Source organism: Papilio machaon, chromosome W (assembly GCF_912999745.1).
Source record: "Papilio machaon chromosome W, ilPapMach1.1, whole genome shotgun sequence".
Lineage (NCBI taxonomy): Eukaryota > Metazoa > Arthropoda > Insecta > Lepidoptera > Papilionidae > Papilio > Papilio machaon.
The window spans coordinates 4752020-4824108 of NC_060015.1; the positions used below are offsets into that span (position 1 = coordinate 4752020).

The 72089-nt window shown below is 40.9% G+C and overlaps 5 protein-coding genes, 1 long non-coding RNA gene, 1 other non-coding gene and 1 pseudogene across 9 annotated transcripts; 6 read left to right on the forward strand and 2 right to left on the reverse strand.

The window, feature by feature from the left end:
- Window positions 1-10161: 10161 nt before the first annotated feature.
- On the reverse strand, window positions 10162-12798 carry LOC123722958 (uncharacterized protein K02A2.6-like). Its single transcript, XM_045685509.1, has 2 exons — window positions 12623-12798; window positions 10162-12436 (listed from the first exon to the last, which is right to left on the reverse strand). Exons 1-2 carry the CDS (start codon window positions 12796-12798, stop codon window positions 10162-10164), a joined length of 2451 nt encoding a protein of 816 aa, XP_045541465.1.
- A 9994-nt stretch (window positions 12799-22792) lies between these two features.
- On the forward strand, window positions 22793-32167 carry LOC123722959 (annotated as a pseudogene).
- On the forward strand, window positions 25239-26341 carry LOC123723248. The gene is made up of 3 exons (XR_006756696.1): window positions 25239-25550; window positions 25762-25848; window positions 26095-26341. It is a non-coding gene; the product is annotated as an uncharacterized LOC123723248 (long non-coding RNA).
- LOC123723245 (putative nuclease HARBI1) lies at window positions 26345-28061 on the reverse strand. 3 transcript variants are annotated; one of them, XM_045685821.1, is made up of 6 exons: window positions 27916-28061; window positions 27593-27834; window positions 27279-27463; window positions 27063-27195; window positions 26850-26991; window positions 26345-26759 (listed from the first exon to the last, which is right to left on the reverse strand). In XM_045685821.1, the coding sequence occupies exons 2-6, from the start codon at window positions 27830-27832 to the stop codon at window positions 26629-26631; spliced, it is 831 nt and encodes a 276-aa protein (XP_045541777.1). In that variant the 5' UTR covers window positions 27833-27834; window positions 27916-28061; the 3' UTR covers window positions 26345-26628. The 3 variants fall into 3 exon arrangements, with proteins under 3 accessions (XP_045541777.1, XP_045541778.1, XP_045541776.1); XM_045685822.1 differs by having other exon boundaries at window positions 26871-26991; window positions 27593-28061; XM_045685820.1 differs by having other exon boundaries at window positions 27593-28061.
- Window positions 32168-44997: 12830 nt separating the features above from the next.
- LOC123723421 lies at window positions 44998-45098 on the forward strand. Its single transcript, XR_006756745.1, has one exon. It is a non-coding gene; the product is annotated as a U6 spliceosomal RNA (small nuclear RNA).
- Window positions 45099-46043: 945 nt separating this feature from the next.
- On the forward strand, window positions 46044-48368 carry LOC123722960 (actin cytoskeleton-regulatory complex protein PAN1-like). Its single transcript, XM_045685510.1, has one exon. The coding sequence runs from the start codon at window positions 46044-46046 to the stop codon at window positions 48366-48368; it is 2325 nt and encodes a 774-aa protein (XP_045541466.1).
- Window positions 48369-53792: 5424 nt separating this feature from the next.
- Window positions 53793-63025, forward strand: LOC123723243. Its single transcript, XM_045685816.1, has 2 exons — window positions 53793-53957; window positions 61573-63025. The coding sequence occupies exons 1-2, from the start codon at window positions 53837-53839 to the stop codon at window positions 62622-62624; spliced, it is 1173 nt and encodes a 390-aa protein (XP_045541772.1). The 5' UTR covers window positions 53793-53836; the 3' UTR covers window positions 62625-63025.
- A 4208-nt stretch (window positions 63026-67233) lies between these two features.
- LOC123723246 lies at window positions 67234-68186 on the forward strand (the record flags this gene model as incomplete). Its single annotated transcript, XM_045685823.1, has 1 exon — window positions 67234-68186. A coding segment is annotated over one exon (912 nt), but the record flags the coding sequence as incomplete, so codon positions are not given.
- Window positions 68187-72089: the final 3903 nt, after the last annotated feature.

Genomic DNA, 72089 nt, shown 5'->3' on the forward strand with positions numbered 1-72089 from the left:
GGGAGTGCCCTCAAAACAAAGATTTACGACAAAGGGTTGTTTTTTAGCGGTAATGGCGCACACTTGTGTCTTTTTGGGATTGAATTCAACGAGATTTCGTCGACCCCAATCCGAAACTTCACCCAGTAGGGTCTCCAGTTCAGACACAAGTTTGGTCCGGTTCTCATCGGCAGTAGCCCGAGAAACACACGAGAAAACACACGAGAAACGTGCTATCGTCTGCATAACAATGAATGTTGCTGAATTGCAGCATGTCATTGATATGCAGAAGAAACAAGGTGGGCGACAGTACACAGCCCTGTGGGACACCAGCGTTGATTGGTTTCGGGTCAGAGCACGCACCGTCGACAACGACCTTAGGCAGCCCGTAGGAAGGCAACTTCGCAAGAAGTGCTTTGTGCCACACCCGATCAAAAGCTTTGGCCACGTCCAAACTAACCGCCAGGGCCTCCCCCTTGCCCTCGATTGCCTCCGACCATCGGTGCGTGAGGTACGCAAGAAGATCACCAGCTGAGCGACGTTGTCGGAAACCGTACTGACGATCGCTAATCAGCTGATGCTCCTCTAGGTACCTCATAAGTTGGCAATTGATGGTCGTTTCCATGACTTTCGAGAACAAGGTGGTAATGGTGATCGGCCTGTAGTTGGACGGATCTGAGCCATCGCCTTTTTTTGGGATCGGGTGGATTATGGCAGTCTTCCATGATTTCGGGACAACGCCTAAGGAGTAGGAGAACCGGAACAGGCGCGTTAAAACCGGTGCCAACTCAGGAGCGCAAGTCTTAAGCACGATGGGGGGTATCCCGTCAGGCCCACTCGACTTATGAATATCCAGAGATTGCAGCGATTTCCGCACTGATCTCTGGATAAACTGGATTTCGGACATAGAGGTCTCGCCGCATGGGATTTTCGGCGGCGAGTTACCTTTGTCATCCAGAGTCGAGTTGGCCGCAAAAAGAGAGCCCAGAAGATCGGCCTTCTCTTTTGCGGTGTGGGCCAGCGAGTCATCCCCCCTGCGCAGGGATGGTAAGGACGGCATACAGAAATTCCCCTGCACAGCCTTGGCAAGAGACCAGAACGCACGAGTTCCCGAAGGAAGGTGCACTAGCCTCCTACCAATGCTGCCCACGTGTTCGGACTTTGCCTTGGCAATCACTCTTTTGAAGGACCTGGAGGCAGAGTTATACTTCTTTTTTAACTGGCTGGTATTTACATCCCTAGCTGCTGACGCCTCAGCCCAGGCTCGATAACAATCCTGCTTGTAGCGCGCGGCTAATTTGCAGGATTTACCAAACCAGGGCCGTGAACTGCCCCCGATGGGCACAACTGAAGACGGAATAAAAAGATCCATCCCCTGAAGCACCACATCAGCGACAGAATCAGCAACAGCGTCGGGATCATCCAGCCTGAAGCAAACTCTCTCCCATGGGTAGGATGCAAAAAAGGACCGCATCTCATCCCAGTCTGCTGACCTATAGTGCCATACTCGGCGAAAGCCTTTCGGTTTAAACCGTGGGCGACGCGAGATGGGCACTCTGGTCCGGATCAGGCAGTGGTCCGACGAGCCTAAAGGGGCTTCGACGGAAACCTTATAGCTGTCCGGATGTGAGGTCAGCAGAAGATCCAACAGGGAAGGTGTATGATCTTCGACATCTGGGATTCGCGTGGGCGATTTGACCAGCTGCGTCAGATCATAAGACAAGGCAAAGCCGTGGACAGATCTCCCCGCATGATCGGTGGTACGAGAGCCAAGCCAATCGGCATGGTGGGCGTTGAAGTCGCCTAGTACCACGATTTCAGCGGAGGGGATCTGTGCCAGAACGGAATCTGTAGCCGTTTGGACTTGCTCCATGAGTCGGTCTGTTTCGGCATTACCGCTATGGGACCTATAAAGGCACGCATAGACCCGCGGATGGTCATCGCCATCTACGCGCAGCCACAAAAGTGATAGGTCCCTACCTTCAAGAAGGCTGAGGCGACGAGAACAGATATCCTCTCTGATGTACACGCATACCCCAGCCCGGGGCAAAAAGGACTGTTCTAATTTGTATCCGGGGCAGGACAGATACGAGGTGTCCGCCGGAGAGGATATCTGCGTCTCGGTTAGAAAAAGCAAGGCCGGCTTGGCCGTCCGGAGATGGTAGTGGACGGCCTCCAAGTTGGAATGGAGCCCCCTGATATTGCAGAGGTCCACGGCGTAGGTGTCAGGGGGAGCTGAAATTGCCTTGCTTCGTTTGCCCCGACCTTTACAAGCGAGCGGAATGGTGGCCCCCCCAGAATACGCGGGGCGGCCCGCGCGCTTACCCCCAGACTCCGAGCGGGAGTTCAAGCGTAAGCGCGCGGAGGGGGATTCTCCAATACCAGGGGTATTGGTACCCCCCTGGGGTATTCTCTCTTCCGATCCCACTGCCATGCTGTATTAAGGGGGGGGGTGTTAGGCCTCCGGCACCACACTCATCAGACGAAACGCAGAATTGCTTCCACTTCACGCCTGTCTTCTGTGTGGTCGTGGTATTTCACCGGGCGAGCCGGCCAATTCGTGCAACTGATGTTGTTGTTGCTGGCGTCTACCACTGTTAAAACTGCTGTTGCTGCTGTTAAATTTGCGAACTGCGTATTCAATAAACAGTTAGATTTATGTAAATTTGTTCTCTTATGATGTGAAAATAGCCTTTTCTGGAGAAACATATTGCAATTATTACAATGTATAGATCTTGTTAAGTCATCGGGAAACACAACTGTAAAAAAAAGAAACACTTTTGAAATATTTTGATTATGCAAAATACAAAAAGGACACAAAGTTTAAAAGCTACTTTGTTTACAAATATAGATAGTCAAATAAAATACTGATTAAATACAAAGATATAATAATCATACCGGCCTATAAGTGTTATGGGGCTGTTTATGAAATCTTTTTAACATATTAGAAAATAAGGGTACTTACATTGTTTGAAGTGAGGTGTTCCTTTCCAAGTTGTGACTCTCCTCAGGAAAAAAGCGTAATGTGGATCTGTCTCCCAATGCACGAGTTAAATAGTATGATCACACATTGAATCTCCTTTTAAAGTGTGTGTAAAGGTTTCTATTCATGTAGATTCTTTTCTAAATATGTTCAAAAAGCTAAGCTTGCATATTGTATTACTCACACGTTGAATCCTTATGTGTGTGTAAACAATAATCTTTATCTAAGAAGACATAACGTAGATAAAGGTCTAGAGTACACGTGCCCATGTGTTAGATAATTGTTTAATTTAGATACATACAGTGCATGAGTTATGAATGTCAACATAGACAGATCATCTAAAAACAGGCGCCACATCCATTTTTGGTTAAGAAGCAGTGTCGGAATATATATTTAAATTAAGATATATTTTGAACCTTATTGTTTATGATCAAATTATTATAAAAGACGGTTGGATGTAAATCGTTGTCTTAGTCTTCTTCAAAGCAGTCACCATGGCGGTAAGTTTTTGAAAAATAAAATTTGTAACTCTAATAATATTTTATATTTATAATAATAACATCTGAGAAAATTATTCTTAGTCTACTTACACTTGCTTGCTTGATTAATGAAAAACCCTTAAAAAGATATACTAGCTTCATATATTAAAATGAACACTATGTTGTTTGTTACAGTATCCAAATAACTGGTCTTATACACCATCATATTCACCACTCTCACCACCGGCGTCTGGATCTGGTGGGTTAGCGGATCCAACGACTGTACAGCGAATAACTCACGACATAGAAGATGATAATAGTCGTGGGCAAGATGTTACCACTGATTTCGTGAATAGATAGAAAAATTTGGCATCCAGCATTAGAACGACATCATCCGGATCCATTTCAATATTAAAACAATAATGGGTTGATTCAGCTGACATTGATCTGCATAGTTTATAACGATGGATGATGTCGGATCATATCTCATTATAAACGTCACCGCTTCGCGCGTCGGTAAAGTTAAACATTAAACACGACACAATTATGCATCTGATTGATGAATGAACAGCTGAATAATGAAAAGAATTAGGGCAATCCAGATACGCTGAATGATGGCGTATCTGGTTGCCCTAATTCTTACCTACTACTGCCGACCTGATTTCGCGGGGAGTAAGTCTCGAGGATTTAGTTTTATCTAAGTTGTGGTGGGAAGGTCCTACATTTTTACACGTATTAAAATTTTAATTAATTTATTTATTTATTTTATTTATTTATTTGTGTGTAAACCTTAACCTTAACCTTTTGTAACAACAAAAGTACATGTGTTCATACATCACTTTTAGACACTATTACAACAGGTTTCAGGTAACATGTAATTTCACTTACAGATAAACACAACTTATATAATGTATCGGTGCATAAACAATCAAATAATGAAACAAAAGACTATCTATGTAAGTAAAGCAATTAAACAAACAACATTAGAGAAATGATCAAAGTTAATTTAAATTAAGTAGTTATTTTTAAATGAAACCACAATTAAAAACGCGTATAACATAATTTAGAAAAAGAAAACAAAACAAAATAAAATGAAATGTTAGGTGTCTGCAACTTTATGAGAATTCAATACTCCGACGATTTTTGATTTAAACTTTGGTAGACTATCGTGGAATATATCGATGGAGCTATCTTTGCTAATAAAATATTTCAATAATCTGCTCAACCTCGGGATTAGAGAATAGTGGCCCAAATTTGATTTATATGTTCTGTGAATGAGGATGGACTTTGCGTGACGTGGTAAGCGAGTTGGGACATCAAAGGAAAAACGACTAAGCAGATCTGAATTATCTAGTAGATTGTTTAATAGCTTGTATAAAAATAGCATGTCCTGTAACGTGCGCCTGTCGGATAACTTCATAAGGTTAAAAACTTCAATTCGGTTGGTATAAGGCATTCGTTTATTTAGTCCATTAAAATAGAAAAAAGTAAATCGTCTTTGTATAGACTCGATACGGTCTTTATGATATATGCCTTATATATATGATATATGCCTGATAATTAGGGTTCCATACTACTGAGCAATATTCAAGCCTGCTTCTTACGAGTGCCGTGAACAAAAGTTTTTTAGTGCCTAGGTTTTTGAACTCCTTGCAGTTTCTAAATACAAAACCCAACATGCACCTTGCAGATTTACATATGTTTTCAATATGCTGATTAAAACTTAATTTGGCATCGAATGTGACACCTAAATCACGGACTACTTCCTGTTTAGTTAGAGGTACACCATGGATTTCGTAAACTGTTTGGAACGATTTGCGATTTCGTGTAAATCTTATATAAGAGCATTTCTGAGGATTCAGAGCCATATCATTTTTACGGGACCATTGAGCTAGTCTATCCAAGTCTTCTTGGAGAGCCCTACTATCACTAGGCGATCTTATTTCTTTCGCAATCTTTAGGTCATCAGCAAAGATATAACATTTCGACTCGTGGATGCATTCTAGGACATCATTTATATAAATATTAAATAAAATTGATCCCAGTATAGATCCCTGAGGGACACCTGATGTAGATCTATAAGGCTGTGATGCATGGCCTTACACAACAACGAAAGATAACCTGTCTACAACATACGATGAAAGCCACGACAGTACTGACCCTCCAAAACCAAAGTTAGCCAGTTTTTCCAAAAGTAGCGAGTGATTAACTTATCGAAGGCTTTGGAGAAGTCTGTATATACTGTGTCTACTTAGACACGAGAGTCAATTGATTCTGAAAGAAAGGTTACAAAGTTGGATAAATTGGTAGCAGTAGATCTACATTTAGTGAAACCATGTTGTGCATCAGAAATTAATCGCTTAACATGACAAACAAAAATTGGACGCAACATGGCTTCCAACATTTTCGGCAAAACTGAAATCAGTGAAATTGGTCGATAATTCGTTATATCGCTACGGTCGCCTTTTTTGTAAATTGGCACAATTCTGGCTTGTTTCCAGATGTTCGGATAGGTTCCCGATTTTAAAGACTCATTATATATGATACTAACAGGTAGCGAAAGGGGTTCTGCAAACCTTACCAAAAATATAGGAGGCAAATTATCAGGGCCAGTACCTTTGGTTAAGTCAAGTCTTTTTAGTTTCTTAAACACCTCGAATTGAGTAAATTGGACAGAACAAAGAGAAATGCTAGAAATCTTGCTATTTGCGCCACCACTTGTTGAATAATTAACATCATATACTGAAGAAAAATGTTTCGCAAATAAATTACATATGCCAACTCCATTTGATGCTATTTGGTCACCTAGAACCATTCTAGAAGGGTAGGTGTTCGGAGATTTTTTTAAGTCTTTTAGATGGGTCCAAAAATATTTCGGATTTTTTGAAATATTTGACTCAATCCTTTCAATGTAGCGCTTGTATTCTTTCTTAAGTAGTTTATTACAATGCTCACGTAGGTTGTTAAATTCTATATTATCAAGAGTTTTTGTTCTTTTTATATTTCATTCTAGTTTTATGCTTAAGTCTTAATAAGTTTATAAGGTTTTTAGTAAACCAAGGTGGATATCTACTATTTCTAGGTTTAGATTTGGGTACGTATTTTTTTATTACATTGTCTAATTCAGAATAAAATGTCAATAGCATTGTATTTACGTCGTTGCACTTTGAAAGGACATCTATCCATGCGATTCTGTTTAGGTCGAAAATTATGTTGTCATAGTCAGCTTTATAAAAATTATACCTCTCATTATAGATCTCCTTAACTACTTGCTTTTTGTTGGAAATTACTGTAATATTTAACGGTGGGTGGTGACAATCAACGATACTAATGGGGTTACTGGTTTCTTTAATTAAAAGTTCAGTTGTGTTGCATAAAACGAGATCTAAGATTCGCTGGTTAGAGTTAACAATGCAATTGAACTGGTTGAGGTCATTTTCCGCAATAAAATCAACAAACATTGCATCTAGGCTACTGCTAGGGTTACCAGTGGGTTGCAAATACGATACTCCCGGTTGTTGGGACCACGTAAGGTTAGTAAGATTGAAGTCACCTGCCAGTAGAACATGATCATTTTCTCTCATGACAAAGTTCGCATGGGAGATAAAATCTTCTAATTTATCTTTAGTGACGGGAGGTGGAAGATATACTGCACAGATTGCGATACGAGTAGGTTTACCCGAAATTTTAACATCAATAGTCACCCATAAATCCTCACAACTACTATCCCACACCATCATACGATGCGATGATATGTCATTACTAATTGCTATTAAAACTCCACCCCCGTTCTTCCCTTCCCTATCTCTCCTATAAACGGTGTATCTACTATCAAAAATTTCTCCATCGAAAACACTATTATTCAGCCAACTTTCAGTCAGAATATAAATATCATAATTGTTGTTCAATATATTAAGTTTGACTTCCCAACATTTGCTGCGCAGACCTATAACATTCTGATAATAAATTTTTAAATAGTTCATAATTAACACCTTACAAACAAAAACAATATGTGGTTCCAAATTAACGTAGGAAGCAAATAAAAATAATAAAATGGAACTAAATTAATACAGATAGTTCTTATTAAATACTGTACGCTAAGTCAGTGACTTTAACTGGTTAGCTTCACGGATAGTTCTGTGCTCTGACGTCTCCGTTTTCTTCATGAATATGCGACTATTTTTTACCCAAACGAATTTGTAATTTAGTTTTTTTGCTGCTTCTCTGGTCAGGGCATGTAATTTTTTAAGTTCTGGAGCGAGGTGCTCAAGCACATAAATTGAATTTTTCTCACCTCCGTAACCAATATGGCTGGTGTTCAATTTGTCATTGCGGTTCTTCCTATTGTACTGCATTACACTTGCGAGGAAAGCATCTCGACTCCGAGGACTCGCAAAAGTAACCACTACAGAGCGCGGTCGTTTGCTTTCTGGATTCATTTTGGCAATCCTTGTACACTTGTTTATATCACTTTCGGCGAGCTTATTACCAACCACTTTGGCGATTTGAGTAACGACGTTTATCAAGTTTTCTGCTTTATGTTCCGGTAAGCATTGAATTTCTAAATTGCTTCTTCGGGAGTACTGCTCGAAAATACTTAGTCGATTGCCTAAATCTTTTACTGTACTTCTCAGCTTTTCGTTTTCCTTTTTCAAATCATCATATTCAGTTTTTATATGGGTAATTGATTCCTTCATATCATTGAATTCTTTAAATATTTCTTTGTATTTTTCTTCAATTATTTTGGTCATCCTCATCTCCATATTGCCCAGGAGGTCATCCATCGTTTCTTGCATTATAGCCTTAACATTCTCTAACGTTAGGCTATCAATTGATTTTGCGGCCATATCGTTTTTATTACGTCGCATGGTAACATTAGATGTGGTGCTATCTTGATCAATATCGAAGCCGACAGTCCGTGTGAGGGAGATAGGACCATTTCGGCGGCTTAGAACGACATGCTGGGCAAACCCAGGAGTTTTTGTAGTCTAAGGAAACACTTTTGTATTTTTTAGCTGTGGTACTTACACACTCAAAATGATACTTTAAGGAACAGGTATTACATTTGAGTTGCTCCGGAGTGGAAATATCGCGCGCACATCCAGCGCATTTCTTAATGTTTTGTACCTTGGTACTCATATTAGGTTAAAGAAATGTTTTTAGTAAAAAAGATCGTAAGAGACTGATCTTCAACCATAAGCTCTTACAATACCTTATCAATTGTTATTGCTTAGACGAGACGCTGGCACACAACTATCACTTAGTATGCGTCAAGAGAGACTGCACATATTGTAATCGCAGGCACCTCCTTTTAATAACTCCACGCCATCAATAAGCAAATATTGGATAATTCGTATAATTCTTAATGATCACTGTTACATTATGTTTACGTAAAAAACATATGCTTATTATGTTTTAAATCTTAATAGTTCAAAAAATTCTTGTATTTTTCGGGTATATCAATAATTGTTCAGCCTAGTTTAATAACATTTAAAACTACACAAAACATTTGTTTATAGTAAACACTTTAAAGTCACACCTTCCTTATAACGCACAGAAAAACTATAACTATTACTTTAACTATAACTATTTTTTAAGATAAAATTACGAGCACGGATTTATAGAAGTTGTTTACGCACGGCGGTACGGTTCCGAACGGTTTCATTTTAACTACACATATAAATTCAAATGCTGAGTTATTACCTATTGATTTGCCTGAACTAAAATCTAACGCTACAAATTATACATTTTTAAATCAAAATATTAATACAGACGAAACATTCTTTCCATTCAACAGATTCTCTAACTTCAATCGTATGATTAACGCGACTGCTTATGTACTGCGCTTCACGCACAACAGCCGGCCGCGCCACAGAACCGATCAGCTGACGGGTGCGATCAATGTCGATGAGTTGAGTCGTGCAGTGATTATGCTAGCTAAGTTATCACAAAGGGAGTCATTTTCTTTGGAGTACAATTTGCTAAACAGTGGAAGGAATGTTAAGTCTAGCAACAGACTTTCAAGTCTAAATTTATTTTTAGATGAAAAGGACCTAATTCGCGTAGGTGGCAGAATAAAAAATTCTTTAGATTTTAATTATAATAAGAAACACCCTATACTTCTTTGTTCTAAGCACTATTTTACTCGCTTGTTATTTATTCATGAACACAATAAAGCTTTACATTGCGGGCCGCAGGCGCTGCTGTACCGCTTACGCGAGCAGTGGTGGCCGCTGTCCGGTAGGAATCTCGCGCGGAAGGTGACTCATCAGTGCGTCGCTTGCACACGGGCTAGGGGAAAAACGCTAAGCCCACTTATGGGCAACCTGCCTAAGGAGCGCTTGACGGCAGATTTTCCTTTTATTCGCACAGGTGTAGACTACGCTGGACCAGTGTACGTTTTAAATCGTAAAGGTAGGGGTGCTAAGTTAGTAAAATCCTATATCTGTCTGTAATATTTACAATGAAACACGAGTGCGCAGTCCAAGATGTTTATTGCCAACTGGCGTACAAAATTATCGCATCCAATAAGGTACTTTACATACAGTTGTTCTCAAGCTACCTACATTACACTCCTCTACACTAATTAAGAACTATCTTAAAACTATCTTACAACAATATGACAACATACTTAAACCCTAAGAAACTATTAACTAAGAATTACAAAACATAACATAATAAGAGTCTTAACTTAAATAGAATAAAATACAACAGTCTTAATTACTTAGGCTTAACTAATCGGCACTGCCTAATAGGGCGAACTCTAAGTGCGGCAGCCGCGGACACATGTCCTGACCCGCCCGGTGAAGCCGGAGCGGGCTGCGGCTGCGACGCCGGCGGCTCGGCCACGCGCGGCGCCCTCTCTCCCGTCGGCCCCTCCGACTCGTCCTCCTCCGACCCCGCGCCCTCGGGGTCTGATCCTTGAGCGTTCGCACTGTCTAGCTGTTCACCCAACACAGACGGGGCAGACGCGAGCGATTGCCTGCTCTCGCTCGGTCTCCTACGCAACTGATCGATATGTCTGTGCACCACCCCACCGTCGGATCCTCTTACCCTAAAGTTACTGCTTCCAAGAACCTCTACTACCTGCCCCGGAATCCATTTCTCCCCTTTCAGGTACTGCCTGTACCAAACCGTATCAGACTTGTCGAATGTCCGGTTGGCCCCGCCGGCCGCCTCCTGCTGACGTTGTTGTGCGCAACGCACTTTGCCCTCCCGATCCGGTCTAATTACATCGAGGCGGGTACGTATCGGTCTGCCGAGTAAAAGCATCGCCGGGCTCTCGCCAGTCGTACAATGTTCCACGTTACGGTAGTAAAGTAAAAATGACCACAGAGCCCTGTTTATGTCCCGCTTCTCTTGCAGCGCCTTTTTAATTATCCTCTTAAGCGTTTTAACCGCGTTTTCGGCTAACCCGTTCGACGATGGGTGATAAGGTGGAGTGAAAATGTGTTGTATGCCGTAATACTGGTTAAAATATTCGAACTCCTTCGAAGCGAACTGCGTACCGTTATCAGTGACGATCTGCTTCGGTATACCGAACCGGCTGAATAATTCATTTAAACGATCAATTAAATAGCTCGCCGAAACCCCCGTCATGTGGAAAACTTCGATCCACTTCGACATCGCGTCCACTACCACCAAAAATGTTTTCCCCCCGATTGGGCCCAAGAAATCTAAATGGAGGCGGGTCCAGGGGCGCGATGGCCAGGGCCACATGCGCGGTGTCTGCCGTGGCGGCGCGTCCGCCTGCGCCGCGCACGCCTCGCACTCCCGGCACGCGCGCTCCACCGCTTCGTCGATGCCCGCCCACCATACATAGCTGCGGGCGAGCGCCTTGGATTTTACTATGCCCATGTGGGGTTCGTGAATAATTTTTAAAATTTTACTTTTACATTTTTCGGGCACCACTAACCGGTGTCCCCACATAACACATCCTAACTCCTCGTACAACTCATTTCGCCTATTCCAGTACGGTTTCATATTTGTTAACTCGCAATGTGCAGGCCAACCGTCCCGTATGTATAGCAATACTTTAGCCAGTATTGGATCCCGTATCGTCTCGTTTTTTATTTCATTATAGTCTAAACATAAAGAATCTTGAATACAATGTAAGTACGTTTGCTCAGGCGGTGTCGGCTCGCTTTGTTTACAGTCGATCGGCAACCGCGACAGACCGTCCGCGCTATTTTCATTAGTTCGCACATATTCAATGTCGAACGAGTAAGCCGACAGAATAATCGCCCAGCGCTGCATACGACTAGCTACCATAGCAGGGATACCCGTGTTCGGACCGAAAATAGATACCAAGGGCTTGTGGTCTGTCCGCAACGTGAAATGTCGGCCGTATAAATATTGATGAAATTTATTTACGCAAAAAATTATAGCCAACGCTTCGCGATGTATCTGTGAATAGTTCTTTTCGGCATCGGTCAGCGTCCGCGACGCATACGCTACCGGGCGCTCGCCGCCGCTGCCGGCGTCGATCTGCGTCAGCACGCCGCCGATGCCCCGCCCACTCGCGTCGCACGTTACTACTAATGGCTTCTTAGAATCATAATGGGCTAGGGTGTCCACGCTACTAAGTATTTTTTTAATTTTAATAAACGCATTTTCACATTCCGCAGACCAATACCACTCTTTATCTTTCTTTAACAACTCATATAACGGAACCAACCTGCTACTCATATTCTTTATAAATTTCCCATAAAAGTTCAAAATTCCTAAAAATGACCTAAGTTCCGAAACATTACTTGGCCTAGGTAGTTTTGCAATAGCTTCGATTTTAGATGGGTCCGTTTTGATCCCGTCTTTACTGATTACGTAACCCAAGTATCGAATTTCGTTAACTAGGAAAACACATTTGCTAGATTTTAACTTGAGACCCGAATTATGTAGTCTGCTAAAGACTTCTTGTAATGCCTCCAAATGCTCGCTAATTGTTTTACCGCCTATGATCACGTCGTCTAAAAATATCTCCACATTTGGAATTCCCCTTAACAGATTGCACATTATACGCTGAAAAATTCCCGGACTGGACGCCAAGCCGTAAACGAGCCTATTATACCTATATAGCCCCCTGTGCGTATTGATAACGGTGTATTTTTTTGTGTCGTCTAGTTCAATCTGATTGTAAGCCTGTGACAAATCGATCTTGGAAAAGAAGCAAGCCCCGCTTAACCTAACCATTAAATCCTCGATCCGCGGCAAGGGGTAGCGATCGATCTGCAAAACCGGATTTAACGTTGCCTTGTAGTCAGCGCAAACCCTCAAGGATCCGTCCGCTTTATTTACCGGTACTAGAGGAGAGGCCCAGTCGGAGCAGTCGACGGGCTCGATGACGCCGTCGCGCAGCATGCGATCCAGCTCGGCGTCGACGCGCTCGCGCAGCGCGTACGGCAGTGGCCGCGCACGGTGGAACACCGGCGTTGCCCCCTCCCGCACGCGCAGCGTCGCCTGGCCACCCGTAAAGCGACCGAGTCCGCCACTGAATAATTCCTTATACCTAGAACATAATTTATTTAACTCAGTAGACCATGTTATTTTCCCATTATTAACGTCTATCTTATGACAAACACTCAACATTGGAACTCTTATATTTAACTCGGTGAGCCACTGTCGACCGAGTAATGATGTATTACCACCAGTGATAATAAATAATTCCAACCTTTTTTTGTGGTCACCATCTCGGACCATTGGTTTGATTAAACCTAACGGCTTTATTTTTGAGCCGTCATAAAAATTTAAAATTAATGCACTGCTTTGTATACGATGATGCTTGAAGTATAGGTTGTATGTGTCAGCACTTATACACGATACGGCCGAGCCAGTATCCACTTCCATATTAATAGTGACCGCGTCAACTACGACGGGAAGACTCACCGGTCTGTAATCGTTGAGGCAGAGGTGGTGGAAGTTCTCCTCCAGGCTCTCCTCGCCGAGATCTTCTGCTCCCGCGTAATTCAGCTCGGCACGGTCGCCGGCCCGCCGTCCGCCGGAGCCACGTCCGCCGCGCTCGGGACACGCGCGCCGTAAATGACCCTTCCGCCTGCACCAGCTGCACATATAATTACGGAACCGACATACTGCATACCGGTGATCCGACGACCCGCAGCCTGTACAAACTGCATACCGGCCTACGTCCCTCTCGCCTGCGGCCGCACCGCCACGCCACCTCTCCGCACCTACTGACCCGCTCTGTCCGCTCTGTCCGCCACGCAAACCAGGTGCGCCGTCCCGCGCTCCCTTGCCTCTTAATACCCTAGGAAGAACACCACGCTCACCGCCATGACTTATCGCATTCACTGCTTGTATTGCTTGACTGCCACCGTCCAGAGGCTTCTCAACTGCCGCCGAATCCCGCTCTGCCGCTTCCAACGTGCTTGCTATTTTAACTGCTTTCGTATAGGTCAAAGAGTCGTCTTCGGCGAATAGGCGCTGCCGTATGACATCACTGCGGAGGCCACACACAAATTGATCGCGCAGATTCTCGTTGAGGTTGCTTCCAAACACACAGTACCGCGATAATTTCTTGAGTTCCGCCACGTATTCCGATACATTTTCCTCGGTGGTCTGTCTGCGCTGCCTGAACTTATATCGTTCGGCCAGCACGGAAGGCGTCGGTTCCAAGTGTTGTTGCATTAAATCCACCGCCTCCTTGAACTTGAGCTCAGAAGGTTTCCTGGGGCTGGCCAAATTTACTAAGAGTTCATAGGCTTCCTCTCCCATAACTGCGATCAATGTCGGCAGCTGAACCTCCGGCTTGATTCCGTTGGCAACGAAGTACATCTCGAGCCGGTCCACGTAAGACGCCCACGCAGCACTCCGCATTTCAAAAGCGCCGATTAGTCCCACCGACATCTCGAACGTAAACAAGTGTAAACACCGTGCAACACCCTAAACGACTGCACAACGCACAAATATCACACCCGCACGTCTTTCGTTTTATCCTCGTCGCCACTGTAATATTTACAATGAAACACGAGTGCGCAGTCCAAGATGTTTATTGCCAACTGGCGTACAAAATTATCGCATCCAATAAGGTACTTTACATACAGTTGTTCTCAAGCTACCTACATTACACTGTCTTTTTATTTGTTTTACTACTCGCGCTATTCACTTAGAGCTTGTCAGCGACCTTTCCACAGATGCATACCTCCTCGCTCTCAAACGATTTACTTCTCGACGTGGAAAACCATGTCAAATTTTCTCAGACAATGGACGAAATTTTGTAGGTTTAAACAATGAGTTTGCTCAGTTTTTATCATCTTGTAGTAAAGACGTTGTAGATTACGCAAATAGTCAAAATATTAAATTCTCGTTTATCCCTCCTTATTCCCCGTATTTTGGTGGCTTGTGGGAAGCGGGGATCAAATCATGTAAGTACCACCTGCGGCGAGTGCTCGGCAATGCTCATCTGACGTTCGAAGAATTCGCTACCGTACTCACACAGATAGAAGCAGTGCTAAACTCACGTCCGCTGGTACCTCTGTCTTCGGATCCCTCTGATGGCTATCCCCTCAGCCCTGGCCATTTCTTTATTGGCCGACCTCTCACGGCACCGGTGTGTGAAAATGACCTGCAACACTTACCTGTACACCGGTAGAGCCGCTACCAGAGAGTGGAACAGCTGCGGCAGCAGTTTTGGATGCGCTGGGCTAGAGAGTATATCTCGGAGCTACAAATCAGAGCTAAGTGGAGGGAAAATACGGCAGAATTGAAGCCTGATACGCTTGTCCTTGTCAAAGACGTGGCTCTTCCGCCGTTGAAATGGCCACTTGGTCGCGTGGTGAAGACAATTCCTGGTGAAGATGGCATCTCCAGAGTGGCGGACATCAAGACAGCATCAGGCGTCATAAGACGGTCTTACACAAAGATCCAATCAAAGTGCGAAACCAATATACGTACTTGTCGCCTATTGGCTAATTACCCCCACCCCGCTATCCTAGATCATTGTATCAAAAACCAGAATACATTTCAAATACGGAAGACTATACGTTGGTTTGATTTCAAAGTTCCAAATCCTCAAACGCCTCAACACTTTTAGTTTTTTCCAAACCTTATGTAGCTACACACACGCCGCTACATAAACTGGTCCTTCGAGCCGGATTTGGATCGTGGATTTGCAATTTTACGAGGATTTGGATTGATCCAGGAGCACATTCCCGTCACCGCCCGTTGAGTACTTTTGTGGTTGTTCCCATTTTCACAAGTCACCATTATGCCTTTAATGGATAGGGACAAGTCTCCATATAAAAATACTACAGATGAGAAAGCTGAGCAGGTCATTCGCGACCTCATCAGGAAAAGAGGTATTCTCAAGGGCAGGTTAACGAAGTTTGTGAATCATCTACATAGTTTAGTAAAACCGCTGGGTCAGGAGTCCAGGATAGAATTAAAATTGCGCATGGATGGGGCAGGCATTCTATTTTCAGAATTCAATTCAATACAATCAAAGCTCGAGGAGACTGTCTCTGAGTGTGATATCGACGAGCAGTTAAATCAGCGTCAGCAATTCGAGGACTGTTACTACAGCACACTTTCAAAAGCTGAATCCCTTCTTGGTGTCGGTAGGGAGGTCGCTGAATGCCTAAAATGTGTTCTCAAAATCAGTCGTCAATTAAATTACCTGTCATCACTTTACCTACCTTCGACGGTTTATACGAGCACTGGCTAGAATATAGGGACACATATTTATCACTGGTGCATAATTCGACGGATATTACCGACATACAAAAATTTCATTACCTAAAATCGTCACTAAAGGGAAGTGCTGAAATGGTAGTTGTAGTATTGGGAGACTAGTAAAATTAAACAACATCTTATGAATGCATATTAACGACTGACTTTATTAATCTACCGTCTTTACAACTCTCATTATTTATATGCCACATGCCCTTTCTTTATACACAGTGAATTTAGAATGAAAACAAACAAAATTAGTTTACACTGTTTATCACATCAATCCATTAAACACTTACTTAATCAACAGAATATATTATAACAAACCTTATTGACTTCCTTATTACATATATTCATATATTAGGTCCTTACATATGAAATTGGCGTTTTTCGTACTGGCCACTTTAATCACGAATTTCTCCTCTTTGGTAAGGAATTCCAAATTCAAATTTGTACAGCTATAGACTCATGTATTTGTGGTTCTATGACCGTCATTCATTTGTTTTTTTTCTTCTGTTTTTTTCTGTTTGCGTCACTCATTTTACAAAATGGAAAACTTAAAATATCGCATTATTTACGAGTACGAGTTCCGCCGTGGCACTAGTGCTGCGGAAACGACTCGAAGGGTGAATGATGTGTATGGCGGTCGTGTTGCAAAAGAAAACACAGTTCGTTTTTGGTTCCAGCGTTTTCGTTCTGGAAATTTCGATCTGCAGAACAAGCCCCGTGGACGGCCTGAGACTCAAGTTGATAATGAAGAGTTGAAGGCTATTGTGGAAGCGGATCCATCGCAAACCACGTCCGAGTTAGCTGCAGGCTGCGATGTTAGTGATAAAACTGTTTTAATTCACTTGAAGCAAATTGGGAAGATTAAAAAGCTTGAAAGGTGTGTACCTCACGAATTGACTGAAGCAAACCGGCAAACGCGCGTCGACTGTTGCGTTACATTACTAAACCGGCACAATAATGAAGGTATTTTAAACCGAATCATTACCTGTGATGAAAAATGGGTTCTTTACGATAATCGGAAGCGCTCAGCGCAATGGTTGGATCCTGGCCAGCCAGCCAAATCCTTTTTTTTTTTTTTTTTTTTTTTTTTTTTTTTTTTTTTTTTTTTTTTTAAGAGGGGAAATGCAGTTACGCACCCCTGCGCCGGGAAGTGCAATGGCGCAGGGAGTGTGGGACTCGCCTAAAGACGTTCGGCCATACCCACTAAAACCCCTCGGGCCCTCCACGTCGCCTTGCGGCTGGGACACGGGAACACTCGCGCAATCTTCCGCGACCCAGCCGGCGACCGTCCGCTACCGCAGACTCACATCCTCACGGGGGCAGGGAGTACCCCCCACAACGCGCGTCGTAAGGCGCACCCATAACGCCGGGAGCGCCTAGCACCTAAAAGGTATGCGGCGGACGATGGGGCAATGGGCCGTCCATCGCCCGGAGCTCTCCGCTAAGGAGGTAGACGGCGGGTGTGCGCCTGCCGCCTGCGTCCATCGCGACGTCGGCGAAGAGGGTCCGCGGCTGCGTCCTCCTCTCGCCGTCGTTCTGCCGCCTCCTTCAGCGCCATCACCTCCTCGCAAAAGGAGGCGACAGCGTTCCAGGAACTCTCACTACCCACCATCGCGTTGACGACAGCGGGCAGCGAGAGGTCCCTCCCTATTTCTGCCGCGAGTGCGGCGCGCTGGTCCGACCAGTGCCCACAGAACTCCAGCGTGTGCTGGGCCGTGTCCTCAGCATGGCCACACTCGTGGCACCTCGCATTGGGCTCTCGCCGCGCAATCCGGCACAGATACGCCCCGAAACAACCGTGCCCCGAGAGTACCTGCACCAGACGGAACGTGAGAGCCCCGTGCTTCCGACCCATCCAGAGCTCGAGGACGGGCCGGATCGCCTCAATCGTGCGTTGGCCTGCAGACGCCGTGAGCAGCCGCTCCCGCCAGACAGCAATGAGCTGCGCCTCCGCCGCCCGCCGCCACGCACCCTCCTCGACCGCGGGAGGAGGCTCTCCCCGGGATCGGGCTTCCGCCCTCCGCCAGTAGGCGCCGGAGAGCACCTCTGCGACGAGGTCCCATGGCGGCGTCCCCGCCAGCACACAGGCCGCGTCGCACGACACTGTGCGATATCCACGGGTCACTCTAACCGCCATGACCCTTTGCGGCTTGCGCAGCAGGGCCCGAGTCCGGGCGGTCAGAGTGTCTGCCCAGATGGGCGCACCATACAGCGCCATGGATCGCACGACGCCTGTGTACAGGCGACGACACCGCGAGCCTGGGCCGCCAAGGTTCGGCAGGAGACGGCTAAGGCCCCCGGCCGCCCCCAGGAGCTTCGGTACCAGTCGCCGGAAGAGCCAGCCAAATCCTGCCCCAAGCGAAAATTAACCCCAAAAAAGTTACTTGTAAGCGTTTGGTGGACTAGTGCCGGTATTGTTCATTACAGTTTTCTCAAATCTCACCAGACTATTACGGCTGATGTCTATTGTCAGCAATTGCAAACCATGATGGAAAAGCTAGCGGCTAAACAACCTAGGCTGGTCAATCGCTCCACGCCACTGCTGCTTCACGACAACGCTAGACCACACACTGCGCAACAGACGGCTACTAAATTAGAAGAGCTTCAATTGGAAAGTCTAAGACATCCTCCGTACTCCCCGGACTTTGCTCCAACAGATTACCATTTTTTTCGAAATTTGGATAACTTCTTGCAAGGGAAAAAATTCAACTCCGATGGGGCAGTCCAAATCGCCTTCAAAGATTTTATTGATTCCCGTCCGACTGGTTTTTTTAGTAAAGGGATCAATGAACTACCTATGAGATGGCAAAAGTGCATAGAAAATAATGGTTCATACTTTGATTAATTAAATATATTATATTAAAAAATATTCGACTTTTTGTTCCTCCCATACAAAACGCCAATTTCATATGTAAGGACCTAATATATAATATATTGTATTTCATTTTTTTTTTACTAATTTTTTTTTTTTTAATTTTTGTATTTTTTTTTGCACAAGACAAAAAAAAACAAATAGAAAGTAATAAAAATGTACAAACAGTTATGATTACTGATAACACAATAAAAATTATGGAAAACGCTTAGGTGGACGAATCTGCCTTCCCGATCGAGTTACATAGTTACTATCTGATGTATTTTGTGATAGATTTTGTTGTGAAACTGAGTCATCATTTTCGTTATCTAACGGGAATGGTTGTATGTTATTATTGTTATTGTTAGATGTTACAGGTAACGAATACGCGTTGTAATCATTAAATGTATGTTTTTGTCCGCTTGTGTATGTCCTTATGTGTTGTCTGTTACGGCGGTAGTGTCCACCATCCGGCGTGCTTACTCAATATGAGCGCGGCTCAGCCGCTTGATTGAGCACGCGAGCGTGCACCCAGCGAACCCTGCCGCCGGTACTAGGCGCTTCGCGAATCCGTACCTGTTCCCCCGGCTGCAATGACCTAAGTCGTTTAGTGTGTTGATCATAATATTCTTTTGCTTTTTGAATTTTTTGTGTTCTCATTTTCACCACTTGTGATTGTTTGGGGATTGATGGATGTAAGAGTTTTTGTACTATCGGTAACCTGGTATTTAACCTACGATCCATTAAAAGTTGCGCAGGTGAAAACTTTTCCCCTGTAATTGGCGTGTTTCTAAAATTAAGTAATGCTAAATATGGGTCTTTTTTATCATTTAAAGCTTTTTGCAATAGATTCTTGACAGTTTGGACATTACGTTCCGCAAGGCCGTTCGAGCGTGCGTAATACGGTGAGCTAGTCACATGTTCAAATTCCCATTCAGTTTGAAAATTTACAAATTCATTAGAGGTAAATTGTTTAGCGTTGTCAGAGATAAACTTCTTTGGTATGCCGTGCCGAGCGAAAATGCTTTTTAATTGACATATCACCGTGTTACTATTTAAATCATGGAGCGTTACGACCTCGACGAATTTTGAATAGTAGTCTACTACTAACAAGTAGTTTTTATTACCCATGTGAAATATATCAGTGGCGACCACCTGCCACGGTGTTTCGGGCACCTTGTGTGGGACGAGGGGCTCGCGGGGCTGTGCGGGTGCGCGCTCCGAACACGTCTCGCAGCCCGCGACCGCACGTTCGATCTGTGTTGACATGCCCGGCCACCACATTACATCTCTAGCTCGCATTTTACACTTTTCTATGCCCAGATGTCCCTCATGTATGCGATCTAACATCTCTTTTCTTAAACTCTCCGGTATTACAATACGATCACCCCTGAACACGATCCCTTTTTAGCCGACTTCAAAAAGAAGGAGGTTATCAATTCGACTGTATTTTTTTTTTTTTTTATGTGTGTTACCGCGAAACTCGGCCCCTGGTGGTCCGATTTTGATAAAAATTATTTTAATCGAAAGGAAGTGCTTGCAGGTGGGTCCCATTTTTTTGTTTTTTTTTTAAAATAACTAGAAGACTAGTAGATTTTGAATATAGCTTCAAAATTTGTTGCGGAAATTAGGGACATTTTTGCTTTCAGCGCTTACGTAGGCTAAACTATAGGACCTACATAAAAATGATGTATGGCGAATTGTAGCTCTTTAAATGTGCTAAATAAAAGTCCGCGATAGCATATATCTATCTTTTATAGTTTTCTCACAATAACCATTTTTTTCTTTAGAAACATTAATTAAATTCATGCCCTATTTCCGACGCTATTATTCAAGTTCAGTATTAACCCTTATGTAAATAAATATGTTCATTATCAAGAGAATTTAATGTAGATTATATTTGCAATTGAAACTATATCATTCTGTCTAATAGTTTAGGAGATATCGTAAGAATAAAATTACGCGGAAACGAAAAATGCTACATCGCGTTACAATGAATAGCACAAATTTGCTTTCTGGGCTTACGTAGGTCAAACTATACGACCTACATTAAAATGATGTATCGAGTAATTATAGATCCTTAAATTTGCTAAATAAAAGTCTTAGGTGGCATATATCTATCATCTATGGATGTCTCACAAAAACCATGTTATTATGAACAAACTTCGATTAAATTGCACACGAAAAACAGCGTCGTAAGCTTACGGCGCTATTATATTATATTCGATATGAATCCTTATCCAAATAAATATGTTTGATGGCTAGAGTATTAAATGCAGATTACATTAGCCTTTAAACTATGTAATTCTGATCAATAGTTTGGAAGATATTAAATTATTAAAAACTACGCGCATTCGAAAAATGCTACTGCGGCGCGCGGCTGGACAAAATTAAAGGCACGCTACGATGTATTAGTTCGTTAATTTTCAATTTGTATACCGATTTTGATAATTATTTCATTGTTTAAAGGATAAGTGGTTATCTGGTGTATTCTAAATTAGTTTTTGAATTGAAGTACACACATATTAAATAGGAAAGTCCTTTTCTTTATTTGTCTTATTTATGTCCTTATACGTATTAAGGAAATTTGTAAAAAAAACTATCTCAAACAAAATGCGCTTAAAAGTAACCTAAAAAAAACAATTTCAAACAAAATGCACTCAAAAGTAACGTAAAAAAACAATTTCAAACAAAATTCACTCAAAAGTAACATAAAAAAACAATTTCAAAAAAAATGCATTCAAAAGTACCATAAAAAACAATCTCAAACAAAATACACTAAAAAGAAACAAAATAATGTCATGAAAACTTCTTTCTTTCTTTCTTCTCTCTTTCAAAAACCCTCTAAACTCTAAAGAAAGTTCTCTTTTTTCTTGTAACATGTCTATATTGTATAATTATTGTTATTTTGGAGTCGGTTTCGGCCTAAGTAGAGACATAAACGTAAGTATGTCTAATACATCTCAAATATAAAATGTCACCTATTTACTTCGGCCGACACCGACTGCGAAATAACAATAATTATACAATATAGACATGTTACAAGAAAGAAGAGAACTTTCTTTAGAGTTTAGAGGGTTTTTGAAAGAGAGAAGAAAGAAAGAAAGAAGTTTTCATGACATTATTTTGTTTCTTTTTAGTGTATTTTGTTTGAGATTGTTTTTTATGGTACTTTTGAATGCATTTTTTTTGAAATTGTTTTTTTATGTTACTTTTGAGTGAATTTTGTTTGAAATTGTTTTTTTACGTTACTTTTGAGTGCATTTTGTTTGAAATTGTTTTTTTTAAGTTACTTTTAAGCGCATTTTGTTTGAGATAGTTTTTTTTTGTTTTGAAGTCGGCTATTTTTTTATAGTATGTAGCTCATCCTTAACTAACCAAAACTGTTTGCATTTACTGTTAACTAAGTTTTTTGTGTGAGGCCAACCAACGTGATTATATTCCCTCACTTGTTTCAAAGCAATATCTTTGTCCGTTTCTAATTTAATCTGTTGCAATTTGTCCCCGCTAACGTTACAGTTTTCGTACAATAAGTTAACATGTATGTCTATCTTGGTGTGCATATCATCATCGCTCGACGCAGACTCGTTCGGTGCACGCGACAGCGTGTCCGCTATGAACATTAAAAGTCCCGGCACGTAACAAATTTTTAATACGTATTTTTGTAATTGTTGTGTATGCGTTTGCACAGCGCATGTTTCTGAACTGGCGGCTACGCCCGCCGTCAATGTGACAACATTTTGAATAAAGAGTCTGCGCTAAGCAAGCAATCGTTTCATTACTCCAAATACGTAACAGTGGCGACGAGTGAGCGAAATACCCACTTTTGAAAAAAAAAAAAAAACCAAAATGTTAGTAACACATTTTGGTGTTTTATCGTGCTTTGATCATAGTGAGCAAATGTGGAAGACGTATAAAAATCGCATAACGCAGTGGTTTATCGCGAACGACGTGAACCATTTAACCGATGCGACGGGAGTTAAACGACGAGCTATACTGCTTAGTGCGCTCTCCGAGGGGACATACAAGTTAGCAGCAGACCTAGCACTACCCAAAGAACTCAACGAGGTGCCCTACGAAGATATTCTAGGACTCCTAGATGCATATTTCACTCCGAAACGCGTCGGCTTCGGCGAGCGGTACAATTTTTACGCTGCAGTTCAGCAACCCGCGGAGTCGTTTATACAATGGGCGGCTCGTCTAAGGGGTCTCACGGCTAATTGTGGCTTCAGCAACTTAGAAGAAGTTCTCCGAGACCGCTTCATCATGGGGATGCTGCCGGGGCTCGAGAAAGAAGAAATCTTTGGCAAGGATCTGAGTGGCCTGACCCTGGCTAGAGTGGTGGAGCTGGCCGAGAACATACGATGCGCGCGAGCGGGAGCCGCCTGCGCAGCCGCTGCGACCAGCGTCGTCGTCGCCGCGCCTACAGAAGTATTGTGTAAAACAGGACAGCCGAACAAAAGTGAACTAAGCGTGAGTGAGAATAGGTCGGAAAAAGTACAATGTTCCGTGTGTGGATATTTTAACCACAGGTTGTCAGAGTGTCGTTTTGTTAATTATACGTGCAAAAAGTGTAAACAAACAGGGCACCTCCGACGTATGTGCAAGAAGGTGAACCTGGTGACGTCAGCCGTGACGAGGGGAACGGACGAGAACGATGACGATGGTGAGTTGTATCATATCCGTTCTTTTAGGGGTGAACCTATGGTGGAGTGCGTTAGGTTAAACGGGGTAACTTTAAAATTTGAAATTGACAGCGGGTCCGCTGTAACGGTCATCTCCGATATTACATGGAGACGGCATTTTCATAACGTGTCTTTATCTCCGTCAAATAAAAAGTTAATGGGGTACACAGGCGAAAGAATACATTGTTTAGGTGTTATGCGCGATTCAAAAATGTTATTCGGTGGGGTTAACCGCGCTATAGACGTATATGTAGTACGTGGTGGTGGCCCGGCACTTCTCGGCAGGGATTTTATCTCAAAATTTAATTTAGAACTAGCGCCGGTGAAATATTGTGATTCATCGCTTTCAATAGAACAGCTTCAGGCTCGTTTTTCCAAAACGTTCGCGGACACTTTAGGTTCTTTCAAGAAATATAAAATAACATTATTTTTGAAAGAAAATTCGAAGCCAATTTTCTTTAAGGCGCGACCTATTGCATTCGCTCTAAGGGAAAAAGTTACCGATGAGCTAAATAGGTTAGTCGATCTAGGTGTCCTAAAACCGGTCGACTATTCCGAGTATGCATCCCCTATAGTGCCAGTTTTAAAAAGGAATGGCTCCGTGAGAATATGCGCCGACTACTCGGTTAGTATCAACAAACAGTTAGTAGTCGAGCAATTTCCCCTACCGACGGTGCATGAGTTGTTTTCGAAGCTACACGGCGGCGAACAGTTTACAAAACTAGACTTGTCAAGCGCATATAATCAGCTGTGTCTCGATGAGGAGTCGCAGAAGTTGACGTGCATAAACACGCACCGGGGGCTGTATCAGTATACGCGACTCGTATTCGGTTTGTCCTCGGCCCCGGCGATATTCCAGCGCGCCATGGAAACCGTGTTGGCGGGTTTAGACGGGGTGTTGTGTCTCCTCGATGATATCTTAATTACAGGTAGTAATAGGGAGGAACACTTGACGCGACTTAGTAGCGTATTGCAGAGGCTCGAGGAAGCGGGGCTAACATTACAAAAAGAAAAGTGCGAATTTTTTAAAGACGAAATTAATTATTTAGGCTACGTGATAAATAAGAACGGTCTTAAAAAATCACCGGAAAAAATTAAAGCAATAATAGATGCACCTAGACCAAGTAATGTTAGTCAGTTACAATCATTTTTAGGGCTGGCTAATTACTATAGGAATTTTGTACCCGGTGCATCAATGATGTTAAGTCCATTGTACGAGCTACTGAAAAAGAATACTAAATGGAAGTGGACGAAGATTCACTCGGATGCCTTCTTAGCTATAAAGAAATGTCTAGCGTCGGATTCGGTTTTGGCTCATTTTAACCAAAAGGCCAAACTTATCTTAACGGTCGACGCGTCCCCCACCGGCCTCGGGGCAATATTGTCGCAAGTGGGGGACGACGGCGTCGAGAGACCTGCGGGGTTAGGCAGTAAAAAACTAAAAACGAAACGATCGATCGTTTCGTCTAAGCGATAGCGTCTCTCGTTTTTCCGTGTAAGGCTAGGCAGTAACAGACGACAGTCGCTTTCGTGCAGACGAAGGTGAATCGTCAAAAAAAATAAATTATTGTCTATACTTGACGATCAACATTGTGTCATTTGAATTTGACGTATAAAGGTCAAATATTCTCGCGGTAAAAATACAAAAGTTTAGTGAAGTGTTTGTGTTTCAATTTACGTTTTGTAAAATGAATTCTTAAAACGCAAGCAATGAGCAAATCGCCATAATGGTGGAATTTATGGAAAGGTACGTCAATAACGTATTTAAAATGGTAAACACCCCGCAGGGAAGAGTGAGGCGCCAGGAACTTTGCCAACTATTAAAGATGTTGCTGGGTAAGGCAGGTAGTGATCCTGACAAGTCTATGGAGCAATGGATCAAGGTTGGTTCTAATGTAATAATGATTGTAAACATAAAACAAGACATTCATTCTGAAGCATGTTTGTTATGCTGGCAGACACATCCTTTTTTATTTTACTTATTCTTTGCAAGTGCCCTTGCTATTGAATCATGTATTTAATAACAATAGTTTTGTAGTTGCCATTTTCCTAGCTACGAATATCACATTTCATCACCCAAACTTTATATTTTAGGACTACCAGTAGAGGAACAGTCAAATGAGGAGCCTCCAGTTGAGGAACCATCTATCCAAATACAAATTTTGGAGCAGATCACTGACAGTAATTTATTACAATCCTGTTATTTCATTTAGAAAACAGATATGCAAATCTATTCTTCAGTTGGTAACTGTATTAATAGAAAAATATTTATTTAGTACCTACCTCAATTTATTTGCCCATGTTTCTGTTTAATCATTTGGGTAAAATAAATTAACTAAAATCAATTGATACAATTTAATGTTTAGTTTTATCTTATTATATACAGTTTAAACATTAATATTTACTAACTTTATCATGATATTTCAGATGATGAACAAAATGATATATATGTTGCCTCCTCTTCAAGAGTATAGCTGCCCCATCATCAGTTCAAAGGAGAGGGAAATGGCATCCAGGACCCTCACTCACTGGCTTATTAATGTAATGCTTATGCTTTGAGATGCAGTCTCAAATGCAAAAACATGTAACATTTACATTGGTTTTGGTTGTAACTTGTGTAATTAATGTTTAAGTGAATATTGAAATAAAAAATAATTGTATATAAATAAAGTTTATTTTTAATTTGTAAAACATTCATCTTCATCATATTTCTTCTTAAAAATACACTTTTAGACATTATTGTGTGGGCTTCTTCAACCAAACTAAAAACTGCCAATAATTAGTCTATTCCTAACAGCCCGCCCCACAATCACATCCGGCCCGTTTTCAACAACAGTTGGTTGTGTAAGAGCAGTGGACAAAAGTACTTCTGCATCATCTGTAGGAGTTCCTCTTGAATCTATGAGCATGTTATGCTGATAATAAAGGATACACTGTCCTAACAAATATCAAAATCTATATTTAACCAAATGCCCTTTCTATGCAGTTTCGGGCCTTGACATGCACTCTAGTGTATTTCTCTCCTCTAGATCCTGGTTCTGCATTCAGAATAGGTGTCATAAGGTAGATCCTTTGAGGGTAACCACTGTCACCTAAAATGTTATAAGTAATATTAAAGTTACAAATAATATTTAACATAGAACATCACCTGTTGAATATTTTTCTACTAAAAATGCAATTACCCAACAACCAAACTGACTTGCCAGATAGTTGCAGAGCCTCCATATGGCTTTGCAGTCTGCTACTTGCCCAGATATGACTGTTGTGACTTGCACCACCAAACTTGGCATTAACATTAGTGATTCTGAGATCACTGTCACATACCTAAAATATTTAATTGAGATTAATCTTTAATTATCTTATAATTATTATAATAAACATAAAAAGGTTCATACCATTTGGACATTAAGAGAATGAAAGCCTTTTCTGTTATAAAAACAAAGTACATCTGCAGCTGGACGAACTATGGCCACATGGGTGCAATCAATGGCACCAATTACACCAGGAAAATTAAACTTAGTATAAAATCTGTAAAATAATATTTGTAAGTAGTTGTATGTGCTCAAGGTAATAAAAATAAAATGACGGAAGTTATATATAGTAACCCCTACCCTTGCTTAATTTTAGTTCTTTGTGTGCTTGTTTGTGGGAATTGTATCCATTTATTTGAAATCTCATTCAGAGCTTTTGTCACCTCTCTGATACACCGACTTACACTTTTTTGATTCATATGTACCTCATTAGCAACACCTTTCTGATATGAACCCATGGCATAAAAGTTCAATGCTGTCAGCACCTAAAATATAATAATTGTGTCAGTATAAGACTCAAAGTGACTAAAGTTAACATTAATCATATTAAATACATAATCACCTTTTAACACACATATATTAAAAAAAACATATATCATAAGAAATCAATTTACCTTAAGTTCCAGTGAAGTTGTTTTCGAACCTTTTAAACTGGTATTGTGCCTGAGCTCGTCACACAACGAGTGGAACTCTTCCTTATTCAGCCTGTAATGAGCTCTAAACTGCCACTCCGGAATTTTTTGGAGTAACCGTTCGCGATTCTTTAATCTTTGTAGAAGCATACGCTGCCGAGACATCTTTTTAGCTTCGGCATCTGCAGCTTCTAACATCAAGGCGTTCCACATGCGAGACATATCTATAATATGCCAAATCATAAATTGTTTACTTTATTCAACTAACAAATCATTTATAACATAATACCAAATTGATTTCTCACCTTAGAAGTTTTATTTAATATTTAATAATAGTTTAAGATATTTAACTAAAGTTGATTCGGTTGACTTCGCGGCAAAACGAGACACCTTTGTCGATCGTCTCAAAAACGAACGATCGTGTCGCTTTTAAAACGATTGGAAATGTCATTTCGTGTAACTGCCTAAGAATTTCAAAGGAATTGGTCGAAAAACGATAGACGATAGACGACGCTTCGTCTTTCGTCTTTCGTGCGTGTTACTGCCTACGGTTTTAACGCGTGACGTCAGACGTCAGTCTCTCAACCAATCACAATCGAACGACAGTCGCTTTCGTTTCGTTTTTGTTTTTTACTGCCTAACCCCGCTGTCTCTTTTGCGTCGCGCACGCTAACGCCCGCTGAACATAGGTATTCACAAATACAAAAAAACTATCTCAAACAAAATGCGCTCAAAAGTAACTTAAAAAAAACAATTTCAAACAAAATGCACTCAAAAGTAACGTAAAAAAACAATTTCAAACAAAATGCACTCAAAAGTAACGTAAAAAAACAATTTCAAACAAAATTCACTCAAAAGTAACATAAAAAAACAATTTCAAACAAAATGCATTCAAAAGTACCATAAAAAACAATCTCAAACAAAATACACTGAAAAGAAACAAAATAATGTCATGAAAACTTCTTTCTTTCTTTCTTCTCTCTTTCAAAAACCCTCTAAACTCTAAAGAAAGTTCTCTTCTTTCTTGTAACATGTCTATATTGTATAATTATTGTTATTTCGCAGTCGGTGTCGGCCGAAGTAAATAGGTGACATTTTATATTTGAGATGTATTAGACATACTTACGTTTATGTCCCTACTTAGGCCGAAACCGACTCCAAAATAACAATAATTATACAATATAGACATGTTACAAGAAAGAAGAGAACTTTCTTTAGAGTTTAGAGGGTTTTTGAAAGAGAGAAGAAAGAAAGAAAGAAGTTTTCATGACATTATTTTGTTTCTTTTCAGTGTATTTTGTTTGAGATTGTTTTTTATGGTACTTTTGAATGCATTTTGTTTGAAATTGTTTTTTTATGTTACTTTTGAGTGAATTTTGTTTGAAATTGTTTTTTTACGTTACTTTTGAGTGCATTTTGTTTGAAATTGTTTTTTTACGTTACTTTTGAGTGCATTTTGTTTGAAATTGTTTTTTTTAAGTTACTTTTGAGCGCATTTTGTTTGAGATAGTTTTTTTTGTTTTGAAGTCGGCTATTTTTTTTTTCTTAAAATGTTTGTTTTATTTCTCAATTTTTAGTGAATTTGAAGTTTAATTACAAATTTCCTTAATACGTATAAGAACATAAATAAGACAAATAAAGAAAAGGACTTTCCTATTTAATATGTGTGTACTTCAATTCAAAAACTAATTTAGAATACACCAGCTAACCACTTATCCTTTAAACAATGAAATAATTATCAAAATCGGTATACAAATTGAAAATTAACGAACTAATACATCGTAGCGTGCCTTTAATTTTGTCCAGCCGCGCGCCGCAGTAGCATTTTTCGAATGCGCGTAGTTTTTAATAATTTAATATCTTCCAAACTATTGATCAGAATTACATAGTTTAAAGGCTAATGTAATCTGCATTTAATACTCTAGCCATCAAACATATTTATTTGGATAAGGATTCATATCGAATATAATATAATAGCGCCGTAAGCTTACGACGCTGTTTTTCGTGTGCAATTTAATCGAAGTTTGTTCATAATAACATGGTTTTTGTGAGACATCCATAGATGATAGATATATGCCACCTGAGACTTTTATTTAGCAAATTTAAGGATCTATAATTACTCGATACATCATTTTAATGTAGGTCATATAGTTTGACCTACGTAAGCCCAGAAAGCAAATTTGTGCTATTCATTGTAACGCGATGTAGCATTTTTCGTTTCCGCGTAATTTTATTCTTACGATATCTCCTAAACTATTAGACAGAATGATATAGTTTCAATTGCAAATATAATCTACATTAAATTCTCTTGATAATGAACATATTTATTTACATAAGGGTTAATACTGAACTTGAATAATAGCGTCGGAAATAGGGCATGAATTTAATTAATGTTTCTAAAGAAAAAAATGGTTATTGTGAGAAAACTATAAAAGATAGATATATGCTATCGCGGACTTTTATTTAGCACATTTAAAGAGCTACAATTCGCCATATATCATTTTTATGTAGGTCCTATAGTTTAGCCTACGTAAGCGCTGAAAGCAAAAATGTCCCTAATTTCCGCAACAAATTTTGAAGCTATATTCAAAATCTACTAGTCTTCTAGTTATTTAAAAAAAAAAAACAAAAAAATGGGACCCACCTGCAAGCACTTCCTTTCGATTAAAATAATTTTTATCAAAATCGGACCACCAGGGGCCGAGTTTCGCGGTAACACACATAAAAAAAAAAAAAAAATACAGTCGAATTGATAACCTCCTTCTTTTTGAAGTCGGCTAAAAAAGAGGCGACGGTGATCATATTCGGAGTGCGTCGGTTTCACCAATACTTGTATGGTCGAGCGGATCCTTTTGTCTTACGAACCGACCACAAACCGCTAATTACTATCTTTGGTCCGCATAAGGGTATCCCGGAAGTGTCGGCAAATAGGCTGCAACGTTATGCAATGTTTTTAAGCGCATATAACTATGTAATAGAATATGTTCGCAGCGCCGATAATACCGCAAATTATCTGTCGCGCGCGAGTCTGCCGGGGGCGGGGGAGCGCGGCGCGAGAACCACAGAGGCGGGGCGCGCGTCGTGCGCAGACGCCGCCGCGGCGCTGTGCGATAGGGCCGCATACGTCTGTTTCGTCGTGGACGGAACGTTGCCTATGACCGTCAGCGAATTACGTCACGAAACAGCTAAAGATGTTATTTTGTCCCGTGTCATGAATCATGTTTTAAACGGCTGGCCGAACAAAGTAGTCGATTTAAAGTTGAAGCCGTATTTTTTGTGTCGAAATCAGTTATCGGTAGAAAACGGCTGCTTAATGAGAGGGCACAAGGTTATTATTCCAAGCTCACTACGTAAAAGAGTAATGGACGAATTACATACGTCCCATTTAGGTGTAGTAAAAACCAAGGCCGATGCGAGGTCGAGATTTTGGTTCCCGGGCGTCGATGAAGCGATTGAAAACTTTATCGGGTCGTGCGAGGTGTGCACCCGGCTGAGGCCGTCACCGCCGCGGGCGAAGCTGGTGCCGTGGAGGTTCCCTCCTCAGCCATTTTACAGAGTGCACATCGACTTTTTAGGACCCTTGAACGGTCTTACGTATTTGGTCGTCGTAGACTCGTACACCAAATGGGTCGAGGTATACGACATGAATGCGAACACAACGTCGTGTGCAGTAGTTGAGCGGTTGTACGAGTACATTGCGCGTTATGGGTTACCGAAAACGATAGTGAGCGACAACGGGCCCTCCTTTGCCTCGCAAGAATTTTCAAGGTTTTGCGCAGGCAATGGGATCAGTCATCTTACTACACCGGCGTACCATCCGGCTAGCAACGGCCAGGCAGAAAGTTCGGTAAAGGTTGTAAAAAAGGGTATTAGAAGCAGCATCATGTCTAGTCGTACAGCGAAGGAATGTAAGTTACGTCTCCTAAAGTTCTTGTTCGATTATCGGAACTCGATTCATTCCACCACAGGTTTCTCCCCGGCTGAACTTGTATACGGATGTAAACTCAGGTCGCGGTTGGATTTAATTAATTCCAAAGAGCCGTCGTCCTCGTTCGGCGCCCTTGCCGATGTTGTGCATGATAGGCAGCAGGCACAGATCGTAGCCCATGGTGGGAAAAATAAAATTTCCTTTTCCCCAGGTGAACAGGTATTTTATAAAAAGTTTAGTGGTAATAATAAATTCACCTAGCATAAAGGTACGGTGTTACGGCGACTGGGAAAAGTGTTATATGTTATACAGGATAATGCTACTTTAGTTACCACTAAAAACACAAAAATCAATTGTGGTTATGCAAAGCCGACGTTACTGCTACTAATGTAAACTCGCGGGATGTTGACGATGACGATGATGAAATAGTAGTGAGTATCCCAACATCGCCAACATCCTCCGGACAGCCAGGAGTCGCACAGGGCATTAGTGATGGAGAACAGCCTGAGGGGGAAGGTGAGGAGGCGTGCTCGCCGCCGCACACACCGCTTATCAACCATCCTAATGTCACAGTAGCTAGGGGTGTTAGGCGCCCTGCGCAGTCCGAAGAGGATGATTGTTTAGGCTAGCTTAGAAATTAAATTTGTTATATGTGTCATAAGCTCTGCATGTCAGTATTGTGTAATTGTATTGTTATTTTCTTGTTAATTTGTTGTTGTTTATTTGTTTATTGTTTATTCTTTATTTTGATTTTTAATTATTTATAAGGTCACATCTAAAGGGGGAGGGATGTTGTGTATGCGTTTGCACAGCGCATGTTTCTGAACTGGCGGCTACGCCCGCCGTCAATGTGACAACATTTTGAATAAAGAGTCTGCGCTAAGCAAGCAATCGTTTCATTACTCCAAATACGTAACAGTAATCTCAATAGCATCCTTTGCAACCTAACGGGAGTTTCGTTGAGCGGCTTTTTAAAGATAGATTCAAGCGGTTTATGATCACTCTCAACTGTGACTAGTCTGTGACCATAAATGTATTGGTGAAATTTTGTACAGCCATAAACGATAGCTAACATTTCTTTCTCGATTTGCGCCCAGCGCGACTCGGGCGCAGTGAGCTATATGTTCTAAAAGTTGACGTTCATTTTTCTGTAGTACATAACATATGTTGCAATGCAACTTAATATGCCTATCGAAGAATGTTTGTGTTTTGTACTTTTTAGAACAATGAGCACATTCTTAATTTCCGCTTACATGTTTAAATCTATAATGAATATTGAAAGCATTAAGATTTTTGAATATCTTCTTGCATTCCCTGCATTTGTGTTGTTTTCTCCTATTTTTTCTTGTCTTAACATTTCTTTTTTTTGGAGTAGAAGACTTTTCAGGGTTCTTGTATATTCTTGGTTTAATCCGCTTTTTCTTCACAGGATCAATTACCAATAAATTATTGGCATCATTTTGGGTTCGACCTTCTTTTATCACACTTTCAACATTCATTGCATCAATTTTCAGCTCACCAACCAGGGGGTGAAACTTCAATACAAAAGTATGAACAAAAATTAATGTATGGAAAGCAGGGCAAATTAGTAATTGTTACTTAGTTTGAGATAGATGGAGACAGTTAGGCCAGTGACAACGAAAGTATTGCCATAATTTAAAAAAAATCAAAGAAATGGTAGATTAAATCACCGTTGTTACTGATAAATAAATACGATTATTATGAAAAATAATTTCTTGAAAATGCTGTAATTAAACAGGTATAAAACAGGTATGAATATATAAAAAAAAAACAAGTTATAGTATAAGTAATTTAGTTAGTAAGTTTAGTATAATAATAATAATAATAATTCATTTATTGCAAACTGTATTACATTGTTATAAAGTTACAAACATTTATAAACAGCTACAACACAGTTAGATACCCCTTCGGGCGTGCAATATGATGATAATGATGAGGTATATTTTCGTGTAATAGAATGAAGTAAAGAAACAAAAACAGAACAAATACAACAAGAGCAAGAACTTGGGAACGTCTATCAACAATAATAATAATATAGTTAATAAGTGTAAAACACAGTCGCCTTTTTTTTTGATAAGTGAATTGCAATGTTAACAAGAATTTGCTTGCGGGTCGGTCAAGTCCGTATCTATTGCCACTATTTAGTTTTTTTATAGTTAAAAAAATCGTGCATCGAGTAGAAGGCTTGATCTAACAACCAGTTTTTAGATTTATTTTAAAAACTTTACCGTTCATAGATTTTATCTTAATTGGCAAATGGTTAAAAACTCTTATAGCAGTGACATATGCACTTTTGTAATATATTTGACTTTTTATGTTAGGTAATTTAAGTTCATGTTGGTGAAAAGGACGTAAGTTACGGCTCTCAGCAGATTTAGGTTGAAAATAATGATGATTACTTTTTGTGAACAGACATAACTCCAAAATATAAATGCAAGTCAGCGTTAAAATTCTTTTTTCTTTAAATATACTTCTTAGGCTTTCTCGATTTTCCATACTATATATTATGCGAATACATTGCTTTTGAAGTACAAATGTTTCTTGAATATTAGTTGCATTGCCCCAAAAAACTATGCCGTATAAAAGCAAAGGATACACGTAACCAAAATACGCATTCTTTGTTACACATACTTGTGTTGATCTCGATAGTAACGAGAGTACATAACAGTAGCTAGATATTTTCTTATTAATTTTGTCTACATGTAGTTTCCAACTTAAATGTGGGTCAATTTTTATGCCAAGAAAATTTACGTTGTCTACTTCTTCTACTTTAATATTATCACATGTTATGTTTAAGTTAAGTGGAGAAGTTTTATAATTTCTTAAATGTAGTATTTTAGTTTTAGATAAATTTACCGAAAGATTAATAGACTTGAGAGACGTTATCATTAATTTTAAGGATTTATTAATTTCATTTTCAAAATCTACTTTATTTAAATTTTTACCTGAGAAAAAGACAGTAGCATCATCTGCGAACATTACACACAGATGTTTGGTGACGTTAAACAGATCATTGACATAGATCAAAAAGAGAGCAGGACCTAATATGCTACCTTGTGGTACACCGAGATTTACTTTTTTAAGCTTAGATTGAACAGTTTCAATGCTTTTTGTAGTTTTATTGTAAGTTGTTAAAATAGTTGCTTGATAGCGATCCTCTAAATAAGTCTGAAACAGTTTAAGGGCGATTCCGCGAATTCCCAAATTTTCTAGTTTCATCAGTAATATTTTATGAATTACGCAATCAAATGCCTTAGACATATCCAAGAATAATGCTACGCTTGAGTTTTTATCGTTCATGTTTTTCCAAATGTCATTCATAATTTTAAATATAGCTCCTGATGTATTTTTACCCTTTTGAAATCCGTATTGATTAGTATTTAAAATGTTATTTATTGCGAGAAAGTTCATTAGCTGATTACATATCACCTTCTCAAATATTTTTGAGAAGCCTGGTAAAAGTGCTATAGGTCTATAGTTGTTCAAGTCTTGTTTCGATCCCTTTTTGTATATGGGTTTGATGAGCGCAGTTTTGAGACAACTGGGAAATGTTCCTGTTTCTAGCATCAAGTTGACTATAAAAGTAATAGGTTCAGAAATAAAAGATATACTTTGTTTAATTAGATACATGGGAATATGATCGTATCCATAACTGTTTTTAGGCTTTAAGGTTTAGGCTTAAGGCTTTAATTTAAGAATACTACTTATATCATGAGTGGTTACTGGTGACAAGAACATACTTTTATAGTTAGATACTTTGTCATTAATTTGAAATGAATTTGGATTTACGCTTTTTTGATTTTGCGTAATAAACGTATTGTTAAAAATTTCAGCTACATCCGTTGCATCTCTGTAGATTTGATTTTTATAATGAATGCTTGGTACGGAGGTGTCAATAAGGTTATTTTTATTCTTTATCAAGTCCTAAGTTGCTTTTATTTTATTAACACTTGATTCTATATAATTTATACTGCTTAATTTCTTTGATTGTATAATAACTTTTTTTAATGTTTTTTTTTGTAAGTTTTGTACCTATTTGATTTAGTAAATAATTTATTTTTAAGTGTATATCGATATAACCTTCTCTTATTCCTAATGGAAATTTTAATTCCTTTCGTTAAGCAGCTCATTTTCTTTTTTTGGGAAATTTTAATTTTTTCTATGGGGAAACATAACATAAAGATTAAATTATAAATATCAAAGAATGTTTTGTAAGCTGAATTTACATCAGTCTTTTCATATACGTCACTAAAATTTATTTGAGCTAGATAGTTGAGAAAAATTGGTAAATTTGTTTTGATGTTTCTTTTATAGATATAACACGTTTTATTTCTAAAATTAATGTTGCACGGTATTTTAATGATTTGAGCAGTGTGATCAGATAAACCCAGATTTAGAACTTGGGATTTGTATTTGTTCAAATTTGTAATGATATTGTCTATACATGTTGCAGAATAAACTGTAATCCTAGTTGCTTCTTGTATAGTAAAATGTAGGTTATATTTTAGTAATGTATTAGTGAAAATATTTGTTCTAGCGTTTTTTTCCAAGATATTGATATTAAAATCACCCGCTATAACTATTTTATTTTTAACACTGCGTAATCGTATTGTTAGCTTTGAGAGTAAAGTATCCATTTTTTCAATAAACATGTTAAAATCACTATCTGGAGTTCTGTATACGCATATTATAACAAGGTTGATTTCAGTTAGTATTATACCACATATTTCAAAATGGACATCGACTGACAAGTCACAAAGATAATCTAACTTCTTTTTTTTTTTTTTTTATAAGAGAAGGGGGCAAACGATCAGCGGGAACACCAAGGTGTTCATCGACGCCCATGGACATCTGCAATACCAGAGGAATCGCAGATGCGTTGCCGGCCTTTGAGAAGATGATACGCTCGCTTCTTGAAGGACCCTAAGTCGTAGCGGTTTGGAAATACCGCCGAGGACAGACCATTCCACAACACGGCGGTACGCGGTAGAAAGCTACGCGAAAACCGCACGGTTGTGGATTGCCAGCCATCGAGGTGGTGTGGATGGAACTTGGCGGTCTGTCGGGTCGTCCGATGACGGAACTCGGCGGCAGGAATTGTTCCAAACAACTCTTCTGAACACTCCCCGTGGTAAATACGGTAGAAAATGCAGAGGGAACTAACGTCCCTCCGCAACGCCAGAGTGTCGAGCCGATCAGTAAGAACTCGGTCGTTGACGATTCGAACCGCTCTCCGTTGTATGCGGTCAAATGGAAGAAGCTGGTACTGGGGTGCTCCCGCCCAGAGATGCGATCAGTATTCCATGTGGGGCCGAACTTGCGCCTTATAGAGCTGAAGGCGATGGCCCGGTAGGAAATACTGCTTCGCTCTACCGAGCACACCCAGTTTTTTGGAGGCCAGCTTGGCCTTGTCTTCCAAATGACCGCGAAACTGAACGTCGTTCGATATGTCAACGCCGAGAATACTGATACTGGCTGAGGCAACCAGGGGAGTGCCCTCGAAACGAAGATCCACGACAAAGGGTTGTTTTTTAGCGGTAATGGCGCATACTTGTGTCTTTTTGGGATTGAAATCAACGAGATTTCGTCGACCCCAATCCGAAACTTCACCCAGTAGGGTCTCCAGTTCAGACACAAGTTTGGTCCGGTTCTCATCGGCAGTAGCCCGAGAAACGTTAGCGCGGGCCGTGTACAATGCATCACCCGTGCTATCGTCTGCATAACAATGGATGTTGCTAATTTGCAGCATGTCATTGATATGCAGAAGAAACAGGGTGGGCGACAGTACACAGCCCTGTGGGACACCAGCATTAATTGGTTTGGGGTCCGAGCATGCACCGTCGACAACGACCTTGATGCTTCGACCCTCCAAAAAGCGGTAGAAGTTTAAGTAAGAAGAAAGTTTCACTAAGACATATTATATCTAACTTAGTGTCTAATGAAAGTGCTTCTAAGTCACATAATTTACTTTTTAAGCTTTGTATATTCGCATGAAAGATACTTAATACATTTTCACTATCGAAAAAACTGGTTGTCAGAATTATTTTTAGTAAGATCTTTACTTATTTTTTTGAAATGAAAAGGAATAGTTCCCTTTTTAGGCGAAGATAGGTTGTTCTCGACACAATCAGAATTTTTTAATATTTTTCCCATTGAATCTACTGCTACATTACGTTTTACATTACAGTTCATTTTAGCAAAATAATACGGAATTGTACCTGGCTTGTAAAAATGCTTTTTATTTAGACCCATTCGTAGCAATTTTCGACGCAAGAAGTATTTGTTATATAGTCTTTAGTATCTATTTAATTGTTTAAGGCATAAAGTATATTTTGTTTAATATTTACATTATCTTGATCGGGGACATTAATAAACGAACAATTTTCGCAACAAACACTTAAAGAATTCAACAAATTATTTAATTTACGCTCATTTATAGAACGACTAGAAATAATTTTTGTTATGATTATGTTTTGCTCCATATGTAGTTTCAAAAATGTATATAGTTCCGCGAATACTTTATAGGGGTTAGTATCAGAACTACCCAAAGAGAGAATTATCCAATCATTTTTATTCAATTCTTTAAGTGGTTTTCTTAAAATAATATCTGATGGTGTATCCGGATACGTAAAGGCTGTTATGTCGTAGTTACATGGGTTCTTATAGTTAGATCTTAATTTAATCAAAGCTGCAGCAGTTCCCGAAGCTTGTTGATCACCTAGAATGTATATCTTATTTTTCTTCTCCAGGTCTTCTTGGCCATCCAGATTTGGGTCTTTAAATGCCGGTCGATTTCTGTCTACCCCATCCGTTCTCAATTTAGAAGCGGTATTACTTTCAGTAATATTTCCCTTGTCCTTGGCGTTCAAGTTATTTTGATCATGGTGAATTGGCTCAGTTTGTAAGTGATTAGCGGACACCTGTTTAGTAGGTTCATTGTTGGTTGTTTCATAATTAGGGCTGTCTTTCGAACTATTGGAATGATCAAATTGTTTCGTGAAGAAAGTGACTTTATACACAGCTTTTTTTAATTTGGTGTTTTCTAAGTTAAGTTGGATAATTTTATTTTCGGCACTGACAAGTTGTTGACGAAGTTGATCTATTTCGTTCTTTAAGTCCGTTATTTGAGAATTTTCTACCAATGAAGTGTCGATGGAGCTCTTTGGAGAGTCATCAGTTGATGGATTAGTCACTTTCAGATCTGCTAAGTCTTATTAAAGACAATTTGTTTTTGTGAGATTTATTTCTCAATGTTATATTTTCATTTTCATTGCACGTATTTGAAATTTGTGCTGTTTTAGAAGACGGATTTTGCACATTGGATTGTTCTGGAGAAGAAGTAATTAACAATGTCTTCTTGACTTTTTAGCCGACTTCAAAAAGAAGGAGGTTATCAATTCGACTGTATTTTTTTTTTTTATGTGTGTTACCGCGAAACTCCGCCCCTGGTGGTCCGATTTTGATGAAAAATATTTTAATCGAAAGGAAATGCTTGCAGGTGGGTCCCATTTTTTTGTTTTTTTTTTTAAAATAACTAGAAGACTAGTAGATTTTGAATATAGCTTCAAAATTTGTTGCGAAAATTAGGGACATTTTTGCTTTCAGCGCTTACGTAGGCTAAACTATAGGACCTACATAAAAATGATGTATGGCGAATTGTAGCTCTTTAAATGTGCTAAATAAAAGTCAGCGATAGCATATATCTATCTTTTATAGTTTTCTCACAATAACCATTTTTTTCTTCAGAAACATCAATTAAATTCATGCCCTATTTCCGACGCTATTATTCGAGTTCAGTATTAACCCTTATGTAAATAAACATGTTCATTATCAAGAGAATTTAATGTAGATTATATTTGCAATTGAAACTATATCATTCTGTCTAATAGTTTAGGAGATATCGTAAGAATAAAATTACGCGGAAACGAAAAATGCTACACGAAAAGCACAATTTTGCTTTCTGGGCTTACGTAGGTCAAACTATATGACTTACATAAAAATGATGTATGGAGTAATTATAGATCCTTAAATTTGCTAAATAACAGTCTTCGGTAGCATATATCTATCATCTATGGATGTCTCACAAAAACCATGTTATTGTGAACAAACTTCGATTAAAATGCACACGAAAAACAGCGTCGTAAGCTTACGGCGCTATTATATTATATTCGATATGAATCCTTATCCAAATAAATATGTTTGATGGCTAGAGTATTAAATGCAGATTACATTAGCCTTTAAACTATGTAATTCTGATCAATAGTTTGGGAGATATTAAATAATTAAAAACTACGCGCATTCGAAAAATGCTAGTGCGGCGCGCGGCTGGACAAAATTAAAGGCACGCTACGATGTATTAGTTCGTTAATTTTCAATTTGTATACCGATTTTGATAATTATTTCATTGTTTAAAGGATAAGTGGTTATCTGCTGCATTCTAAATTAGTTTTTGAATTGAAGTACACACATATCAAATAGGAAAGTCCTTTTCTTTATTTGTCTTATTTATGTCTTTATATGTATTAAGGAAATTTGTAATTGAACTTCAAATTCACTAAAAATTGTGAAATAAAACAAAAATTTTAAGAAAAAAAAATAGCCGACTTCAAAAAAAAAAAACAATCTCAAACAAAATGCACTCAAAAGTAACTTAAAAAAACCAATTTCAAACAAAATGCACTCAAAAGTAACCTAAAAAAACGAATTTCAAACAAAATGCACTCAAAAGTAACATAAAAAAAACAATTTTAAACAAAATGCATTCAAAAGTACCATAAAAAACAATCTCAAACAAAATGCACTAAAAAGAAACAAAATAATGACATGAAAACTTCTTTCTTTCTTTCTTCTCTCTTTCAAAAACCCTCTAAACTCTAAAGAAAGTTCTCTTCTTTCTTGTAACATGTCTATATTGTATAATTATTGTTATTTTGGAGTCGGTTTCGGCCTAAGTAGGGACATAAACGTAAGTATGTCTCATACATCTCAAATATAAAATGTATAATATTATATTTACTTCGGCCGACACCGACTGCGAAATAACAATAATTATACAATATAGACATGTTACAAGAAAGAAGAGAACTTTCTTTAGAGTTTAGAGGGTTTTTGAAAGAGAGAAGAAAGAAAGAAAGAAGTTTTCATGTCATTATTTTGTTTCTTTTTAGTGCATTTTGTTTGAGATTGTTTTTTATGGTACTTTTGAATGCATTTTGTTTAAAATTGTTTTTTTTATGTTACTTTTGAGTGCATTTTGTTTGAAATTCGTTTTTTTAGGTTACTTTTGAGTGTATTTTGTTTGAAATTGGTTTTTTTAGGTTACTTTTGAGTGCATTTTGTTTGAGATTGTTTTTTTTTTTTTTTGATGGGTTTTTTATACATAAGGCGCATTTCCATTTTTGTTTATTTTCGGAAGACATCAAATAAAATCTTTTTGTACTAACGTTTGTACATTCAATCTCATAATGTTTTTGACAAACGAAACATGTAAGGTATTCTTTTCCCTTTATACTATTTCGGCATTTTTCACAATAAAATTGGTTACTTTTCCCCTTAGTTGCCATGTTTGCTAATTAGCCTCTTATATTGATTTGTAGAAACGATCCTTCTTAATGTAATTGGTGATAACAAGAATTTTTTGTCTCTTAAAATTTAATTTATCACAAAATCCAAGTGAAAAAACATAGAAAAAAGTGTTACCGTGCGGGGTCTTGAACCTTGATCAATTTCGTTAGAAGTGCTATGCACTAGAAATTGCGCCAAATTTACTTATGATTATTCGATGTAAAATTACTCCTTATTCCAACTCAACATTATTGAATCGAATGATTCAATGGTGTATGATCTCAGGTATTTAGAGTTACCGCCTTTTTCACTATTTAATCTTTTTAACATCACATTTAAAAACACTGCTTATTTACTTATCAGAATACTTCAGATGGTTATATTCTTAAAAATTAAACACATTTGAAGTTCAATTTACTCAATTGTAACAGTAACTTTGTTTTTAAATAAGTTTCTTTGTGTTTTACACTCACACGTATTTAAGGTTAAAATTTTATTTATACTTTGATTTAATGCAAGATAACACTGTCACTTCATTTTTGATGGTTTTACTATGTTTTCATTTGATAAGAACGTTTAGAAAAGCACTTAAATATTTTAAAAATTTAAAAATAGACAGAGGTAATTTGCTTGACACCGAACGAACTGAACGAACTCTAACGAACTCAGTACTCAACTATAGTAAATGGTTAAAAAAAAAAATTATAATTAAGTTAAATTATATGTACTTATAAGTAAGTCATATATATATATACATACGTGACTTACTTACAATGTAGCACAGGGATATTAATAAAAAATAAAAAAAAGATAACTAAAACCTGTGCAGAAAAGAGTACGGACCAAGCGTCTGTAGATGTGATTTTATAAAATAAAAAAAAATAAAAAAATGGTAATAATTTTTAGGCAGGCTGGTAATACAAGTGACAGTTACATTATAAAAATCAACGCAAGTTTTCAAAACTTGACGGTGCGCTGTTGTGTTTGATCAATTTTTGCTTTTTCGGAATACTTGTGCTCTGTTTGGACTATTTGATATTTGCCTTTACGAATTGACCCCGCTATTAACTCTGGACTGATCTTTGCTTATTATTATTGACCTTGGCGCTCTGACTACTTGATTTCCGATTGTTCAACGGTTTAGCTTTGTTGAAAGGTGACTAACAGCATCAAACATGCAAAGAAAGTGTTATTTTGCTTGTGAATTTAATGGTAAGTTCTAAGTTTATATATCCTACTTAGCCTACTTATCTTCTATTTGTTACAATGTTGGCTATCGAAAAACTTCAAGCATAATCTCAGACTGAAAACGAACTTTTGTTTGTTGGGCTCTTTTAGATGGTGTTAAATGATAACTGCTGCGCATGATCAACCGCAAACCGAAGGGTTGCAATTGCGTTACTGCAATCTTTTAAAGATGGCCCTTGGCTACATAACACACTAGGCAAAACACAAAATTTCAAGGAGGAAATTTGCAAACGTACAAACACAATATGGCACTGTCGCCTCAACAAATACAAACAAGTGTGAAGAACAATTCAAATGAACAAGTAGATAACAGTAATAAATGCAAGACGAAGAAAAATAAAATCCTTACTAATATATTAATACGAGTATTATAAATGCGAAAGTAACTCTGTCTGTCTGTCTGTTTCGCTTTCACGCCAAAACTACTGAACCGATTTAAATGAAATTTGGTACACAGATAGTCTAGAGCCCGAGAAAGGACATAGGCTACATTTTAACGCGAAAAAAGGGTTGTAAGGGGTTGAAAGTGGGGGTGAAAGTTTGTATGGAGTTATCGTCATTTTTACAGGTAGAAGCTTGAAACTTGTACTTGCTTCGGCAGTACATATACTAAAAAAAAACAATTTCAAACAAAATGCACTCAAAAGTAACGTAAAAAAACAATTTCAAACAAAATGCACTCAAAAGTAACGTAAAAAAACAATTTCAAACAAAATTCACTCAAAAGTAACATAAAAAAACAATTTCAAACAAAGTGCATTCAAAAGTACCATAAAAAACAATCTCAAACAAAATACACTAAAAAGAAACAAAATAATGTCATGAAAACTTCTTTCTTTCTTTCTTCTCTCTTTCAAAAACCCTCTAAACTCTAAAGAGAGTTCTCTTCTTTCTTGTAACATGTCTATATTGTATAATTATTGTTATTTCGCAGTCGGTGTCGGCCGAAGTAAATAGGTGACATTTTATATTTGAGATGTATTAGACATACTTACGTTTATGTCCCTACTTAGGCCGAAACCGACTCCAAAATAACAATAATTATACAATATAGACTTGTTACAAGAAAGAAGAGAACTCTCTTTAGAGTTTAGAGGGTTTTTGAAAGAGAGAAGAAAGAAAGAAAGAAGTTTTCATGACATTATTTTGTTTCTTTTTAGTGTATTTTGTTTGAGATTGTTTTTTATGGTACTTTTGAATGCACTTTGTTTGAAATTGTTTTTTTATGTTACTTTTGAGTGAATTTTGTTTGAAATTGTTTTTTTACGTTACTTTTGAGTGCATTTTGTTTGAAATTGTTTTTTTACGTTACTTTTGAGTGCATTTTGTTTGAAATTGTTTTTTTTAAGTTACTTTTGAGCGCATTTTGTTTGAGATAGTTTTTTTTGTTTTGAAGTCGGCTATTTTTTTTTCTTAAAATGTTTGTTTTATTTCTCAATTTTTAGTGAATTTGAAGTTCAATTACAAATTTCCTTAATACGTATAAGGACATAAATAAGACAAATAAAGAAAAGGACCTTACTATTTAATATGTGTGTACTTCAATTCAAAAACTAATTTAGAATACACCAGATAACCACTTATCCTTTAAACAATGAAATAATTATCAAAATCGGTATACAAATTGAAAATTAACGAACTAATACATCGTAGCGTGCCTTTAATTTTGTCCAGCCGCGCGCCGCAGTAGCATTTTTCGAATGCGCGTAGTTTTTAATAATTTAATATCTTCCAAACTATTGATCAGAATTACATAGTTTAAAGGCTAATGTAATCTGCATTTAATACTCTAGCCATCAAACATAGTTATTTGGATAAGGATTCATATCGAATATAATATAATAGCGCCGTAAGCTTACGACGCTGTTTTTCGTGTGCAATTTAATCGAAGTTTGTTCATAATAACATGGTTTTTGTGAGACATCCATAGATGATAGATATATGCCACCTGAGACTTTTATTTAGCAAATTTAGGGATCTATAATTACTCGATACATCATTTTAATGTAGGTCATATAGTTTGACCTACGTAAGCCCAGAAAGCAAATTTGTGCTATTCATTGTAACACGATGTAGCATTTTTCGTTTCCGCGTAATTTTATTCTTACGATATCTCCTAAACTATTAGACAGAATGATATAGTTTCAATTGCAAATATAATCTACATTTAATTCTCTTGATAATGAACATATTTATTTACATAAGGGTTAATACTGAACTTGAATAATAGCGTCGGAAATAGGGCATGAATTTAATTAATGTTTCTAAAGAAAAAAATGGTTATTGTGAGAAAACTATAAAAGATAGATATATGCTATCGCGGACTTTTATTTAGCACATTTAAAGAGCTACAATTCGCCATACATCATTTTTATGTAGGTCCTATAGTTTAGCCTACGTAAGCGCTGAAAGCAAAAATGTCCCTAATTTCCGCAACAAATTTTGAAGCTATATTCGAAATCTACTAGTCTTCTAGTTATTTAAAAAAAAAAACAAAAAAATGGGACCCACCTGCAAGCACTTCCTTTCGATTAAAATAATTTTTATCAAAATCGGACCACCAGGGGCCGAGTTTCGCGGTAACACACATAAAAAAAAAAAAAAATACAGTCGAATTGATAACCTCCTTCTTTTTGAAGTCGGCTAAAAATTGGAACGATACAGAGAAGATTAGCATGGCCCCTGCGCAAGGATGACACGCAAAATCGTGAAGCGTTCCACATTTTTCCACGGACCTGCTCGGTTGTCCGAGTGGGCGGAGAGGTGAACTCCGACGTGGCGCGTCCCCGGGTGGTGGATAGGGGAACGCCCCGGCCTTATGCCGGGGTAGGGCTTCGGCCCCGCGAACCAAACACTGTTAGGTTAGCTAGGGTAACTTAGGCTAGTTAGATTAGGATGAGGGGTTGGGGTTGGTGGCTGGGTCTGTTACCCCGCTCGCCGACAGCCATGTGTATATATATGTATACATATATATACACAGGCGACCGGGGTTGCCGGCTCACCACACCGGCCACAGCCCCCCAGCGGGCCCACTTGTGGGCTCGCCACTGAGGGCGGCGTCTCGCCGTAAGGCGAGAGTCTTTTAGTTTAAGTAGGCTAAGTAGGTTAGGCTGCGGGCTCATTTATGGGCTCGCAGAATAGAGGGAGGCGAGCCCGAACCGAGTAGCTGTAGTAGGGCAGCGAAAGGTGAGGGCGAACCTGTAGGTTAGTTAGAATAGGCTAGATTAAGCTAGGTTAGTTAGGCTAGGGTGCGGGCCCATTTTCCACGGACCTGCTCGGTTGTCCGAGTGGGCGGAGAGGTGAACTCCGACGTGGCGCGTCCCCGGGTGGTGGATAGGGGAACGCCCCGGCATATTGCCGGGGTAGGGCTTTTTTTGCCCCGCGAACCAAACACCAACAAACCCGTAAGTCCGCACTGAGCGGAAACGGGGGCTCTGCGCCTAGCGCGGGGCCGCGAGGAAGAAAACCTCTATAAAAAATTACCCTGAGGAGAGGGATGTTCCGTGGGGCTACACCGGATAGGGCCACCCATACCGGGCAGGCCTGCGGAACATCGGTGAGGGCGTGCGGCAACACGTTAAAAGGCAGTGGACTTCGGTCGGTGTATGGCGGCCTTCAAGGACGCGCTTCAGGACTAGGGGACCCCACCCTGCATTAAAAAGGCGGTTTCCGATGTCCGACAACACTGGAAAAACAATGGACATGGCAAGCTTCAAAAACTCATTACCCCAGGAGGGTACCGCTGGCAACGCCAGCGGAGAATCCCTCCCAGAGGTCACTCTGACCTCTGGCCGGCCCTCGTATTCTGGGGGGGCCAAAGACTGCCAACCAACGACCTCGGCGATAACAACTGACAACGAAGCAAACGATTTGGAACTGACGACGCCTGGAAGAGCAGAGGAAGGCGGGGAGAGCGACGTGGAGGTGGTCTCTATGTCGGAGTCTTCCTCCGACTCAGACAGTACTCTGGACGGGAGGAAGGCGAGCGCGAGCACGGCGCGGAAAAAGATCAGCGGATCCGCGGCCCCAAAAATCGCCCTCAAGTTCCCAATTGGGACAGAGAGCAAGGGGAAGAAGAGGGCGCTAAAAGAAGCGGAAGCAGCGGGCCCGGTCAAAAAAGTGTCGACAGCGACAAGAGGCCGTACCAGACGACCGGGGGCCCAAAGCAGTTTCCTGCAGGAGGCGAAAGCCTACTTAGCGGAGGGGGAGGAGAGTCGAGCAGCTGGCTCGGACCCCCCCCCCCCCTACCAGCCTCCATGCCTGCCCAGGGACTTGTCGGAGCCCAGGGCTGCGCAACCGGAGGCCGCCACCATAGAGGCATTGGCTGCGAAGGCCCTCCTGAATGTTTCCACAATTCAGGGGGAGGTTAAGAAGAGCGGAAACCTAAAGGGAACAGTGCGGGGCCAGATTAACAGGGCCACCCAACAAGTGATAGAAGCGGTGGAGGAGCTCCGAGCGATCACCCCCGAGGAGGAGCAACGCCGGCTCCGCGCGGAGAATGCCAGACTAGCTAGAGAGCTGGAGCTGATCCGCGCGGAGCTGCGTGCTTTCAAAGAAGCGTACTCGGAGTCGCAAAAGCGGTCAGAAGCGACTCCGAGGGAGGCTCCTCAGGCCCAGGAGGGGGTGGAGGCGATTCTCAGGGGCGCTCTCGAAGAGATGAGGCGCGAACTCCTAGAGTCAGTAGGCGGGATGGTGAACGCCCGCCTACAAGACCTGGAGACGCGCCTCCCCCCTGAGCCGGTGATCAGACCACCGCTCCAGGCGGACAAACAACATCCGCCGCCGCCGCGCCCTGTAGTCAGGCCCAACCTGGCGACCAGTGCCCCTAAAAACGTGGAGACACGACCAGCCCAGGCCCCTGTAGCCAAAGCCAGGCCGGTCCCCAAACGGAGGATCGCCCCTACAGCTGTACCGGCTGCCCCTCCCCCCCCTCCACCTGCTGGCGGAGGAGGGCGCGTAGGGAAAGCCGCGAAGGCTCAAGCCGGAGCCGCTGAACCCGCACCCCAAACTCCCGGGGGTGAAGTTCAGTGGTCTAAGGTAGTCGGCCGCAAGGCAAAAAAGAAGAAAAAGGCTCCGGCCGGGGCCCCGCCTGCTGCGCCAGTTCACCCTAATGGGGCGCAGCGGGTTCCCCCTCCCCCTAAAGCAGTAAAGATCGTGGCCCCCAAGACGGCGGCCATAACCGTCACCCTTAAACCGGGGGCCACGATCACGACAACAGAGGGACAGGTCTCTGAGGCCAAATATACTGACGTCTTGGCCAAGGCTAAGGCGTCGATCTGCCTCAGAGACTTCGGCTTGGAGACGGTCAAAGTGCGGACCAGCATGACCGGCTCCAAGCTGATGGAAGTGGGGGGGAACACCCCAGAAGAGACGGCCGACCGCCTGGCTGCCGAACTGTCTCGGGTCATCGGCGGCTGGGCGGACATCGCGCGTCCGTCCAAACTCGCAGACCTTCGGGTCTCGGGTTTGGACGAGACGGTTACGCGCGAGGAGGTGGCAGCCAAACTGGCAACAACCGGGGGCTGCCACCCTGATACTGTCAAAGTGGGCCTAATCAGGCCCAGCTTCTGGGGTGGGGGCTCTGCCCTAGTGAGGTGTCCGGCGGCGGCAGCGAAAGCCGTCGCTCAAATAGGGAAGGTGGCCATAGGATGGAGCATGGCCACCGTCACCGCGGTAAGGGCCCGGCCGCTACGCTGCTTCAAGTGTATGCAGCTGGGCCACACCCGGGCCCTATGCCCATCGGAGGCAGAGGATGGCCGCCTCTGCTTCCGATGCGGCCAAGAAGGCCACAAGAGGGCTGCGTGCGAGGCGCCTGTCAACTGTGCTGTGTGCCACAGGACAGGCTGCCCGCACGCACACGTGATGGGGGGAGCTAAATGCACCCCCCCTACTGTGAGGGGGAAGGCCCGCTCCATCGGCCCTCCCCCTGCGCCACAAGCGCAACCGCCGGCCAGGCTGCAGCCGCAGCCTGAAGAGGAACGTATGCAGGTGTCCTAATGCCCAGACACCTGCATACAGAGTTCCTGCAGACGAACGCCAACCACTGCGCCCGCGCACAGGACCTGCTCATGCAGGTCCTGGCGGAGTGGAGAATTGCCGTTGCTGTCGTGGCCGAGCCCTACCTCATCCCTTCCCAATCTCACTGGGTCGGGGACGCGGAGGGCTCGGTCGGAATGGTGGCGCCGCCAACGGGCCCGCAACGCCTCTCTCTCAGGGAGAGGGGCGCGGGTTACGTGGCGGCTAACTGGGGAGAAGTAGTGCTCATCGGGGTCTACTTCTCCCCGAACAGGAGCCTCTCCCAATTTGAGGGGTTCCTGGATGGCCTGGAGCTGGTGGTGCGGAGGGCACTGCCAGCTCAGGTCATCGTGATGGGGGACCTCAATGCTAAGTGCGCGGCTTGGGGATCCCCCGTCACTGACGTCAAAGGGGCGCATCTCCGGGATTGGGCCCTCATGATTGGCCTGGTTCCGAAGAACCAGGGCAGCGCCTTCACGTGTGTGCGCGCGCGGGGTGGCTCGATTGTCGATGTTACGTTTGCCACCCCCGGTATTGGTGCGCGCATCACGTGTTGGCGCGTCCTGGAGGATGTGGAGACCCTGTCAGATCACCTGTACATCAGGTTCAGGGTCTCCACAGCGCCCCGCGGGCGTCAAACCCGCACGGCGGGCGGCAGAGGCGCCTTCCCTAGGTGGCAGCTGTCACGTCTCGACGCAGACCTGGCAGAGGAGGCCGCAATTGCTTGCGCGTGGGCTTCCGACCCCCCTCAATCCTTGGGGGTCGGAGAAAGAGCTGCCAGGTTCCGTCGGGACCTGACGGCTGTATGCGATGCGGCAATGCCTAGGGCTAGGCGCCTCGCGCCCCGAGAGGGGGTGTACTGGTGGTCGCGGGACCTCGCGGCCCTACATGCCACCAGCAACGCCGCCCGCCGTGCTCTCTCCCGGTGCCGAAGACGTCGGCACCGGGAACCGGGCGAGCTGGAGCGCCTTCTTGCTGAATCACGTTCAGCAAAGAAGGCGCTCTCAGCCGCCATTGGGGCCGCCAAGGACGCCGCCTACTCTGAGTTCTTGGCGGCCCAAGACGCGGACCCGTGGGGGCGCAAGTACCGGATGGTACGGGCCAAACTCAAAACGGCGCCCCCCACGGAGGCCATGGAGCCGGCCGTCCTCAGCGCGGTGGTAGAGGGGCTGTTTCCAGACAGCCCCCCATTTGAGCCACCGCGCATGGCGCAGCAGAGGGCTGACAACGAGGAAGACGCCGCCCCTAATCCTCCTCTGATAACGGATGAGGAAATGCTAGGGGCGGCCCGCCGGCTCCAAGGCCCGCGGAAGGCCCCGGGACCGGATGGGGTGCCCGGGAAGGTTCTCCCCATCGCCTTGAAGCACCTCGGGGACCGCCTACGCTGCCTCTACAACGATTGTTTGGCAGCGGGGCACTTCCCTGAGGTGTGGAAGGAGGGGCGGCTAGTCCTCATAAGGAAAGATGGCCGCCCCGCGGACTCTCCGTCGGGATACCGCCCGCTGGTGATGCTGGATGAGGTCGGGAAGCTGCTGGAGCGCGTGATAGCTTCCCGGATCATCCAGCATCTAGCGAGGGACGGGCCGCAGCTCTCGGTGAACCAATTCGGGTTCCGGTCAGGACGATCCACCATGGACGCCCTGGCCGCCCTGAAGAGGTTCACTGACGAAGCGGCCCAAAAGGGGCAGGGAGCTATAGCGGTGTCATTAGACATCGCCAACGCCTTCGGCTCCCTCCCCTTCGCGGTAATAGAGGAGGCGCTCCGGTATCACGGAGTGCCCCTCTACCTGCGGAGAGTCGTAGGACACTACCTGCAAGGGCGGGTAGTGTCCTACATGGGGAGAACTGGCCGTGAGGAAAGGCGGATGGCCTCCGGTGTTCCACAGGGGTCCGTGTTAGGGCCCCTCCTGTGGAACATCGGATTCGATTGGGCCATCCGCGGAGAGGTGCTGTCCCGGATGGCGGTCATCTGCTATGCAGATGACACGCTGGTAGCCGTCCGGGACACTACCTGGAGCCGGCTTAAAAGGAGGGCTGAGGCCGGAGCCATGTTGTTGACCCGGAGGATCGAGGCGCTAGGCCTCCGAGTGGCCCTCAGCAAGACCGAGGCCCTTTATTTTAAAGGGCCTAGGTGGAGGATTCCTGCGGGGGCCACCCTCCGGGTCAACGAAGAGGAAGTCGGGGTCAGGGCCCGGATGAAATATCTGGGTCTTGTCCTCGACGGGGGCTGGCGCTTCGGCGATCATTTCCGAGCGCTGGCCCCCCGGCTCGTGGGAGCGGCCTCAGCCCTGTCGAGGCTCCTCCCTAACCTTAGAGGTCCGGGTGTACATACGAGACTGCTGTACACCACGGTCGTCAAAAGCATGGCCCTGTACGGTGCACCGATGTGGGCAAATGCCCTCAACGCACCAAACAGGGCCCTCCTCCGCAGGCCGCAACGCATAATTGCGGCGCGTGCGTGTCGGGCCTACCGCACGGTAGGCCACGCGGCGGCCTGCGTTTTGGCCGGCACCCCTCCGTGGGAAATAGAGGCGGGCGTGCTGGCCGAAGCCTACTGGGCGCGGGCAACACAAAGAGCTCGGGGCGAAGCCTCGGCTCCAGAGGAGCTCTCCCGCGCCCGGGAGGTGAGGAGAAAGACGACCGTGGAGCTCTGGGCGAGTGGCCTAGCGCACGCCCAATATGGCGTGCGCACCATAGAGGCCATACGCCCACAGCTCCCGGAGTGGTGTGGGAGGAGCCACGGCTCCCTTACCTTCCGACTGACACAGGTGCTGTCCGGACATGGCTGTTTCGGACGGTACCTGTGTCGGATCGGAAGGGAAGAGACGATGCGCTGCCACGGGTGCGGCGCCGATGAGGATACGGCGCAGCACACACTTGAAGTGTGCTGCGCCTGGACAGAAGAGCGCCGCACCCTGGTGGCGGCGATAGGCGGCGACCTCTCACTTCCCGGCGTCGTGCGCGCCATGTTGGGAAGTGAGAGGTCTTGGAACGCGGTCTCCTCCTTCTGCGAAACTGTCATATCGCAGAAGGAGGAGAGGGAGCGGGAGCGCGAAGGGGATCCCCTAGCGCCCCCGCTCCGGCAGAGAAGAGTCGGGAGAAGGAGGCGGCAATTTGCTGCTGCCCTTCTCCCCACGCCTCAAAATTGAGGGCCCCTTAGGGCCAAACGCAGGCGGGGTCACGGAAGTAAGCTAACGCGTTTCCCGTGGCCCCGCCGTAACGCGTCAGAGGGCAGTCTGGTTTTAGTGGGTATTCCGGTCGCCTTCTGCGGCCGGCGAGTCCCACACTCCCTACGCCATTGCACAGCCCGGCATAGGGGTGCGTAAATGCATTTCCAGACTTTAAAAAAAAAAAAAAAAAAAAAGGGTGCGGGCCCATTTATGGGCTCGCAGAAAAGAGGGAGGTGAGCCCGAACCGAGTAGTTGGTGACAGACAGCGAAAGGGGAGGGTGAACCTATAGGTAAGGTAGAATATGCTAGGTTAAGCTAGGCTAGTTAGGTTAGGGTGCGGGCCCACTTGTGGGTCCGCAGCAGCGAGGGCGGCGAACCCAAACTGAGTAACTGCCCTTTTCAGGGCAGCGAAAGGGGAGGGTAAGCCTAGCGTGGAGGGTGGCACGACCCATTAGGGTCGGGGCCGCCGGTCGGGACGTGGGAGCACGACCTCGGTGCACTCTGCTTACAGAGCTGTTACTCGATGGCGTGTGATCCTGCGTCCCATCGCGTAATCCCGGTGACCATCACCGGGACCGCGGGCCCCTGTCTTGATCAAGACGGGGGCCAAGAGGCGGGGTCTCTATAAACCCTAGGCGGCACCAGCGGGGGAGGCGGGGATTCCGAACCTGCATTGCACGGTGCCGTCTTCAAGGAGCGCCTAAGGGCGCAGCGCCCCCTTTGGGGGCGCAGAGAGGGCCCCTCCCGGGGCGGTCAGTGAGGCGTCGCGGTGGCAAGCTCACGCGATCCCGTGGCGCCCCACATTATGGCCATGAGGGAACAAGGAGGTTTAGTGGGTATGCTCCCATTCGGGGAGAGAATCTCACATAACTCTCGTGTCTTCCCCGAGGCACGGAGTATGCATTAAGCATTCCTCCTTGTATAAAAAAAAAAAAAAAAAAGGTAGAAGCTTGAAATTTATTTTTAAGGCTGCTAATTTGATATAGATAAATATGAAATTAAATTTTTAAGTTTCCCGGTGTTTTTAGTCGACTTACCGACTTCAAAAAGAAGGAGGTTATCAATTCGACTGTTTTTTATGTGTGTTCCGCGAAACTCCGCCCCTGGTGGTCCGATTTTGATAAAAATTATTTTAATCGAAAGGAAGTGCTTGCAGATGGGTCTCATTTTTTTCATTTTTTTTTTAAATAAGGCTAAACTATAGTAATAATCTGTTCAAGTCTGAGTTCTTATAAAATATAATATATTCAGTATTAAATGATTTCAATTGCTTTTCATCTAATTTTGGCAGTAAAAAAATAAGCGAACAACTCAAAACATCATGCTCTTTCAATGATATATTGAATAATTTCAATAAATCTGTTTGATTATCACTCAGGAACGCCTCTGGACTGAGGTACTCGTCTTCCTGAGTGACGTTCAATCGGTATGTTACTAATGTGAAAATAGCCTTTTCTGGATAAACATATTGCAATTATTACAATGTATAGATCTTGTTAAGTCATCGGGTTACACAACTGTGAAAAAAAGAAACACTTTTGAAATATTGTTGTTTATTCAAAATACTAAATTACGACGACGTTCAAAAATATTTAGTAAATAAAAGAACACAAAGTAGTTATGTATGCTGAGACCTCTTTGAATGCCCGCGTCAGCGCTATATTCTGAAAACAATTATATTACTTTGCAGTTATCATCTCCTGACTCAACAAACGGATGTTGATAACATTCATAAGGGTCGAGTTTCCAGTAGTATTAGATTACTCTAGAATAAGAACAATAGATTCATAACTTTAGTCTTAAGCCAACTCTGGAAGCGAGCATACATACTTTCATTAGAACTTGTAATTAAATATAAGTCTAATTAAAATAAAGTTTGTATTTTTAAAAGGCCTACCGGCTCCCACAAAACTTGACTGGCGCAGCCGGTAGGATTTTCGCGTCGCGTTTTGCTTAACATCAGGAAAATTCGACGAGCGTTATTTATAACGTTTTCAAACGAAAATCCTTCGAACCAAAGAAATTTGTCAAGAACGGCAGGCCAAGGCAGAAGCTCCAGAATTAAGACTCACCGGAGGGACATGGACAGCATGTGAGTAGACCCAATCGCTATTCCATCTGAATTTACTCCATTCCTTTTCCACAGTAGTTATAAGTGTCTAGAAGTACGTAGTGTATATTCCAAAAATTGAATTATACTATTTATTTCTTTTATTTAGAACATAAGTACAATTGAATTAAAATTTTATAAAATATTTAAATACGATTAAAGAAATAAAAATGAATAAAATTATGCAAATTCCTAAAGAGCTGTCGGGAATCATTCCTAAATTCGATGGAGACGAAAGCTTATTAAACCTATTTATTAGGAAATGCGAATATGTAATTAAATTAAGTAGAGTGGTTACGCCGTTTTTACGTTTGGTCGTTGCATCCTTTCCCGTCCTTTTCCCGCACAGTACAGGTGAGCGAGAAGGACGCGCCCCGCAATCGCGCGTTTTGAAAAATATAATGGCTGAAATCGTCGTCGTTGTGCGTGTGCCGCTCCGCAACTTTTACTCGAAAAAGTCTTTAAAATGTGTGAAAGTTCGAGCTGGAGGTGTCCAGAAGCAGGAGAAGACCGGTGAAAAGAGACAAGGTACTGTGCTTCCTTCCTTTAGCAAAACTGCCTCAATTATCGTATTCCCGCAGTTTTGTACTCGTCCCACCGTGCAACGACCAACTATAAGAACCTTTGCATTACCGCGTTCACATTCTGGTCCAAACGAGCCGGGATTATTTGTTAAAATCTGCGCTAGCCATTATCTAAATTCGTTTCGTTTCGTTTCGTATTAAAACCGCGTACAAAGTAGTTCGTACACCCGTGGCATCGGTTCGCGCGGTTACCTACCTACTTGTATAAATTTTCGTTCATCCCGCTATATCTTAGTTAATTCGCTAACATATCGATTTAGTTCGCTTACATTTTGATTTAATTCGCTTAACCCGCATTTTTAAACCCATTCAAGTACTTAAAATTTGTCTCTTAAAGTCGTGTAAATACATTACACAAACCCTCCATTTTGTCGTTTGAAATTACGTAATAATATTATACTTGCTTATAAGTATATATCTAATGTCAAGTCGTTGTAATTAAAATTGTGTTCATTAAATCGCATTAAGTGTACAATAAGTAGTTCATCCCGCGTATGTATCGTTTTCGTTTCGTTTAAATTATCGTTCGCACACCGGCCGGGTAAGTTATTATAAGCCCCGCGCCGCCCGCTCGCCGCGTTAGTTGGCGGTATTCGTATATTTCGTACCGCGATTATAGAATAATTAAATTGAATAGAATAATTACAATAATTATAAAAAAAACAATTTCAAACAAAATGCACTCAAGAGTAACGTAAAAAAACAATTTCAAACAAAATTCACTCAAAAGTAACATAAAAAAACAATTTCAAACAAAATGCATTCAAAAGTACCATAAAAAACAATCTCAAACAAAATACACTAAAAAGAAACAAAATAATGTCATGAAAACTTCTTTCTTTCTTTCTTCTCTCTTTCAAAAACCCTCTAAACTCTAAAGAAAGTTCTCTTCTTTCTTGTAACATGTCTTTATTGTATAATTATTGTTATTTCGCAGTCGGTGTCGGCCGAAGTAAATAGGTGACATTTTATATTTGAGATGTATTAGACATACTTACGTTTATGTCTCTACTTAGGCCGAAACCGACTCCAAAATAACAATAATTATACAATATAGACATGTTACAAGAAAGAAGAGAACTTTCTTTAGAGTTTAGAGGGTTTTTGAAAGAGAGAAGAAAGAAAGAAAGAAGTTTTCATGACATTATTTTGTTTCTTTTTAGTGTATTTTGTTTGAGATTGTTTTTTATGGTACTTTTGAATGCATTTTTTTTGAAATTGTTTTTTTATGTTACTTTTGAGTGAATTTTGTTTGAAATTGTTTTTTTTTTACGTTACTTTTGAGTGCATTTTGTTTGAAATTGTTTTTTTTAAGTTACTTTTAAGCGCATTTTGTTTGAGATAGTTTTTTTTGTTTTGAAGTCGGCTATTTTTTTTTCTTAAAATGTTTGTTTTATTTCTCAATTTTTAGTGAATTTGAAGTTTAATTACAAATTTCCTTAATACGTATAAGGACATAAATAAGAAAAATAAAGAAAAGGACTTTCCTATTTAATATGTGTGTACTTCAATTCAAAAACTAATTTAGAATACACCAGATAACCACTTATCCTTTAAACAATGAAATAATTATCAAAATCGGTATACAAATTGAAAATTAACGAACTAATACATCGTAGCGTGCCTTTAATTTTGTCCAGCCGCGCGCCGCAGTAGCATTTTTCGAATGCGCGTAGTTTTTAATAATTTAATATCTTCCAAACTATTGATCAGAATTACATAGTTTAAAGGCTAATGTAATCTGCATTTAATACTCTAGCCATCAAACATATTTATTTGGATAAGGATTCATATCGAATATAATATAATAGCGCCGTAAGCTTACGACGCTGTTTTTCGTGTGCAATTTAATCGAAGTTTGTTCATAATAACATGGTTTTTGTGAGACATCCATAGATGATAGATATATGCCACCTAAGACTTTTATTTAGCAAATTTAAGGATCTATAATTACTCGATACATCATTTTAATGTAGGTCATATAGTTTGACCTACGTAAGCCCAGAAAGCAAATTTGTGCTATTCATTGTAACGCGATGTAGCATTTTTCGTTTCCGCGTAATTTTATTCTTACGATATCTCCTAAACTATTAGACAGAATGATATAGTTTCAATTGCAAATATAATCTACATTAAATTCTCTTGATAATGAACATATTATATTTATTTACATAAGGGTTAATACTGAACTTGAATAATAGCGTCGGAAATAGGGCATGAATTTAATTAATGTTTCTAAAGAAAAAAATGGTTATTGTGAGAAAACTATAAAAGATAGATATATGCTATCGCGGACTTTTATTTAGCACATTTAAAGAGCTACAATTCGCCATACATCATTTTTATGTAGGTCCTATAGTTTAGCCTACGTAAGCGCTGAAAGCAAAAATGTCCCTAATTTCCGCAACAAATTTTGAAGCTATATTCAAAATCTACTAGTCTTCTAGTTATTTAAAAAAAAAACAAAAAAATGGGACCCACCTGCAAGCACTTCCTTTCGATTAAAATAATTTTTATCAAAATCGGACCACCAGGGGCCGAGTTTCGCGGTAACACACATAAAAAAAAAAAAAAAAATACAGTCGAATTGACAACCTCCTTCTTTTTGAAGTCGGCTAAAAACTAAATTTGTCGTTAACGTCGCTTGCTCATATCGGTACTTGGTATCTCGTTTCTCTGTCGCTTCTTATTGTTTTCGCTTAAATTGTTTCATTTTTAAACATTTGCTTACATCTATTTTTCTATAAAAATGGCACCGGCCGATACCAGTTTGCAATTGCAATATGCTAAAAGAGATAGGATATTCTCCCGCATGCAAAATATTTTTGATCGCGTTAAAGATATTGATTCAAAATAATTTGATGCAGATTCGTTTTTGTGCGAGTTTGAAACTGTTGATTCATTGCGTGATGATTTTGAAAATGTGCTGGATAAAATAGCTACATTAGAGTTGAAGGCAAATCCTAATTACGTTGTTGATTATCAACCGCTTTCCTCGTTCGAAATTCTATTAGGCAGTGTGAAACGAGCTGCCAAAATATTGCAATCGCAATACTCTCACACTAGTGTTCATGTCGGACCCACATGTCAACCTAGACCTCCGAAATTGCCTCCGATGGAGATTCCCGAGTTCGATGGCGACATAAAAAATTGGCCTTTGTTTATTGCAAGTTTTCAAAACGTCGTACATAATAATGTGTCGTTATCGGATTCAGAGAAGCTTTATTACTTATTAGGCAAATTAACTGGCAGGGCACGCTCCATATGCTCGGGGATCACGCCTTCAGCTGATAACTATTTATTAATATTCGATTTGTTAACAAGTAAGTATGAAGATAAGCGTCTCTGTGCCACTTCATACCTGGATCAATTATTTGATTTTAAATCCATTACTTCTGCAACCCCTGATAGTTTAGAATCATTCTTAGACAAATTCGCTTCGTCAGTAGCCGCTTTAAAAAACATAAAAATCGATGACCTCTCCGATTTAATTTTCTTGCATATCGCACTTAAAAAACTAGATACTGATACGGCGCGTGCATTTGAATCCAACCATTGTCATTGGCAGAGTTGTGAAATTCCAAAATTTTCAAGCTTGGTTTCTTTTATTCGCGAACATATTAAGGTTTTGGAACGCACCTCACCCGTGGCAAAGGTTGCTAACAACAACAGAAAACCATTTGATCGTAAACCATTGACTATGCACGCTTATACTAGTTCCGAGTCGTCCGCATGTACTTTGTGCAATTGTAATCACGACTACATTTATAAATGTAAGGTATTTAATAACTACAAACCGAATGAACGCTTTAAATTCGTCAAGTCGAAAAATTTATGCATAAATTGTTTAAGTTCTGGTCATCGCGTTTCCGCTTGTGCCTCGACATCTTCATATAAAAAATGTAACGCTAAACATCATACTTTATTGTGCTTCGGAATCGAACCCGCTGCCGCGAGAAACGCTCAGACGGCCGCACAACAGAACACACGACTCACGGCCGCCGCGGCCGCACGTCCCGCTCTTACAAGCGAGTCGAATACGCCCCCCGCTCGCTCCGCAGGCACCGATGACGTTGCGCTTTGTGCGCTAGCGAATAGTCGCAGTATTATTCGCAGCGATTTTCGTGGCCCTTCCACAGTATTACTAGCAACCGCGCGTATTATCATTGTGGATTCTCGTGGTAATGAACATAGCGTTCGCGCATTGTTAGACAGCGCTTCTCAAAGCAATTTTATTACTCGTTTTTGTTGTCAAATTTTAGGTTTAAACACAAACTTAAGACCCGCTTGTTCAGTGGTTAAGGGGATAGGAGGTTCGAGTAAAGCCATTCAAGGTTCCGTAAAACTTAAATTTCATTCTCGTTTCGATCGTAATATTTTTTATAATATTGATTCGTTGGTTGTAGATAAAATTACAGAACGGTTACCGACCGCAACAGTCGATCCTTCGTTATTGTCAAATTTTAAAGATCTTCCGCTAGCAGACGATACCTACTACTGCTCGGGCCCGGTTCAAATGTTGATCGGTGCCTCTATTTTTCCGCATCTTCTTTTATCGAATAAGGTTCAAGGACAACCTCCGCATGTCTCACCGCTCGCGTTAGAAACGGTCCTCGGCTACGTCATTGTTGGTGACGCTCCGGTCCGCGTAAATAGTTACGAGTCCCTTTCATATTGCTGCACCGCAGATCCATTAGACTTCGTTATACGGAAATTCTGGGAACTGGAGGAAGTCGACGTCCCTCCGGTACTTAGTCCCGATGATAAATTGTGTGAGGAGTTTTACTCGAGTACTACCTCGCGAGCTAGTGACGGACGTTACGTGGTGGCTTTGCCTTTCAAGGTTGACGTAAGCTGTCTCGGTAACTCGCGTCAGGCAAGTGAGCGACGGTTTTATTGCTTAGAGAGAAAGATGCAGGCTTCTCCACAATTAAAGATCGCATATGACAATGTAATCCGCGAATACTTGGAAAAGGATTATATTTCGCCTATAAATTGTAATTCTTCACAAGGTTCGTATTTTGTTCCGCATCACGGTGTGATCCGAGAAGATAAGGTCACAACGAAGTTACGTGTAGTTCTCGATGGTAGTTGTAAAACCAGCACTGGTTTTTCTCTTAATGACCTATTATATAGAGGTGAAAATCTTCAAGGTAGTTTGTTTAACATAATTAATAATTTTCGTTTATTTTCGATCGCTCTTTCCGCTGATATTCGTCAGATGTTTCTAAGCATCGGCATAAGAGAATCTGACAGGCGTTTTCAACGCATTTTGTATCGTTTTTTACCGCAACAACCTTTACAGGTTTATGGATTTAATCGTGTAGTATTCGGTCTCAAATCTAGCCCCTTTCACGCGCTGCGTACTATTAAGCAGCTGGCGGCCGACGAAGGCGCTTCGTTCCCTCAGGCTAGGGAAGTCATCGATACAAGCCTATATATGGATGACTTCGTTTACTCAGTCCCATCTGAAGAGTTGGGCATTTCTACCGCTTTGGAGTTGATAAGTCTCATGAAAGCGGGACAATTTGAATTGGTCAAATGGTCTAGTAATTCACATTTAGTTCTAGATTCGATTCCGCCATCGCACCGTCTACCGGAAGTAAAAGAATTTGACGGGTCAGATCAACATAAGATACTCGGTTTGTGTTGGTCTCCCACGTCCGATTATTTTAGTATAAAAATTAATACTCCCATAAAAACTTGTACTAAACGTTCGATATTGTCGTGTGTTGCTAAAATATGGGACGTCATGGGATTTGTCGCACCTGTCGTTTTGTACGTAAAATTAATTATCAAGCAGCTTTGGCTGTGTAACTGTGATTGGGATGACACTCCGCCTAAAGATATAGTTAAATTATGGACACGTTTAAGAGAGGAACTTCCTTTGTTAGGTGATATAAAAATTCCCCGTCACCTTGGTATCGTCGCTGATAGTGTAATTACTATTTTAGCATTCGCAGACGCCAGCGAGAAGGCGTACGGGGGAGTTATTTATTTTCACGTTCAAAATAGGGACTCTAATACAATCAATTTGATAACAGCTAAATCTAAGGTTTCTCCAAAAAAGGTTGTCTCACTCGCTCGTCTTGAACTCTGTGCTATTCTTTTATTAACTCAACTTATTAAAAAGGTGGTAGACGCATGTCAAATTCGCGTGGTTTTTCGTAACATATTCGCATTTTCGGACTCAACTGTCGCTCTCTGCTGGGTACATTCCTCGCCTCACCGATGGAATAACTTTGTAGCCAACAGAGTTTCAAAAATACAAAATAATTTAGCGCCGCATAATTTATATCATATTTCGGGTACAGACAATCCCGCCGACTGTCTGTCGCGTGACACCACTCTTTCGTTTGAAGAGTTAAGCACTGTGCTTGCTCAAATTGAATCGGTAATGAATACTCGTCCTTTATGTTCAACGCTCTCTAGTGATCCTTCGGAACCCCTTGCTTTGACTCCGGCGCATTTTTTAAATCTCTCACCTTTACGGTATTTGCCAGCGGAAGAAATAGATGAAAGCCTTACTATTGTGGCTAGGCACAATTTATTAGACAAATTAATTCAATCGTTCTGGAAGCGCTGGAGAAGGGATTACCTCCATACGTTGCAATCGCGTCGTAAGTGGAACACGGCGGTGGATCCAGTCGTTGTGGGTTCTGTCGTAATTATCATAACTGATAATACACCACCGCTACACTGGCCATTAGGTGTCATAGAGGAAGTTTTTCCCGACTCCACAGGAGTCACTCGCGTCGCCCGGGTTAGGACTACGACTGGATCGTACTTGCGTCCCGTTGTTCGACTTTGTCCGTTACCTAAACAGTAGCGCGCTTAAATTACATTCGTTTTTTCATTAATCTTAGTTATTAGTCGTATTAGTTATGTAGGTACTTAGTTAGAAGTTAGATATCGCGTTATTTTCATCTAAATTTTTTGAAGGCGTTCCTTCAAGCCCGGGGGAATGGTTACGCCGTTTTTACGTTTGGTCGTTGCATGCTTTCCCGTCCTTTTCCCGCACAGTACAGGTGAGCGAGAAGGACGCGCCCCGCAATCGCGCGTTTTGAAAAATATAATGGCTGAAATCGTCGTCGTTGTGCGTGTGCCGCTCCGCAACTTTTACTCGAAAAAGTCTTTAAAGTGTGTGAAAGTTCGAGCTGGAGGTGTCCAGAAGCAGGAGAAGACCGGTGAAAAGAGACAAGGTACTGTGTTTCCTTCTTTTAGCAGAACTGCCTCAATTATCGTATTCCCGCAGTTTTGTACTCGTCCCACCGTGCAACGACCAACTATAAGAACCTTTGCATTACCGCGTTTACATAGAGAAACAGGTAACCTAGAACAAGACATATATATTTTTCAAGTAATCACGTCTAAGTTAGCAGGCAAAGCCGCAACTTTAATTAGCGAACGACCTGATATTGAAACTTGGAACGAACTCAAAGCCGCGTTTGAACAGCATTTCGGTGATCCGCGTTCCGAGGAGTGTATAGCAATCGAACTAGAAACTTTGAAAATTAAGAATGGCGAGTCATATCTAGATTTTTGCAACAGAATTCAACATATTAAAAGCACATTGTTTGCGAAGGTAAACAGAATCAGTGACGCAAATCTGCGCAACAGTAAAATCACTATCTATGACCATATGTCGATGAATGTGTTTCTTTATAACTTACCCGAGGACCTATTACGCATCGTGCGACTAAAAGGTTGTACCTCGCTTGAAAACGCCCTAAGCATTGTCTTAGAGGAAGTAAATTTCTTATACCAATATCAGACGAGAAATAAAATGTTTAGATCACATAATAACACACAGCAAAAGCCACAAATAACACAAAATCCTTTTATAGATAAGAACGTTATGAAACCCTTCTTTTCTAAAGACACGCAACAAAATAACTTCAAATTCGGAATACCCCAGCAAGGTAACTTACAAACTAAACCTATCTACCAGGCGCAATATAGACAATCGCAGCCAAATTTTAAATTCGGTATCACACCAGGTACATATAACACAAAGCCGATATATCAAACACAACCTAAATTTACTCCAAGTAAACAATTTAAAGTACCCCAGCAACAATTTGGTTATAGACCACCATCCCATTTAATAAGACCACAGTTTCAACCTAAGTTGCAATCTACGGACGTTAGCATGCGTACCGCACCCCCTGTAAAGCCTCAAGCTTTGCACATGAACCAATTATACAACAACGAAGAAAATGACATTCAGTATGACGAAAATGAATACTATGTTGACGAAAATAATGAATATTACCCAGATGAAAATATTAACTCTCTTAGTGAACATAACGAATCTCTATTAAATGAAGACGAAAATTTTCCCATAAAAGCCTTAAACAAAAACCCGAAATAATATATATAAATTACTGCGACCCTAAACTAAAATAACCATATATAGAAATCCCAGAATTAAATGCAAGGTTTATGATAGACACCGGTAGTTCAAGATCGTTTATAAGTCCTGAAAAGGCTAACGAATACTTTCATAATTGTAAAGAATATGAGCCTTTTGAGGTAATCAGTACACACGCGTCAAGTTTCCATAATGAAGTAATTTTAACACAACTGTTTCCCATCTTTAATACGAATAAAATTCACAAATTTTACATATACGATGTAGACGGAAGATACGACGGACTAATAGGTAGCGATCTTCTCAAACAGTTAAATTCTAAAATAGACATGAAAAATCAAATACTATATACAGATTCCACAAAAATTCCAATTATTTACAATCCATCCAATGAAATTAAAATCGCAACCCGTTGCAAACAACGAGTTAAATTACCCACTAATATTTTAAATGGCGAAGTAATTTTAAATTATACGGAATTTTGTAATGGCGTTAGAATGCCAAGCGCACTTGTTAAATGTCAGAATGGTTACGCAACCACAGTAATTCAAAATACATTGGATAAAGAAATCACCTTAAAGATAACAAAACCCTTTGACGTAACCCCATACAATAGTAGAGCAGAAAAGATTAATATAAATAATTTACAAGACAGAAACGACATTCAAATAGATAAAATTTTAACGGAAAACCTAAATAGATTACGTTTAGACCACATGAACCCAGAAGAGCGCAATTGTATTAAAAAACTCTGTTTACAATATAAAGATATTTTTTATTCAGAACATTTACCTTTAACATTTACCAATGATGTCAAACATTATATAAGAACTCAAAACGAAGACCCTATTTTTGTCCGACCATATAGGCAACCACAAGTAATTAACGATGAAATTAATAAACAAGTAGATAAAATGTTAGCAAACAATATAATAAAACCATCTTTTTCACCCTGGAGTGCACCAGTACACTTAGTTCCTAAAAAGATCGATGCAAGTAACGAAAAGAAATATAGACTTGTTATCGATTATCGAAAACTAAATGAAATAACAATAGATGACAAGTACCCATTACCGAACATAACGGACCTCTTTGATAAGCTAGGACGTAGTTGTTATTTTACCACACTCGATCTAGCTAGCTATCATCAAATAGAAGTAGCCGAAAAGGACAGGCAAAAAACAGCTTTTAGTACACAGTCAGGACATTATGAGTTTACACGACTCCCCTTTGGTCTCAAGACAGGGCCAGCAACTTTCCAGCGCACAATGGACAATGTATTACGAGGTTTACAAGGAATACATTGTTTAGTTTATTTAGACGATATCATAGTATATTCAACAAGCTTACAGGAACATATAGACAAATTAAGAACAGTATTCGATAGACTAAGACAAACCAATTTAAAAGTACAACTCGATAAATCGGAATTTTTAAGAAAGGAAGTATTATATTTAGGACACACAATAACCCCAGAAGGACTTAAACCAAATAACGTTAAAATTAAAACCATTTTGAATTATCCTTTACCTAGAACAACAACAGAAATCAAAAGATTTTTAGGATTAATAGGTTATTATCGACGCTTTATTAAAGACTTTAGTAAGATAACGCAACCTATGACACAAAGAACGAAACTTAAAAAGAAACGTTCAATACCTCTTGATGACAATAAATATATACAATCTTTCAATAAATGTAAAGAACTTCTAACAAACGCACCTATATTAGAATACCCAGACTATAATAAACCATTTATTTTAACGACAGACGCCTCTGAGTTTGCATTAGGCGCTGTATTATCACAAGGACCCATTGGGCAAGATAAACCAATTGCTTATGCGAGCCGCACACTAAACGATGACGAAACCCGCTATAGTGTTACAGAAAAAGAACTCCTTTCAATAGTTTGGGCAATTAAACATTTCCGCCCATATTTATACGGTAAAAAGTTTACAATCATTACCGATCATAAACCCTTAACATGGTTAAATTCCCTTAAAGAAACAAATAGCAGACTAACAAGATGGCGCTTACGTTTAGCCGAATATGATTTCAACATAATACATAAGAGCGGTAAACAAAACTGTAATGCAGACGCTCTATCGCGTATTAAAATTAATGTCTTAGATAAAAGAGATAATTATTCCACAAAACCTAACGTAGATAAAAGTGAAGATTGGAATAAAGAAATACAACAATTAAGGAAAGAAATAGAAGAATTAGAAAAATTACAAAAGAGAACAGTTAAACAACCTTCATTCGAACCAATGTCTATTTCAGAAATAGAGTCCGAAAAAGCTATCACCATTACTGACTCCGATTCTGAAAAGACGCTTTCATTAAAATCTCCATATTCAATACCTTACCCATCTAGTAGCACGTTAACAGCATATGAAAAATCTTCTGACTTAGAAACCGCACATTCCGCGCAAGATACTGAGTCACAAGGCATTCCCATTTTGCAAGAAGCAATCGACACTAAACCAAATCAAATTTTAGTATTCAGTTGGAACATAGACCGATTATCTGTAAAGAATTTATCTCGTGAAAAACAAAAAATATTAGAAGTACACTTACCCTTAAATCGACCCGATCTCGTTAAACAGTTTCTAAAAGAATACATTAGAAATAAAATTAAATATTTTATCTATTTCGAAAATGAAGAACACCGCAAACAATTTACACAGTTAGTAATATTTTTATTTAATAAAGAACTTGTTAAATTTTACGAATGCACAAAACGTGTCGTCTTTGTAGAAAATGAAACGGAACAAAGAGACATAGTACAGAAATATCACGAAGGAAAAACATGTCATCGTGGTATTAAAGAAACTTTAATCCATATTAAACGTTCATATTTTTGGCACAATATGGCTCAAACAGTAGCCAGTATTATAAATTCTTGTGAAACTTGCAAAATCATGAAATATGACCGAAAACCAATAAAACCTAAATTACAATTAACTCAAACTCAAAGTAAGCCCTTAGAGGAAATATTTATAGATATCTTTTCAATAGAAGGCCATTATTATTTAACCATCATAGATGCATTCAGTAAATTAGGACAAGCCTTTGAATTAAGTAACAGATCGACCCGAAGTCGTTAGAGCCCTTATTAAATATTTTTCACTATATGGCGTTCCGCAGAAACTTAGTTGTGACCCCGGAACGGAATTCAATAATGCTTTACTTAAAGAACTATTAACATTTTATAAAGTAGAATTACATATTGGTACCCCTAACAACCATAATTCAATGGGACTCATAGAAAGGTTCCATTCCACTTTATTAGAAATATACAGAATAGGAAAACATGATCATAAATATATAGAATCATCTTTTATAATGACATACGTAATCATGGCATATAACCACACCATACATTCTACAACAGGTTTAACACCATTTGAAGTCTTGTTAGGACATACAGACTCAAGACATCCATTTGACGTTAATTTCGAAAAACAATACTTCCAAGAATTAATTAAAGAACACGTTAGGCGCACCAAATACTTATATAAACATTTAACTGAAAAAGCTATACAAAATAAAGAGAAAATTATTGAAAAACGAGGAGGAGAAATTAAATTAAATATAGAGCCCGGAGATATCATTTATACAAAAGGAACAAATAATAGAATTAGTAAAGATAAACCGCGTTTTAATATAGCACAAGTAACGGATGAAATACATAGAAACACTATTCCGGTTACTATAAAAGGACGTCACAGTAAAGTACCACTAAAGAATGTGAAACGCCCTTCACAGGCACCTCCTGCTCGTCCTGGCGATGACCACGGTGACGCGTCTCCACGCCCTTCAACTTCAGGAATTAAATAAAAATCCTGGAATATTACCTGTAAGGCAAGGAACCGCAGTAGTTAGTAATAAGCATTGGATAATCGCTAAGACACTTAATTTCCAACCTACGACGGAAGTCGTGAAAATAAATGTCTTAAAAACCGTAGAATTAAATACATTAGTTTTTAACTTAGATAAGAATTTTTCATATACTTTTATAGATTTAAAATTACAATTAGATTATATTAAAAACTTAACTATTAATAAGCTTCAACAAGTTACTCCTTCTTCTAGAATTAAACGAGGTTTACTGAATCCATTAGGTTCACTTATAAAGATTATTACAGGAAATCTTGATAATGACGATGCCATAAGATATGATAAAATAATTACACAATTTAAAAATAATCAGAATGTTAATAATCGTAAAATAACGCTGATCACAGAAATGGTACAAACTGTAGCTAACACTATATTTAAATTAAATGACAATTTATTTCAAATAAATAACGCTATAAGATCATTATCTACAAATATAAGCATCTTATTTCAAAGGGAACGTTTAAATCATATAGAAATAAGAATAGTTAATACATACAATTTATTAATTCATAATTTTCAGGTAATTCTTATAAAATTAAATGAGATAGAGACTAGCTTAGCTTTTAGCAGATTAGGAATTTTACACTATTCAGTAATGGAATCTGAAAGATTATTATCTCTACTTAAAAATATAAATAAATTAGAAAACCTTATATACACCCCTACATTAGAAAACTTAATTAAGATCGAACAAACAATATTAGTAAAAACTTATATAAAAGAAAATGAGATTATTTATCTTTTGGAAATACCACTTGTCACTAAGGACATTTATAATTATTATAGACTCTATCCCTTACCTGTTATATCCCATAACCATACCTTTGTCATTTTACCTAAGTTCCCATACCTAATAGCGAAAGGGTTGAACACACGTCTATTAGCTCATCCATGCCAGGAAGCCGACGAGTCCTTCTACCTTTGCCCCGAGGACGACACAACCCAGCTTATAAAGGATGCTTGTATAACCGACCTGATGATGTACGCTGAAAACATGTCATCATGTCTTTCAGTTCCAATCGATTTAGAAGCCGTCAGGGTGCAGCTCATACAACAGAATACATGGATTTTATATACTAAGGAGCCAACTTTACTTACCAAGTTATGTACTGATGAAGTATCAAGACAAAAGATATACGGTACATACATAATAACATTAGATGATAACTGTTCAGCCAGAATAAAGGGTATTAATTTAACCAGACAACCTGTAGAAACTGAAAGCTCCACATACCTGAAACTACCCTTAATAAATCTACCAACGATAAACTTACCTGCAGAAGCACCGCCCCTGAAGTCGATGAACTTGAAAGGAATAGAACTTACAGACCTGAAACTATTATCAATCGCCCTAGCGAAAAGTGATCCTGAAAATAGTGAAAGTGAAAACTCAATTGTGAAAATTAAAAGTGTTAGCATATGGACCATTATTCTTTATGTATTAATTGTTTTAATTGTAATGTGTATTTTAGCATATAAATTTCATTTAAAATTGTATAACTGTTTTGCTCAAAGTTCTCCTGTTGTATCCAAAAATGAGAACTTTGAACTTAAGGAGGGAGGAGTTATGTATGCTGAGACCTCTATGAATGCCCGCGTCAGCGCTATATTCTGAAAACAATTGTATTACTTTGTAGTTATCATCTCCTGACTCAACAAACGGATGTTGATAACATTCAAGGGTCGAGTTTCCAGTAGTATTAGATTACTCTAGAATAAGAACAATAGATTCATAACTTTAGTCTTTCAAAATAGCTTTTACACTCAGTCACAAAACTTGACTAAGTGTAAAAGCTATTTTGTTTACAAATATAGATACTCAAATAAAATACTCATTAAATACAAAGATCTAACCTATCCTAATAATCATACCCGCCTATAAGTGTTATGGGGCTTTTTATGAAATCTTTTTGGATACATTGCACAAATTTCTTAATGTATAGCCAAGATTCCGCATCGTCATCAATTCTGGTTTTGATAGTTGTAATTGCATGCCGCCATCGATGGACGGGTGGTATTTTTTTATTTCGTCGGCTTCATAGATCTTCATCTCGACGAAATATTTCCCATCTTTATCATCTCATTAATTTGTCGCGAATATCCTTTTTTCACCCTTCTAGTGAATTAGCTAAATAATGGAGGTATATTTTTACCCGTCTTTTTAGAGCTGGATGCTTCATTGCAGTCATCTTCCGCAGAGCTGTCATCCCCGAACAACATTTGCGCCGTAACTCGTGGTGCTGATAAGACAGGACTAATAGCCACCTTCTTAGCCCGCTTCTCTTCACCCGCAATCTTCCTGACCGGCTCCTCCGTAATCTAGTCAGACGATTTCCTCTTCAACTTTTTTTGATCAGAACTTGGTGGCGGAGGTTTGGCGTCAGACTCCGAGTCGCTTAAAAGAAACAGATCTTTGGCAAGTTTGGACCTATAATAGAAAAAGAAAAAATAATGAGATATTGTAATATTTATCATTCACTTCCCTATGATTTAATGATAGTTTTCATAGATCATATAAAGACATACATATAACTTGACATTAGTTGTAAGATTATTAAGCAACATACTATGAGAATAGTATTGTAAAAGTATTATTTAAGATTAATAGATCTAAAAGAACAATTTGATAAACACTCCTATGATAACAATGTTGGTTCGATCTTATTTCAAACAATCAACAAAATGATGACTTCCCAGACTGGCTGTTCCCATACCAGAAAACCGACCACGCTGGGAAAGAAGCGCGAAATTTTGCGTCGTCGTTTAACCTGACCCAGCTCGTAAAAGAAGCGACTAGGTTACCTGACATAGTTGGTCACACAGCTAATTGCCTTGACCTTCTGCTGACTACCGATCCAGACAGATACGTTGTCGCGGTAACTTCACCCTTAGGAACCTCTGACCACTGTCTGGTGAAATCTGTATGGTCTTATTCTCCCCCAGACCGTGATATACGCGGAGTTCGGCGAATATGGCAATACAAGGCAGCAGATTGGGACGAGATGCGTCATTTCTTTGCATCTTATCCTTGGCGGCAGGTTTGCTTTTCTTCTGAAGATCCGTCGGAATGCGCGGATGTCATAACTGATGTGGTGCGTCAAGCTATGGAATATTTCATACCCTATAAAGACGTCCCCATTGGTGGCAAAGCTCGGCCATGGTTTAACGCCGAATGCGCGGCAGCTGAAAAGCGCAAACATTCGGCGTATCTTGCATGGTCTGAGGCTCGACAGCGTAAATTACCGGATTTATCTGATAGGAAGAGAGCCTTTAACCAAGCCGCCAAGTCTTACAAAAGGATTTTGCAGAAGGCTCGCCTGAGTCACATAAATCGCATTGGCGCAAAGCTCTCCAGGCAACCCTGCGGTAGTAGAGCTTTTTGGTCCCTAGCTAAAGCGGTAGAGGCGAACTTCTGTAGGCCCTCATTACCACCGCTGGTAAAACCCGATGGTACACTAGCTCACACGGCAAAAGAGAAAGCGGACCTATTTGCATCCCTCTTTGCCAATAATTTGCGGCTGGACACCGGCAATGCTCAACCACCCTCAATCCCCTGCTGCGAGACGATTATGTCGGAAATCCGCATTAGGCAGAAATGGGTCTTAAAAGTATTGCGTAGTCTAGACGTGAACAAAGCCAGTGGACCGGATGGAATTCCAGCTATTGTTCTTAAGACGTGCGCGGCCGAGTTGTCTCCAATTCTGACACGTTTGTATCGCCTCTCGTTCAAAGCTGGAAAAGTGCCTAAATCCTGGAAGTTGGCTAATGTGCAGCCCGTGCCTGAAAAAGGCAGTCGTGCCGACCCTGCAAATTATCGACCCAACTCAATCACTTCTATACTCTGTAAGATTATAGAACGTGTATTGAACTCCCGCCTCATCGCGTACCTAGAACAGAATGATCTCCTCAGCGACCGACAATACGGATTTCGCCGAAATCGGTCGACAGGAGACCTTCTAGTGTATGCCACTCACCTAATAGGCGAGGCCCTAGAAAAGAACGGGGAGGCCATTGCTGTCTCTCTCGACATCTCAAAGGCTTTTGACAGGGTTTGGCACGCCAGCCTTATTAGCAAGCTTCCAGCCTACGGTATATCCCCTGGTCTGATAGAGTGGATAAAGGACTTCCTGAGTGAGCGATCGCTCCGCGTCGTTGTCGGCGGTTCTTCGTCTGACACTATAGCCACTAATGCTGGTGTTCCTCAGGGTTCCGTTCTCTCTGCAACTCTTTTTCTGCTGCATATTAACGACCTGCTCATTCCCGGTATCTTTGGGTATGCAGATGACAGCGCAGTTATAGAGAAATATCTACCGGTAGGTCGGACCAGTCGAGATCAAGTACAGTCTGAACGTGAGGCCATGGTAGAGCGTACTAATCGCACACTCGAGGCAGTCTCATCTTGGGGACAGGCCAATCTTGTGCGATTCAACGCCGCCAAAACACAAGCGTGTGTATTCACCGCCAAAAAGAGCGAGTTCACCCTAGCTCCCACTTTCCAGAATGTGTCCCTCGAATTCACCAACTGTCTGCAGTTACTGGGCGTCGAAATTTAGTCGAATCTTAACTTCGGACAGTTCATAGAGTCTAAGGCGAAGGTAGCTGCAAGGAAACTTGGAGTCCTTTCAAAGGTACGGCGGTACTTTACACCGGGACAGCTTTTGACCCTGTATAAAGCACAGATCCGGCCATGTGTGGAGTACTGCTGTCATCTCTGGGCAGGCGCAGCAAAGTACCAACTCGCGGCGCTAGATTCGGTGGAGAGGCGAGCCAAAAAGTTGTTCGGTGACCAAGACCTAAATCTAATCAGTCTTGAGCACAGGCGTAGAGTGGCTAGTCTCTCGGTATTTTACAGGCTGCATTTTGGGGAGTGTGCGCAGGAATTACACGATATAATTCCACCATCACCATTCTACTATCGGACGTTCAGACATACGGCTGGAATCCATCCTTATGTAGTAGACGTGCCACGCGTTCGAACGAAAAAGTTTGAATCATCGTTCCTTGTACGTACTACTAAGGATTGGAATAAGTTGCCGGCGTCAGTTTTCCCGTCCAAGTACGATGTGGGGGCCTTCAAGAGTAGAGTGAATAGGCATCTACAAAGCTAGCGCGTACCATCTTTAGACCACATCTTCGCCTCACCGGGTGAGATCGTGGTCAAGCGCTAACTTTTCCAATATAAAAAATAAAAAAAACTTTGGTTGAATATTACACATTACTCCATACTATAACAAGTACAATATATTAAAAATGTCCGGACGTCGACTGTTGCATCTGGCTAATATTACCCATAAAGTGGTCATCTGCAATCGCCCGAAATACCTCTACGAGAAGCTAGAATGGAGAAAAGACACGTCAGTCCATCTTACTAGGTGCACTATACAAGAAAAAATGATAGTTCCAAAGCACAGTACTACTGGTTTTAGAGGTGGTTTTAAGTTTTCAGCCTCGAAGGTTTGGAACGATCTTCCTCCACCACTAAATAAAATAATATCGCATTCAGGTTTTTCAAAGAAGTACAAAAAAATTCTACTGAAGTCACAAACCAATCAATGACGT

Coding starts and splice junctions, on each gene's coding strand:
- LOC123722958 (XM_045685509.1), bottom strand. CDS start 12,798: ATGCTGCGCGACGGCGTCATCGAGCCCGTCGACTGCTCCGACTGGGCC. Junction 12,437..12,622: donor ATCGAGGATTTAATGGTTAG/GTTAAGCGGGGC, acceptor CAATCTGTTAAG/GGGAATTCCAAATGTGGAGA.
- LOC123723245 (XM_045685820.1), bottom strand. CDS start 27,853: ATGATTTGGCATATTATAGATATGTCTCGCATGTGGAACGCCTTGATG. Junction 26,992..27,062: donor ATTCTCTTAATGTCCAAATG/GTATGAACCTTT, acceptor TAAATATTTTAG/GTATGTGACAGTGATCTCAG. Junction 26,760..26,849: donor CAAGTCAGTTTGGTTGTTGG/GTAATTGCATTT, acceptor ATAACATTTTAG/GTGACAGTGGTTACCCTCAA.
- LOC123722960 (XM_045685510.1), top strand. CDS start 46,044: ATGTCCGACAACACTGGAAAAACAATGGACATGGCAAGCTTCAAAAAC.
- LOC123723243 (XM_045685816.1), top strand. CDS start 53,837: ATGAATAAAATTATGCAAATTCCTAAAGAGCTGTCGGGAATCATTCCT. Junction 53,958..61,572: donor TGTAATTAAATTAAGTAGAG/TGGTTACGCCGT, acceptor GTTTACATAGAG/AAACAGGTAACCTAGAACAA.